Genomic DNA, 72,089 nt, shown 5'->3' with positions numbered 1-72,089 from the left:
AAAGAAAATTGCATAAAACTTAACGACATAAATGAAAAATTGTAAAGGTGTAATAAGAAATGGAAAACTAAAATAATCTAATAACTAAAAAAAATAACAATATATTTACCTTAATAACTACCAATACTTATCTCATAAAAATCTACCAACATATAAAATTATTCTAAAAAATGCAAATATAAACACCAATCATATATAGTGGGATCCTATATAACCTTACATTAAAATTTTACGCAAAATTACACCAATTTACAATAATTAATTCATAAAAAAATAAAATCATAAACTATTATAAAATAAGTGCAAAAAAATAAAAAATAAATAAAATAAGAATAATTGATAGTTATAACTTCCTTAAAAAGTTATAGAGGATAGTTAAAAAAAACCACAAAAAATATGCAACAAAAATATAAAATTTAAAATAAATAAATAAATAATAATCATCAATATCAATATCATCAATCAATATCAATATCATCAATATATATATATATATATATATATATATATATATATATAAAGTAAAGTATATTAGAGTTGATGTGGCAGCTTAATAGAGTTTTTTAATCCTTTGTGTAATTTCTCAAATTTTCTCATTTAAATATATATTTTAATCCAATCTTATATGATTTATTATATAAGTGTTGACCATTTAATGATTTAAGCCTAAATGATGACCTTTCAGCAATTGATCATCAATACAATAAGAGTTTACAACGTACCCTTAAATACAATTGTTACTCCATATACTATATACGTTAACACTACATTGATTGTGTATTATATGACCAAGCCATGATAATATTAGTACTGGTGATGTTTTATCTTCCTCAACAACAATAATAATAAAAATAAAAATAATAATAAATATTAAGTTAGAACCTTTGGACTCACAAAGGCTTTCACTTATTGTTTATGTGTATATATATATATAGATTTGTTTTGTGGTTTGAGTGTTTTTCGTTGTAAAAAATACACATAATCTGTTTTTAGGTTTTTTTAGTGCAACAATATAATTATTTTTGTTCTGATGATTTGTTTCTTACTATAATAATATGTTAGTTTGTATTGTTTGGTTTAATTATTTTGTTAGATATTTTTTGTGTACATGATCATGTCGCTAATTAAGGCTCTTTTTATTGAAATATATAAATATATGTATTTCATATGTAGCTCACTTTTTCTTCTTCTATAGTTCTATATTTTTTGACAGGCACCTCAACATATATATTTATATATGTATTTCATATATGGCTGACTTTTTCTTTTTTTATAGTTCTGTATTTTTTAACAGGCACCTCAACATGGTATATTGAAAATTAGTTGAAACACTTAATAATTGTTAAAGCTAAAATAATTGTGTTCGTTGTCTCCTCTACCTTGAAGGCAAAACTAAATATAAAGTGAGTATCATCAATTATCTTTTTAGACATCGAATTTATTTAGTCATCTATTTATTTTGTTGATTAAAATTTTAATTTTTCATATTGCATTATTCTCATTTTTTTTATTTTGTGATTATTTTAGTTTTTGATATTATATTATTCTATTGCTATCAACAAGAGTGTTTGGAAGAATAATTTTATTTTGTATGGCAGTTAGTATCTATGTGAGAAGGTGATGTTGTCGTGGTTGTTTCGAAAAAGATATCATCAACTCTTTTTTTATTTTTTAAGAAAACTGATCACCTAAAGGACAAATATTTGTCGGAGGAAGATTTATAATAAGTGGCTAACTTTTGGTATTAACCATTTTTAAGTTTAGAACAAGATTTGCATAATCCTTTTTAAAGTATTTTTATAATTTTTTTGGAGCTTCAAGTTTTTATTATAGAAAAAAGTCAATATAATTTTTATTAGCTTATTTAAAAGTCTTACATTATTTAAAAATACTTTAGGTGTTGCTTATGTAATCTATAAATAAAATTTTATTTTTTTACGTTTATAATTCAATATTAATTTTAATTTATTTTCACGGGATTAATTAATTTTCTATCTTAAAAAACCAATCAATATATTGTTTATATATTTAGATTTATTTATTTATTTATATCTATATATATTATATATATCGAGTTTATATATATATAGAGAGAGATTATTTTATTTTTATTATTTTATGTATGGAAATATTAAATTGAGAAATTTTAAGAAATATTATAAAACTAAAAAAGATATCATTTTTTAAAAATTATTTGTAAAAAACTAAAAGTGGAAATCAGATATATCTTTATACATGTATTTTCTGAGAGAAAGTAAAGTAATTAATTATACATATACTAATAATACATATATATATATCTATTCTATATAAAGTGTGTCTATATAACTGAAATTCTTGGTTTATGAGAAATTCATGGGTGACTTTTAATTTTTATTTAATAAAATAATAAAATATTATTTATATATAATAAAATAATAATAAAACAAATTCATATCCTATACTCGAAGTAATATAACCATTTTTTGGAAAGAATCAAAGATTCAAAATTACTTCAAAAGCTGTTCGGGTAAGTCTGCTTGGACGATAATGATTTTGTAAAGAGAAATCGTTTCTTTTGATTCTCAGATAAGGGTTTCATTATTCAAATTTTATTCTGTGGTTTGCTTTAAATTGTGATATGAAGTTCTTTGCTAGGGTTTTCTTTTGGCTATGAAATGTTGGGTTTTAAGCTGAAAAAAATGGGGTAAGGCCATCTTTCTCATTGAAATTTTTCTCATTGGGGTTCATTTAACTGTGAAATTATATTATACATATATATTGTTCAACTTCCAGGAAGGAAGAAGTAATTTGGAAGCAACCATAGAGAAATATCTAAATATAGAGAAGCAGAGAGAAATGGAGCAGAGTAATTGCTCAATATCGTCACAATCCAAATTCCCCAAACTATCTTCTTTGAAAAGGTTGATGCAATATTCTGATATGTGTCTTATAATTTTGGGCCTTCAAATGTGTATTTATATTCGGTGTATTATTTTCTTGGTTTATTTTCATCAATAATACACAGTTGTGTTTCTATTTCCTTAAATTCTTTTTAATTTAGTACTTTATATTTATTTTGATTTCTCTTATGTACTTATGCAATCGATTCATTCAAAAAGATTATTTATATGAATTTTCTGTTATAGATTGGTTGGCCTTGAAAATAACAGATTTTATGCTTCTAGAGATCCCTGGATGAACCTAATCAGTATGTTCTTTCAATTCGCAAAATATAACTACTTGAAGCTACTCAAGTAGCTATGTTATTCAAGTCCCCATAAATATTATATATATATATTTGATGATCTTAGCAGCATCAAAGATCTGGAGTTTACCCAGTAGCGAGGTATGGTAGCATAAAATAACTACGTACAAGGAACAGTATTGTGTACGATATTATTAAATGCCTCCTCACCATCTGAATATTGTTTATTATGCTTTTATAATTGCTTGGCAATAAGCCTCCTAACCATCTTATGAGGTTACTTTTGCCGAATAAGTAAAATCAAATAGAGGGCAAATCAAATCAAAAATAGCAGGTAAAGAAGAGCAAAGGAGGGCAGGTCTCAGAAGTCACAGTATAGAGGGGTCACCTTTTATAGAGACAGAAAGATGGGAATCGCATATCTGGCTTAGAGGATTTCTTCTTAAATTATTATTAATAATTGGTGTTTATTATTTCGAGAAATTAGATGAATATTTTGATCATTAGTTTGCTTAATTCTAATTGAAAATTAATACTTTTATTTAATCAATTTAGAGTTTTAATACGTAAATAAATATTTATTTTGATTATATAACTGTTTACAAATTCTTTATGTATAGTTGTAACTGACTACCTCTCTCGTGCTCTCACACATTCAAAAACTGCGGCAAAGGCTCAAGGCAGAAGAGCAATCCATTGGTGCATTCAAGATCTGTAACTATTTTCCATCTTATTCCAAATATGAATTATACTGATTTCGCAACAAATTTTACAGTGCTATAGCATATGTTGAACTTGATGACAATACAAAGAGCATATCTGCTGTCATGTTTGCAGATATTGTGGAAAAAATATTTTCGTATACTGCTGCCTAACTAATGGAATGTACTGCAGAGGTGTAGTTTTAAAAAAAAATAAAATAGTTTTACATGCCTTTCATAAGTTAAATTTTTTTAATTAAATAAATTATGCACACGATGTTTAATCATCTTAAATGAAAATACATCACTGTTTGCAGGAACACCGCCGCTTTGTCGACCCTACCATATTCAATTTATCAACGAAAAAAAATGGACAATTTTATGCGAACCCGGCTAGAATGAAAAGTGCAAAATACAAAAATTACACTATTGCCTCTGAAGCAAATGAAGATTGAAATTCACCAATGAGTATCATTAGTTTTCTTATCTACAATTTTTAGACAAATGCTATTTTCAATTATCAACAATTTAGATATTGATTTTTAATTTTCTTTTTATCTTACACCCATTTAAGTAATGTTTCTTTAAGTATTGGAACATCAATTTTTAGTTTATTTTTGGATTAACTTAAGAACATATTTAAATCATCAAGCTTTCTTAAACACTAATATATTGCATTCGGCATTCACTTTTAATTGACAACATTATAAACTATAATATTTAAATACACATAATAATAATCTCACCTAATAACTATAATATTTTTTCTTTAATTTATAATTGTATCACTTTCAAATAACATAAAAAAAAACTAGCATAAAATTTAGTATACGTGCCTCGCACGTAACTTTTTGCTAGTCTATATATATATTTGTAAGCCTAAAAACTTTGAGGTACCATCCTATTATTTTAGGATTTTTTTTTATTCATTCTCTTTAAAGTAAAGTTAGATAAACTTACAAAAAAAAAATATTATGTACAACGATAACATATAAATAATGATAGAATGTATTCCAAATGTAATTAAATTTTAGAATAGGTAACCAATTTCTCTATAATAATCTAATAATAATTAAAAAAATAATAAAAAAGAGATTTTTTTAATTTATACATTTCAAATTATTTTTTTTTTTGTATTTTTACTGAATATACAGTGCAATCTACGAAGCAACCTAAATCGCAACTCAATTCAAACTGCAATCGACATCGCAACCCACACAGCAACCCAAATAGTAACCAACAGAGCACCCCAAATTATAAAAATAAAAAAAAACAAAAAAATAAAAATCGTAAAAATAGAAAAAAAAGTTAAAAAGTGATGTATGGGGTGATTCCCTTACAAATATTAAGGTAATATAATAGGAATTAAAATATTATTCGATTGTTATTAAAAAATAATTATAAAATTGCTAACAATCAAGATTTATAATTATATGTTACTTATTTAGTAAAAATATTAACAATTACTTAAATATAAAATTCACACCCTAAAAATAGAGGGATTATTTCATAAATATAAAAAAATGACAACTTTACATTTTTATGGCTTTTTTTCATAAAAATATAGAGTGTTGTTTCTTTTTTTTTGTTATGTTTGAAACAATGTTGTTTTGACATTACTGCTATGGAAAAACAACGTGATTTTTTTACATCAATACAGAGTGTAATTAATCTGTTGTTTCAAAACAACGTTATTTTTAGAACAACATTATTTTCACGTTATTTTCTGTAAAAAACAAAATCCTTAAAACTGTAAATAAAAGAAAAATAAAGTCCGTAAAAATATATAAAAAAAATTATAGAAATATCAAAAGTAAAGTCTGTTTTTAGGTGTGTTGTGTAAATTTTTAAAAATTATACATAAATAATTAAAATAATCATAAATTAAATTTTATCTTTCAATTATTACAACAACTGCTCATGCGTTTATTAATTTATATAATTTATAGAAAAAAATATTAAATTGGTTAAATGATATTTAAAACTGTAAATATATTATTTTTAATGATTAAAAAAATATTTTAAATTATTTAAAAGTATGTTATTATTAATATTTAGCTCACTGAATAAAATATATATATTTAATTTATTATTTTTTCAAGTGTAATATAAGGAAAATTGAAAATTAATTTAATTACCATAAATATAACTTAATGCAATGTTGTATTAGAAATTATTTTTATTAATTCTAATTTTTATTATATATTTAATAAAAAAATTAAAAAATAGTAAATTTTAAATTCCATTCACAATTAACTAAAATTCTAATTTATTTTTTAGAAAATTACTCCATATATTATTTTTTTTAATATTTTTTTTTTCAAATTTACGGTTTGAGTTTCTAAAGTGTAAGAACAAAAAAGCCCTTTATTTTTATATAAACTAAAAAAATAATTAAAACCGCGCGAAGCGCGAATCTATTCCCTAGTTAAAAATAAAATAACTGCAAAACGTCAACGTTACCATAATATACCCGCAACACCACATCACCGTAGCCTCTGTCTACACTCATTCTTTTATGATAAGTGTTCCATTACTATTTTGAAAGAAATAATAATAATAATAATAATAATAATAATAATAATAATAATTGTTCCACTAACTGTGTTGTATAGAGTGTTAGAAAATTAATAATATACCCAAGATCTATTTGTATATAACATAGAACACAATAGTAATATATAATAATTAGGTATGTGTACCTGATTGATCCATAGCAATTATCTCTGTTTGATCCACAGCAGTTATTCCAATTTGATAGTGCAATACTATCAACTAAGTCTTCCTCCCTAGATCTCTAAATCAGAAGCAGTTTTATTTATCTGATTATCAAAATGTATACAATTGTGATGAGACAATATGTATTTATAGAGTTAGGGAGGGGACTTAGCTACAAAACCCTAGTTGGGCTGGGCCTGCTCATCAAAGGCTTCAGTCAACTAGAAAAGCCCACACTTCTGCTTCACCTAGACTTTACACACAGATGCTAAGCCCATTAGCAATTGATCACCAACAATATGGGCTAACACAGCAAAGAACTATCCAATCAACCCAAGTTTTAATAAAACTAATAAAACTTAATGTAAGCCCAAATAAAAAGTCTAACATTCTCCCACTTGGGCTACATTAATTTTAATACATATATATTATATATCAAAATAATTTTATTTGAAAACGACTCATGGGTTGAACAACAAGAAAACATTTGTGGCCACTTTAAAAATGATAGTTCTCTGATAGCATCTCAACATACCGGTCCAATTTAACCTTTGATAATGAACTATGACAGTCATATTGTTTTTAACTCAACAAAAGACATTCATAATCACAAATACCAAAGTATTAAATCGACATGGTCAATAAGTCTAGTAGTGTGGTAAGGATTTATGTTCAACATGTGATCAATTTAAAAATAACATAATATCCTTATCAGTCCTCAATTTCACTGATACCGTGATGCTTAATAAATAAGCCAGTGAAATTCATCATACACCACTTAAAATAAGTAAGTGTCACTAAACTTGCTTAAAAAATTAAGCCAACAACATATCATTGTTATTAAGCAAATATACTTAAAATACAATGATCACAACAAGATATGAACTACATGCTTTCAATTCAATTATTCTCGAGAATATAACAAAGCCTAACTGAAAGCATAAACATCCAATAATAAAAAAAGTATTGGCCCACAAAGTAGTTCATAACATCAACAAGTAAATTACATATAAATGTAATCTCAAAAGATAAAGCAAGAAACTCCCACTAACCCAAAGGAACAAAAGATTATAAAATGCCTATATCAAAAACATGTTTATCAAACAATATGGCACTTAATCCTTTGGTTAGAGGATCTGCAAATATCAACTCGGTCTTTCAATATTCTATCACAATGTCTCCTTTCTTAACCAAGTCTTTAATAGTGAGATACTTTATTTCCTTATATTTGGAAGCACTACTAATCTCATTATTCTTTGAAAAGAAAACAACAATACTATTATCACAATAGATTAGTATAGGAGAGGAAATAGAATCAACTAGTCGTATCTCTAAAATCAAATTCTTTAACCATAAAGCTTGCAAAGATGCCTCATAACATACGACAAACTCAACATATATAGTAGATGATGCGATTAAAGTCTATTTAACACTTTTTCAAGAAATAGCATCACCAACAAAAGTGAAAATATAGCCAGAAGTTGACTTTAAATCATCTACACAACCACCAAAATCTGAATCTGAATAACCAACAACTCGAAGATTGTCAACATGCTTATACACGAGCATAAAACTCTTCGTTCTTTGCAAATATCTCAAAACTTTCTTGGCTGCAACCCAACGATCATGGTCAGGATCAGATAAATATCTCCCAAGAACATCGACCATGAAAGCAATGTCAGGTCTAGTGCAAACCTAAGCATACATCAAACTCCCTACTACATTTGCATATGGGATATTCTTCATTGCTTCTCTTTTTAAGTCGTTCTTGGGACAATGTTGCTTAGTAAATTTGTTCCTTTCAAAATAAGAACGAATCAGCTTTACACAAATCCATGTTAAACCTTTTGAGCACACGATTAATGTAAGCTTCTTGAGGTAAGCCAAGAAATTTTCAATTCTTATCATGATGAATCTCAATCTCCAAAACTAAAGATGCCTCTCCAAGATCTTTCATATCAAAATTGGTAGACAGAAAACTTTTGGTCTCATTTAGTAATGACAAATCACTGCTGGCAAGTAAAATATTATCTACATAAAGAACAAGAAAAAATATGATGACTCCCACTGATCTTCATATAAATACACTAGTCAAACTTGTTCTCGATGAAACCCAACAGTGTCACAACCTTATCAAACTTCAAGTACCACTGGTGAGATGCTTGTTTGAGACAATAAATAGATCATTTCAATTTGCAAACTAAATTGTCATTTCTATTTTCCTCGAAGCCTTCAGGTTGAGACATATAGACTTGCTCACTCAATTCTCCATTCAGAACAACAGTTTTAACGTCCATTTGATGCAACTCTAAATCAAAATGCGCAACTAAGGCCATAATAATTTTGAATGAATCTTTAGTGGAAACATGTGAGAAAGTTTCAGTGTAATCAATACCTTCTCTTTGAGTAAAGCCTTTAGCCACTAAACGCGCTTTAAACCTTTCAATCTGTCCCCTTTTTATCCTTTTAGTTTTTAAAATCCACTTACAGCCTATTGGTTTGAAACCATCAGGTAATAGAACTAACTTCCACATATACATTATGTTTGTCCATGAACTTAATCTCATCATCCATAGCTTCTATCCATTTTGAAGAATGTGGACAATTGGGTGCTTCACTATAAGTAAGAGGTTCCACAAAATGACCAAGATCACATTCACCTTCTCCAAGGTAAATAGATTTATCATCACACCTTATTGACATCTTTTGTCTTTGAGATCTCCATATAGGAGGTACTTCTGGAATAACCTCTATTTGTTGACCACCATTTTGAATGACATATTCCACAATTGGAATTTCTTCAATAACAGGATCTTCATTAACAACAAAACCTTCTTCAATAATAGGTTCCTCATCAATAGTAGGACCCTTGTCATCTTAGATACTAGGAGCAATATATTCATCAGCAATGGGAGTGTTATCAACTAGAGTAAGAATAAGACTGCTATTATTATCATCTCTTGAAAAAGAGATAGGAATAAAATTTCCTAAAGATGACTCCCCCATTTCAAGAGATGGTGAAGTAATATTTTCAGCAACATCAAATTCCAGAAATTTAGCAGTCTGAGATTCAACAATTCGCGTACCACGAGTAGGACAGTAAAAGCGATATCCTTTTGAGCGCATTGGATAACCAATGAAATAACAACGATTTGTTCTCGAATCTAACTTTTTCAAATTAGGATCATAAATCCGTACTTCAGCTGGACAACCCCATACATGAAGATGATTTAGACTAGGCTTTCTCTCAATCCACAACTCAAAAGGATTTTGGAAACAGATTTACTGGGAACACGATTTAAAATATAAGTTGCAGTCATGAGTGCTTCACTCCATAAAAACTCTGAAAGATTTGTTCTACTTATCATGTTTCTGATCATATCCATGAGAGTGCGATTTTTCCTTTCAGCAACGCCATTTTTCTCAGTGAACCTGACATATTGTATTGAGAAACTACACAATTTTCTGGAAAATATTCAGCAAAAGGCCTCATGTGTTGTTTAGATTCTATATAACAACCAGAATATTCTCTTCCGCGATCAAAATGAACAAATTTTATGACTCTTCCCAATGATTTCTCAAGAACATTTCGAAAGATTTTAACTTTATCAAAAGCGTTGGATTGTCTCTGATGAGGTAGGTGGGGCCATAAGAAGAAAAAAACATCGATAAAAGTTATAAAATACTTGTTGCTGCACAACGTGTTGGAATAAGGTTTACTGATGTTAGTGTGGATAATCTCTTATAAAGAGTGACTATAGTGAGCAGTCTGCTTTCTTATTTTAGTCAATTTTTCACCAGTACAATCAGCGCAAGTATCACAACCAGAAACATCAACAGGAGAAAGAATTTTAGCTAGAAGTAATCGATCAATTCTTTCTTTAGAAATATGACCCGATTTATCGTGCCAGAATAATAAGGATGTTATCTTAATATAAGATTTCTTATCCACAATATTCACAATATTGAAAAAGGAAGCTAAGGAAGTCAATGATAATTTGAAAAGAATATCAGAGTAAAAAACAGTTTCCAATTATTCGGAGTCAAACATAATGTCAACACTATAATTGGCAAAACGAAAAGAAAATCATTGTTTAACTAAAAGCGGAAGCGAAACTGAATTACTTTAAAAATAGGAATCAAGAAATTACTGTTCAAAACAATCTGAACACTAAACTGTAATTCAAGAATAAGTGTGTCAATATAGATAACATCAACTCTAACATAAGTGCCACTTTAAGCTTTGACTCCCTCTCACTTATCTTCTGAGATCCCTTAGCCCCTAGTTGTGGTTGCTTCTTTTCATATTTTCTTTATCCTTTGTTGGGCTTGAGTTGAGCAACAAAGTGAGAAGACTCATTCTTCTCATTTTGTTAGCTTGCTTTGCTTAACTTTATACTGAGAAATAAGGTTACTAACACTTTATATTTTACTATAATTGTTTAGGTTGTCTTGATAAGGCTGAAAGAGGCAGGAAGTGCATGAAGAACTTGAAGAATAGTGTAAAAGTCGGGAAGAGGAATATTATAATCTTTCAACTTGTACTGAACATTAATAATTTTTAAAATAAAACCTCGCACTCCTTTGATTTATCATACTGAATGGTTGTCATTGCATTCATAAGATGTCCAACTGCAGCGATTTCACTAGTGTGAAATAGTTTCTCTTTGCTTTGAAATATTCATTAGCATTTGTGGTGTTTGGCAAACCACCAAAAGATGTTCAGGAATTAAACGTTTCACAGCAATGAGACTAAGATGATTTGAATTTTTCCAATGTGCATGAAGAATTTTTGGGCAACAATTCTGATATTAGAATAAGATCAGCAGATTTTTTTTTTTTTTCTTCTTGAAGGCATAAGTCCAAATCTATTATGCCTTAATTAATTTTCACATCTCGTTTCCATGTCTTAAAGTTGGAAGCATTCATAATTCAGATGAAAACGTTATTGTTGTTCGTAGAAAGGAGACCGAAAAATCCAAAAAAATAAAACTTGAATAAGCAATATGAGCGATGCATTAGAAAATATTGTAGAGTCAACTGGTCATTATAAACTCCCCTTTGGGTGAGAATATAACACACACATGATCTACCTTCATGAAGTTAACAACAAAGAAAAAATACATATCATTTAAGAATTTTATTACCTTTGGGCAAATAAATTTCTTAAAAATATGTATTAATTCAAGCAAAAAATAATAATAAATTTATATATTTAAATTATTACCTTTGGGCAAATAATTAAAATATATACATTTAATATTAACTCACTTCATGGAATGTGAACTAATATATGTAAATACTACCTTTGGGCAAGTAATTACACATATAGTCAACCAAAAGATATAATATTTTCTTCAACATGTGAAATTTGGTGATAAAACAATCATTGAAAATTAATAATTTTCAACCAAATTTCCAAAAGAGATATATTAATTGCTTTTAATATATTGATAATAAAAAATAAAGTGTCCACCATAACACATTATTTTTACATCAAACAATCAAGTTTTAAAATTTTAGAACAACAAATAATAGAAAAATGTGAAATAAAGAATATTGGTGGAGATTACATAGTCAAGATAAATCAAATAAGAGAGTGACTATGTCATACGGAACGAGAAGAAACCCAAAAAATTTTCTATGATCGACAGATTTCGAAAAATCATCAAAAAATATTTTTAATAATTTTTTAACTGCATAATTATCATTAAAATAATAATAATTATTAAACGGCGTCAAAAAATTAATTAAAAATCACCAAAAATTCAGAAATCAAATTCTAATAATGTTGAAAAAAAGAATTGTTGAAAACGGAGTCACGAAACTACCTCACTCTCTCTCACTCTCCGGCAGCCGCGAGTGGGCTTCGTCCCAGCAGGTTGTCTTCAACCTCCAGCAACCTCCATGGCTGAAAAAATGGGTTTTGTGCGACCCGGTTCAGACCCGAGCGGGTCGGGACGAAATTCCGGCCAAAAAAGTGACGAAACGGACGGGAAAAAGAGGGATTTTGATTGGTTTACGATTTCTAATAGATCTATGGTATTAATTTCATGCAACAACACATAAACTTAAGTAGATCTAAATTAAAACTAATCCAAAAACTAAAGAAGCAAAGTAACCCGAAAATTTGATCCAATTCGGAAATTAAACTTTTAGAAACATTTTAAATCAATGATTGATGAGATATGTACAATTAATTTCAGATTATAATCAATAGAATTGAAAAACACAAAATTAATTTCATAAAGAAAATATATAAACCCTAAAAGTTTAATCTTAAAATTCTCCTAATTTACTCAATGATTTTATGCAAGTAATATATCAAAAGAAAGAGAATTTAATGAGGAATAAAACCCCTAAACTTTTAAGATCGAAAAATAAAAAATTCAACATAAAATAATAACGAAATTAATATGTAATTGGAAAAAAAAAAGTAACATATACATATTAATTGTTATAAAAATTATAGGTTCTAAATCATATACAATAGGCAATCTGATACCACATGTTAGAAAATTAATAATATACCCAAGATCTATTTGTATATAACATAGAACACAATAGTAATATATAATAATTAGGTATGTGTACCTGATTGATCCATAGCAATTATCTCTGTTTGATCCACAGCAGTTATTCCAATTTGATAGTGCAATACTATCAACTAAGTCTTCCTCCCTAGATCTCTAAATCAGAAGCAGTTTTATTTATCTGATTATCAAAATGTATACAATTGTGATGAGACAATATGTATTTATAGAGTTAGGGAGGGGACTTAGCTACAAAACCCTAGTTGGGCTGGGCCTGCTCATCAAAGGCTTCAGTCAACTAGAAAAGCCCACACTTCTGCTTCACCTAGACTTTACACACAGATGCTAAGCCCATTAGCAATTGATCACCAACAATATGGGCTAACACAGCAAAGAACTATCCAATCAACCCAAGTTTTAATAAAACTAATAAAACTTAATGTAAGCCCAAATAAAAAGTCTAACATAGAGAACATAGAACCGCGCAATAAACTTGATGAGCAAGAATTTTTTTTTTTAATTTTTTCTTTCTTTTGAATGGAGAATCATTTAGAGAAAGATAGAGACCGCAATCGTACAATCCATAGTTATGTCGAAAATTGTGGAATTGAGGGAAGCCATGTGAGAAGATCTTCGAGATTTCATCTTTAGAAGACGGTTGGTACCAACCAAACTTGACATTGGCATTACCTCCACATTTGCTTGCCATGGCTTTCGAGAATTAGTGCTATGTTTATATAAGCTATTTATTAAAAGAAAGTATTTTCCAAAAAAAATAGACCAGATCTTCTAATGGATAAATTACAATATAAATAATAAAAGATATATTTTAATATATAAATATATACAAATATATATATATATATGAGTATTTATAATTATAATAATATATAAGGTTACTTGTAAGTGTTAGAGATAATGAACAGTGCTATAGATAATAAATAGTAAGATTTAGCCATCAATTTCGACAAAATGGTGCCAACACATGCAGAGCAGTTGCAACCAATTCAGAGAATACAAATCTGTCCATCTTCACAACTAGCCGTAATAATTTTTCAAATCCATGAACTTACCATGAATGCCTATGTTACGATCGTAATACTCAGCCCATAGTTACTATTGTCACCATTCTTGTGTGAATCCTATGGTTCCCAAACGGAGAGAAATGGGAGAGAAAAAGATTGAACTTTCTAACATTTAAGTAAAATTTTATTATATACAGCTATACACTATTTAATCACTTTTTCTTTTTCTTTTTTTTTTTTTTTTGAAATCACTTTTTCAATACATAATATATGATAAAATGGTACATAAATAAGATAGGGTGATTCCAATGCACCCCTTAAAAGGGATGTATTGATGCACCCTCTATTTGTTTCGTTATCTAGAAGAATTTTTTAGTCTATTTTTTTTTTTCATATTCAACGTTATAGCTATTTAAAATATCCTACAAAATTTTAAGAAATTCGGAATAATTTACAATATAGAAAATAATGTTCAAACAGTCTAATTTACACGAGTATAAAATAAAATAGTCACGCGTACAACCCACTGCTTGAACGCAATTTTTAGCGTGTTAAACTTTTTCGAAATTTTTAAAATTTTGCAAGATGTCTTAAATAACTATAATTTACATAACCATGAGAAAAAATTTGAGTAAAAAATTATTTCGAATGCTAACAGATAGAGATGTATCAGTGTATCCCTTTTAAGAGGGTGCATAATAGAATTTTCTAATAAGATTTTTAAATATTCTTAAATTTTTTACCACCGTGTTTATTGTGGTCATATGCAAACTTTCAAAATAAATAAATAAATAAATTTTTGGGTAGAGACGTATGTTGATCAAAAAAACCTCCTCTTCTGCTACGTATTCCCCACCATCAACATTTAGTTTATTTATCTCCATATGGAAATGGAAGACGTATGATACATACAATGATCTTCATATTTTTTAAAGGTAATCGCAAAAATTAGTGTCTATCATCCTTCACTAGTAAACAATATGAAAAGTTGTATTATTGATTTGTTATGATAAGAAAAATAGGTATTTATACACCTAACTCACATAGAGTTAGTTACAACTAGGAATAGGAAAAATAACAAACCTAACAACCAAGACTAACTGCCTAATAACAAATATATAACCGACTGAGAAACACAACTAATACCCTCTTATACTCCCCCTCAAGATGAGATGTAGAGATTGACAACACTCATCTTGGACAATAAGTAGTTGAACTGAGTTGGAAAGAGAGCTTTCGTCATGATGTCTGCTATGTTGTGCCGTGAAGGAACATGAGAAAGTTTAATAAGTTGTTTTGTGATCTGCTCGCGAACAATGTGGCAATCGATGTCGATATGTTTTGTACGTTCATGGAAGACGACATTTTTGGAGATGTGAATGGCAGCTTGGTTGTCACAGTAGAGAGTGGCTGGTTGTGTGTGTTTGATTCTAAAGTCAGACAAGATGTGAATGAGCCAAAGTATCTCACAAGTTGTGTTGGCTAGAGATCTGTATTCAGCCTTAGCAGAGGATTTAGATACAATTGTTTGTTTCTTTGATTTCCAAGATATAAGATTTTGGCCTAGGAAGATGCAAAAGCCAGTAAGGGACCTTCTTGTGTCAGGACAAGTGCCCCAATCAGCATTAGAGTATGCCTTTAAATGTAGTAGTTTCTGCATAGGTAGGTGAGAGTTATGGTTAGAGTGAAAAAAAAGTCCTTGGCCCGTAGTACCTTTGAGGTATTACAGGATACGATGAGCAGCCTTCATATGTGGTTGCCTAGGATCACTAATGAATTGGCTAAGCCTATTGACCGCATATGAGATGTCAGGTCTTGTTATTGTTAAGAAAAGTAGCTTGCCAATTAGGCTTCTATAGGATGTGGGATCAGATACAGGTGGACCAACATCTTTGCTAAGGGAGAGATTAGCTTCCATAGGTGTGGAAATGACTTTTGATCCTAGGAGACCAGTTTCGGTTAGAAGTTGAATTGTAAAAGGCCTTTGAGACATGGAAATCCCAAATTTGGACTGAGCAAGTGTTGGGGGATTTTATGCCCTAAATAAAACCCATTTCAATCTAATCTGATTTGTTATCAATAAAAGATTAGAAGTCATTTATGTTTACATGTAGTTTTCATGTTTATGGTTTAATATATACAAAATCTGTTAAGTCCATAACATAGAGTCATTTACAATTACAGTGATGCCAACACAGTGGAATGTGATTGTGATTATATGCTTCGAAATACAAAGTCCTTATTTCATCAATGCTTTGGATTTACACTGATGTGATAATCAGCGATGAAGTGTACTTACACTTTGCATAAGTGTTATGTTCTTTCCAGAACATTGGCAAAGTATACTAGTTTCGAATATGGAGTATACATTGGACTGGACCGATATTGATCTTGGTTAAGATATTATAATCTTACTATTGTATCTTTCTGAGTCAATATAACTAGTTGATCTTAGATCAAAAGATCTTAATCCTGATATGCTTAGGTTTAATCTCAGGAGTGCTATTCATGTTCTTTGATTTGTTAGTTAAACCTACTTTCTGGTCAGGGTGATACGTACATTTTGGGAACATGGTAGTATGATTAAGTGGGAGCTCTAAACATAGATATGGAATCTATAGCTTCTATAGGTACTTAGAAGTGAAATGATGATTTCCTTCGAGCTTGCCTTAATAGATGTAAATGGAAGAGCTCTTATTTCAGTGATCATATTTCACTGAAATATCATTTACAAGAAGCTAAGTGTTTTAAGGATAAAATACATTGAGGAGTGAAACGGTAAATTTATTTCTACTCGGTGTAAATCATCTATAGAGGATCTTTGATTATTGAGATTATAACGATGGTTAAATGTTGATAGCGTGCAATTCTATGAGTGGATGCAACAAGGAATTAATAATTTAGGGAATATACTTGGTAAATTCTAGTTCAGCTTATTGGAAGCTCAGTTGTATAGGCCCATGGTCCCCATACTAGTTGAGACCATACTGCTTGTCAGACTTAGATAATTGACTTTAATTAATCAATTATAATTCTAAAATTAGACTATGTCTAGTTTATGAATTTTCACTAAGCAAGGGCTTAATTGTAAAGAAAAGAGATACTAGGTTTTATTTATTAGTTGTAAGACTTTATTATGTCTAATTAATAAATATATTAAATGGAAATTTTATTTGATAATTAATTTTAATTATTAAATAATTAGTTTTAGCATTTAAATGGTTAGAATTGAAAAATTGGCGTTTTTGAGAAAATGAAAATGAAAATTGGAAAAATTGGAAAAATGTCAAGTGGGTCCCATTAGTCTATGGCCGACCACTTATGAGGTTTTTTTGACCTAATATTTTCATTATTTTAATGCCTAATAATTCTTAACCTAAACCTAGTGATTACCTATAAATAGATAGTGATAGCTCACACTTAATAAGAGATGAAAATTTTTGTCTTCAAAACTTCAAAAAAATTGAGCCTCCTACTCTATAAGTCATAGCCGAACCTCTTCTCTCTCTTTTCTTCTTAAATTTTCGAACCCTTGAGTGATAGAGTGAGTGCCCACACACATCAAGTGGTATCTCAATCATAGCGTGGAAGATTGTGAAGAATCCAAATTGAAGAGAAGGACATTCGGGCTCAGATCTTAGTGATACTCTGCGACAGACAAGATACAAAGGTTAGAGATCTGAGTGGAAGGAGACATATTATTCCGCTGCACCCAATGTAAGGTTTTCTGAAACTTTATATGTGTTTAATTTCATTGTTTTAGAAATTCATATTAGGATGTTAATGAAACAGACTTGTTAGTAAATCTAGATCCTAGTAAGACATATTCCAACAGCAAGTTCAAGGCCAAGAAAGAAGCGGGGGAGCCAAGGTCTTTTAGTTGAAATTTCGAGTTAAGAAAGGTTTTGAACGCATCAGCATCTGTAGTATTGTTACTGGCAATTAAGATGTCATCGACATAGACTAGAAGAGCAAGAAATTTGTTGGGGGGTGACCGGATGAAGAGAGAGTGATCATAGGCAGATTGTATGAAGCCACGTTGAGTGAAGGTGGTGCTTAGTTTGGCAAACCATTGTCTAGAGGCCTGTTTTAAGCCATAAAGACTTTTGTGTAGTTTGCAAACCGGATTGGGAGGAAGCTCCCCCTCATGCACATATCCTTTAGGAAGAGACATGTATACTTCTTCATCTAAATCCCCATGTAAAAAAGCGTTATCAATGTCCATTTGGTGGAGAGACCAATTATGGATGGCAGCTAAGGCTAGGAAGTGTTTTAAGGTGTTGAATTTTGCAACCGGGGAAAAAGTTTCTGCATAGTCGAGGCCCTGCTGTTGAGTGTATCCTTTGGCCACTAAGCGTGCCTTGAATCTCTCAATTTCACCTTTGGAGTTGTATTTTATTTTGTAAGCCCATTTGTTTCCAATACGATGAAAACCTGGAGGAAGGGACACAACAGTCCAGGTTTTGTTCTTCTTAAGAGCCAAAAATTCTTTATTCATGGCATTGAGCCATTGTGTGAATTGAGAAGCTTTTTTGTAGTTTTTAGGTTCCAACTCTATATAAGCGTGTAACACGACATTTCTAAAAGATTTATGAATTCTTTCATAGCTGAGGAATTTAGCAAGAGGGTGAGCAGTTGAAGAATTGCATATGTAATCTTTGAGATGAATCGGTTTGGAAATGTGTCGACCTATTTTGGTGACAGTAAGATGCTGTCATGAACTGCTGGTGCAGATGTGGGATGTTCAGGAGGAGAGGTGGTTGCTGTGGTGATTGGGAGGCCAAGAATAGGTGTTGCAGATGGATCTGGAGTGGTTGCAGACTTGGTGTCTGCAACAGTAGGGTGATCTGCAGATCATTTTGCTGGTTTATTGTTGACAGCAGAATTATTTTCTGGTGTATTTGTGGCAGCAGTTGAAGATTAATCATTAATGATAGATTCAATAGGAAAAAGGATATTAAATTGAGAGTTTGGAATGGAGGCTTTGAGGGGAAATATTGTTTCATAAAATATGACATCTCGAGAGTGAAAGATGTTATTTGTGGCAAGATCAAGGAGTGTGTAAGCTTTCATTCCTTGAGGATAGCCAATAAAAATGCAAGCATGGGCTCTTGGAGAGAATTTGTGCCTCTTGCTTGGCAAAGAAGAGGCATAAGCAAGGCATCCAAATGTTCTCAAATGGTTATAGTTAGGTGATTTAAGATGCAATTTTTCGAAAGGAGTTTTGTGCTGAAGTAATGGAGTTGGTGTTTGATTAATGAGATATACTGCAGTTTGAATTAAATATGGCCAATAAACTAAGGCAATAGAGGATTAAAATTCCAAAGCTCTTGCCACATTTAAAATGTGTTGATGCTTTCTCTCAACTACTGAATTTTGTTGAGGTCTTTCAACAAATGAGTTGCAGATTTGTATGCCTTTTTGAAGGTAAAAGGATGTTATGTTCAATTCTTTTGCATTGTCACACCGAACTGCTTTAATATTGGCAGAGAATTGAGTGTGAATGAGGTTATAGAATTGAGGAATAATAGTTTGTACGTAAAACTTGGATTGGAGCATGTAAACCCAAGTAAAACGACTATGGTCATCGACAATTGTTAGAAAATATCGAAAACCTTCAACGCTATGTATGTGGAAAGGTCCCCATATGTCAAGATGAATCAAATCGAAGCATGAATTAGCAATATTATTTTGAGAATTAAAAGGCAATCGCTTTTTTTTTGCTAAATGACAAATGGAGCAAGGAACATCATTGTGAGAACTACTCAATGGAAAATTTTTATTGATGAAATTGGTAGTTGATATGGACAGATGTCCAAATCTACAATGCCAAGAAAAAGTAGAATTACATGATTGATTACATGGTGAGTTTATTCTAGTATTGAAGAATGACAGCAAAAAATACAAATGTCCAAGTCTTTTAGCTGTCCCAATCTTCCTCTTCTGTGAATCCTGAAGAAAACAGTAATCATGAGTGAAGGATATATAGTTAGTAGTGTTGCTAAGAAAGCTAGAGACACTAAAGAGATTGAGCTGAAAACTAGGCACATAAAGAACATTATGCAAAGTTAAAGTAGCAGATATGTGAATAGTGCCTGATTTTTGAACAGGTATTTTGGTGCCATTAGGAAGAGAAACAAAAAAGGCTATGACATTGTGATGTAAAGTTGTAAAAAGAGACAAGTTGCAACAAATGTGATGTGTTGCACCGCTGTCTATTACCCAAAAACGAGAGTTAGAGGCATTACCAGAGATGTTTGAGACAAAGACTGGTGCATCAGTTGGTGTTTGTTGCAGCTTCTGACTGAGGAGAGAAGTGAGAGCTTGAATGTCTTCATTCTTAGTCAGATTGGCCAGCAATTTATCAGTGGGAGCAGTGACATTATGAGCAGTAGGTTCCTTATCAGATTGTTTCTTGTTGCCATAGCCAGGGGAAACCCAATAAGGAAGTAACATTTATCCTTTAAATACCCTGGTTTATGGCAATTTGAGCAATAGGGTCTCATTTTCTTATTGCGTCCATTATTATTGTTGTTAGATGCTGATGGCGAGGGAGTTTGGGCAAGAGCAACAGATGGATTAGGTTCTTGGACATATGCAATAAGAGAAATGTGAGGATTTTTAAGCTTTCTCTGTCTTTCTTCATGAATAATCATGGAAAACACTTTGGATATAGAGGGAAAAGGCTCAATTAACAGAATTTGAGCACGGACAGGGAAGAAAGATTTATTCAAACCAGTAAGGAATCGCAAGACTTGTTCTTGGTTAAGGAATGCTAAATTATTTGCAGATGCAGAACAAGTACAAGGAATTCGTGGTCTGAGTTCTTGAATCTCATCCCACATACATTTGAGTTTAGTGATATAAGTGTTTGGTTTTGTGCCCTAAATAAAACACATTTCAATATAATCAGATTTACTAATAAAGATTAGAAATCACATTTTATGTTGCATGGTTCACATGATTTATTTCATGATTATATTTAATGTATAAATTCTATTTAGTCCAGAACATATGTATTTGTTAATGATTATAGTGTTGTCAGCACAGTGGAATATAATCTTGATTATATGTTCGAAAGTTTAATTCCCTGATTTGTCAGTTCACTTGATTTAGACTGGCATGATAATCAGCGATAGGTATGCTTACACCTTGGATAAGTGTTATGTCTTTTCCAGGGCATTGGCAAAGTTTACCAGCATCGGATGTATGGAGTATATATTGGAAGGGACCGATATTGAACTTTGATTAGATATGATAAATTTACCGTAATATCTATTCAATTCAATATCACCTAGTTGATTCTAGATCAAATGATCTTAATCCTGACATGATTAGGTTCGATCTCAAGAGTATTATACAGGTTCTTTGATTTGTTAGTTAAGCCTACTTTTTGGTCAGGGTGATACGTACATTTTGGGAACATGGTAGTGCAATTGAAGGGGAGCGCTAATCATAGATATGGAATCTATAGGTTCTATAGGTATTTAGAAGTGAAACGATGATTTTCTTTGAGCTTGCGAAATAGAGATAAATGATAGAGCGCTCATTTTAGTGACTATATTAGTTCACTATAATATCATTTATAGGTGGCCAAGTGTTTTAAGGATAAAATACATTGAAAGGGTGTAACGATAAGTCAGTGAATTTACTTGGTAAATTCTGGGTCTGCTTATTGGAAGCTTGGATATATAGGTCCATGGTCCCCATACTACTTGAGACCATACTGCTTGTAAGACTCAGTTAATTGATTTTAATTAATCAATTGTAATTCTAAAATGAGACTATGTCTAGTTTATGAATTTTAACTAAGCAAGGGCAAAATTGTGAAGAAAAGAGATTCTAGGTTTTATTTATTAATTAAGAGACTTTATTAGTCTAATTAATAAATATATTAAATGACAATATTATTTAATAATTAATTTTCAGTTATTAAATAATTGGAATTGGCATTTAAGTGGTTAAATTAGAAAATTGGCGTTCTTGAGAAAATGAGATAGGAAAATGATAAAATGGTAAAATTGCAAAGTGGGGCCCAATAACAATCCTTGGCCGGTCACACTAGTGTAATTTACCATTTATTTTTCTATTATTTTAATGCTAATTAAATCTAACCTAAACCTAGGTGGTTACTGTTGGAAATATTTTACCAAGATCTAGATTTACTACCATGTATGTTTCATTAACATCCTAATATGAATTCTAAAACAATGAAATAAACACATATAAAGTTTAGGAAACCTTACATTGGGTGCAACAGAATATAATGACTCCTTCCGTTCAGATCTTTAGCCCTTGATTCCTTTCTGTAGCAGAGCATCACCAAGATCTGAACCTGGATATCTTTCTCTCCTTCCTTTGATGTTGATTCTCCTTCTTATTGATTGGATTCTTCACAATCTTCCACACTATGATTGAGATACCACTTGATGTGTGTGGGCACTCACTCATTCACTCAAGGTTCGAAATTGAAGAGGAAAAGAAAAGGGAAGTGGCAGCTATAGAGAAAGAATAGGAGGCTCAAATTTCATCTCACAAAGTTCACAAAAGTTAAGTGTGAATGAGAGCCATCACTATCTATTTATAGGTAACCACCTAGGTTTAGGTTAGAATTATTTGGCATTAAAATAATGAAAAAATAAGTGATAAAATCCATTTAAGTGTGGCCGACCATGGGCTTTGGATAATGGGCCTCACTTATGCAATTTTGCTGTTTTATCATTTCTGCATCTTATTTTCTCAAAAATGCCAATTTTCAAATTCAACCATTTAAATGCCAATTCTAATTAATTAATAACTAAAAAATAATTATTAAATAATATTGTCATTTAATATATTTATTAATTAGACATATAAAGTCTCTTAATTAATAAATAAAACCTAGAATCTCTTTTCTTACAATTTTGCCCTTGCTTAGTGAAAATTCATAAAGTAGACATAGTCTAACTTTAGAATTATAATTGATTAATTAAAATCAATTAATTGAGTCTTACAAGCAGTATGGTCTCAACTAGTATGGGGACCATGGGCCTATATGACCGAGCTTCCAATAAGCCGAACCGAATTTACCAAGTAAATTCCCTAACTTATTAATTCCTTATTGAATCCACACTTAGAACTTGGAATTGCACTCTCAGTCATATAGAACGCTCTATATGTTCCACGATATAGATACGCTATTGATTATCCATTGTTATAATCCTAATTTGATCAATGACCCTCTAATAGATGATCTACATTGAATAGGAACTAAATTACTGTTACACCTTCAATGTATTTTATCCTTAAAACACTTAGCTCCGTATAAATGATATTTCAGCAAAGTGAAATGAGATCTCAACCATTAATCTCTGTTTAGCCAAGCTCGAAGGATATCATCGTTTCACTTCTAAATTCCTATAGAAGTTATAGACTCCATATTTATGTTAGCGCTCCCACTCAATTATACTATCATGTTCCCAAAATGTACGTATCACCCTGACCAGAAAGTAAGCTTAACTAACAAATCAAAGAACATGTATAATACTCTTGAGATCGAACCTAACCATATCAGGATTAAGATCATTTGATCTAGGATCAACATGTTATATTGAAGTGAATAGATATTACATTAAATTTTAATATATCTAATCAAAGTTCAATATCGATCCCTTCCGATGTATACTCCATACATTCGATACTGGTAAACTTTGCCAATGCCCTGGAAAGGACATAACACTTATCCAAGGTGTAAGAATACCTATCACTGATTATCATGTCAGTCTAAATCCAGTGAACTGACAAATCAGGGAATAAACTTTCGAACATATAATTAAGATTATATTCCACTGTGCTAACAAAACTATAATCATTAACAAATTCATATGTTCTGGACTTAAATAGAATTCATACATTATATATATATAATCATGAAATAAATCATGTGAACCATGCAACATAAAATGTTATTTCTGATCTTTATTAATAAGTAAATCTGATTATATTGAAATGGGTTTTATTTAGGGCACAAAATCCAACAAACTCCCACTTGCACTAATATAAAACAAAATGTGCATTTCAAATAATCTCAACACCTTGATATACAAATCAAGTGTAGTAGCAGTATACTCCTCGTAATAGGATCTGACAGGTTGTATTAACCACAACCTTTTCTCCACCATTACTTTTCCTTAATCACAAAATCCTTGATATTGTAAAATTCCTCTCTATATGTCTACTCTCTTGGGATATTGGATTCTATACTTTTGGCAACTACTTTTTGATTTATAAGGAAATAACACTAGTAGTTAAGATAAGTTGGAACGGTGCCACAAATGTATAGAACTTTCCTTAGACTGAATAAGTACCTTTCCTGCATCTTTAACATTCAGTCTCTCTCTGGTAGACCAAGAGACTTCAGATAGGTTTTTACACTTTTCCAAAATCACTACTCCACCCCAGAGTAATCACCATCTTATCAGCAGACTTTATAGCACAAAGGCAAGTCTCGAAATCTGATGTGGTGTAGTCTAAGAGTTTTAAACACACCCTTATCGACTAACATATAGTTCCTCTTCTTAATCTTAAGATTTACTTGATTGTCTTCCAATGTTCCTCTCCTGGATTAATCTGATACCTACTCATTACTCCCACTCAGCAGCAGGTGTCTGGTCTAAGGCATACTAAAGCATATCTGAGACCTCTCACTGTTGATTTAAGAAATTCTTTCATGGCTTTATCTTTTCTAGAATAGTTGAGACTTTTCCTTAGATAAATAAAATCTATGTCTAGAAGTCGAGAAGCTTCTATAGATTGCCATTAAAAAAGATGCTTCATCATCTTACAGAAGTAAGCTGCTTGCACTAGAGTAAGTAATTACCAGGTATACCACAAGCCATAGGTTTAGATAAACTCAAACCTATAATACTAGGAACAAGAAGTTTTGTTAAATCCATTGAATAGACTTATAAACTAAAATTTCCTTTCATGTCCTTGTAATCAAAAACTTTAGGTTACTCCATGTGAATGGATTAAACCATAGTTCTCTTGGCTTTTCTTCTTAGATTCTTATCTTGACAATCCATTACTTGTTTAAACTCACAATGGATTTTAATCACTAGTGTCTTCCAAGTCATAAGAAGTGAAGTTCCTTGAAACTCTCCCACTATGACAAGGTACCGTGAATTATGTCTAAGAAAACTAAATGGTATTGACCTCTTCGGTTGTGTCAAGACAACAAAGGCGGTGGGATCATCATATGTCAAATAAGATGATAGAACACTTTTGGAATCAAGAAAAAAAATATCTCCTTTATTTGCTACTTTATTTTCACACTTAGTCATTTTCTTAGAAAATTAGTATTTGTTTAAACAAACACTTTCTTATCTATTGACTATGGTATGTTCCACCCCTAATCACTTAGAATAGCTAACAAACATGCAAACCATGGTTAACAGTTCTAGCTTTTCTTAAGATTTCGATTAGGTCATCCATGAATCTAGTAATGGTTTACACTAAGTACACAACCATTCCATCATTCTGAAATTTTCCTTTCACTAGTAACTAATCATCAATATACAAATCAAAATTTCTGGGGAGGTAAGTTTGGATATAATTCAAAAATCAATTTAATGATCTTTGAACTGCATATCTACTAACTATTTCTCCACCCCTATCAGTTCGTAAGATCTTTAACCACTTACCTTAATGGTTTATCACCATTGCTAGAAATTCATGAAATTTTTTATACATTTCAAATTTCTTTTGCATAAGGTAAAATCTAGAGTGATCATTTTTAAGAATATAACGAAAAAACTCATATCCACCCCTGAATGTACATCCATCTGCGAATGAGATGAACTTATTTTCAGTGATTAACTCTTTGCAGAGATTGATCTTGTCAAAACCACTATGAACAAGATACAAATGCCATTAGATTAAAAAAAAATGTTGTTGTAGTCTTTTGATGACTTAGGTTTAGTTACATTAAAGAGTTCTTAGAATAGTGCAAGTGGATCCTGGTCACAGAATACTAAACTCAAATTCCATACTAACATACAGTTTGAATCCATTGATAGAAAATGGTTATTAAACACTGGTGAAAGTGTAACTGTATAATGAGTGATTCTTTCTTGGACCACCACTACTAATCTAACTCTAAGTCTGATTTGCCCATACAAGTAGGAGATTTTTAAGATTGAGGATTTATATCGATTCGGGATAGAATTTCAGGAATATAATCATATGCGTCATTTAATTTCTTAAGAGAAAATATAGAATGACATAAAATGATTTATAGACCATTCATCCAATGATATGTTATTGAGCTAATTCGAAATGAATAAGCTAAGAGGAATTAGGATAATTTCGTATTTAAATAAGAATCCAACGATGCTCCGATTAGCGAGAGTCAAAGTAATCTTATTTATACAATCTTCTTATTTCATATTGTAAATACTAGTCTAAGGTGTCATCAATTGGTGAACAGCTAGATGTTGCATTTACAATATTTATCTTTCGAGATCTAACACTATTATGTTTGTCTAATGGTTGACAATCCATTAGGGATTTGTCCCATTAGAACAACAAACCAAGTTAGACCAACAATGAAGATTCGAAATTAAACTACAATTTAATAACAGAAAATAACACGGTTCAATATAAATTCATACACAATTCAGAAATTATTAAAATATAGCAAGTAGGAATGACAAGTGAAAATACTAAAACATGCAATCCTAAATAATTTCCAAGGTCTTCAACAAACTGATATCAGTGTCCCGTTTAGGCGAGAGTCAGTGATACCATCCATTGAATAGAGTTGTCAGCTCATCTAAAATGATAAACATTCTAGCAACCTTTTATTCGATCAAGATTGGAATCCAGCGTTGTGCCGTTTAGGCGAGAGTCAAGGCTATTCTATCTTATGAGCTTCCACCATTGTTTCATACTTTTGTAAGTCAAATACAGTCGCCACCATTAGGGTGATCAATACTATATAAAACACTTACAAATAATATTATCTTTTGAGATTCGACGACGTTAAATTGCTAATGAACGTTCCTCTATTAGGGAGGATTACTCACTAAAACAAGAACTATGTAGAACCAACAATGGAGATCGAATGTCCTAATAATAAAGCTCATTATTTAAAGTGTATTTTCTTCTAATATTTATTTTAATTAATTTATTTTAAATATATATTTATTTAATTAAAATTTCCAATTTAGAATGAAAAATTCTAAATATAAATTTTAATTTAATATTTGTAAATTATACTTAGATGGATATGAAAATAAGATGAATTATTTCCATCTTAGTAATAATTTCCAATAAATATTTAGAAAAATATTCAATTTAAGTTGTTTCAAAATTAATTTAAATTAACTTACAACTCAAATTTAATTTTCTATAAATATATATTGCATTTCGAAAATTGAAGTATTTAAGAATACAATTTTCGAAAAATGCTTTAAAATAAAATAAAAATAAATCCTGAAAAATTATTCTAATTTTATGTTGGCCCAAAATTAATTAATAAAAATTAATTTTTAACAAAAATATAATTTTCCTATTTATTTAAATATTTAAGAAAAAATTTCAAATATTTAAGTATCATGATTAAGAATCAACTTAAATATAAATTTCTATTTAATTAAATATCACGAGAAAAATACTTCAAGCAAAATAGATAATATCTATCTAGACTTTCATTGACTAATTAATTCATTTTCTAATAATAATATATTTTAGTGAATTTATTTTAATAATCATTAAATGAAAAAATCATTGATTTAAGTTGGTCCAAAATTAAAATAAATAATTTTCAACTTTAATCTATTTTTCAAATAAAATTCAAAATTTCTGCATCAAAGTGATGCAATTTCGAAATTGTGGGAAGAAGATTAATAAAATAAAATAAAATATATTTTGAAAATTATTCAAATTTAAGTTATTCTGAAATAAGATTTCGAACTTAAAATAATTTTCTATTTAATTAAATATCATGAAAATAATAATATTTAAGTATCATGATGAAAATCAACTTAGATATTTAATTTTCAATTTAATTAAACGTATTAAATTCAAGAAATAAATAATTAAGTATAGAGGAGACTTAATTATTAATTCTAGTTTAATACTTAGGAGAATATACTTAACTTAGATTGTACCAAAATTAATTATTAAACAATTAATTTTACAGTCTAAAATATTTTCTTAATTTAATATTAGAAAAATAACTAGTATAGAAATAACTATCTAGAAAATATCTCAATTTAACTAAGTATCTTTTCAAGATTTGGAAAATATCTAATTTAAGTTTTTATAGAAAGAATCTAAAATAAGCAGCTTAAAATTTTCCAAATAAAATTTAATTAAATATCAAAATTAAGTGGTAACTACCTAATTTTAGAATATTTCATTTTAAGTTTAAAATCAACTTAAAAAATATCTTAAGAATCTTCAATAACCAATTCCTAGAATTCCTCAACTTAATTTTGAAATTCAAAAGATATTCAAATTTAAGTTGATAAATAAAATAGGTAGAAATAACTAATTTACAACTTAAATAGGAATATTTAATGAAATAATTAAAATAAGCTTCAGAAAGAATCTAGTTAGTTATAATTCAATATTTAATTAAATACAAGAAAAATACAAGTAGTTTACCTAGAAATAATATCTTAAACTAAGAGTGTTTTTCTTAAAATTAACTTTAAAATATTAAAATGAAAATAAATTTCATATATTTTAAAAGTTAATTATGTTGCTAATCAATTTTATTAGGTTAAACTAATTTAATTAACCTAGTACAGTTGTCCAAATCAGGCAAATGGGCCTTCACAATTGGGGTAGTTCATGTGAGGGGGAGCTGGGTTCAGTATGTCGTACCCACTTCTATTGGCCCCCAACTCTCACACAAGGCCCAAAAGAGAGGAATTTAACCTTAAAATGAACAACTGTTATTAATTGAATAGGCCCAAAAACTAAATGGGCCTAAATAAAATCTATCATGGTGTGACATTTTATTTAGCAACAACCTATATGCATCTAAACATAAAGTAAACATATAGGCTCACACAGGCACACGGATTTGGATGGATCCTATCATGTTACTAGGTCATACACAGATGAAAGAAGAATGTAAAATTGACCCGTTACAAATTATTTACTTGACCTATTGACAATTGAACCATGGGTTAAAATTAGATTATTGGATCTGTCAACAAGTTAACCATGGCAATTTAGATCAAGCAATAATAGGTTTTATAAAACTTACAAATAAGCTAAAACACATACTCCTGCAACAAGTTGAATTGGATAGTTGGATGTAGGATTTATTTAATTTTAAATTAATTAATTTATTAAATAAAGTTTCGAAAATAATTAAATAATAAAAAAAAAATATATTTTCAGTTTTTAAAAATAAATTTAAATAAATAATAAAAAAAAATTAAAATTAAACCTACAATTTTGAAAAATTAGGTTTCAACTAACCTAAATATCATTTCAAAAATTTGCTAACCATCTTTTAAATTTTCATGTTATTTTATAAATTAAATATTCAATAAAATAGAATGATAATAAATATCATTCCGATTTTATAATTTAATTTAAATAAAAAAATAACAAAATCTAAAAGTTAACAAAATATCTTATTTCTATTTAAAATATCATGATTATAGTAATCTTATTTTAAATTTAAATAAGGTCAAATAATTTTTTTAAAAAAATAATAATTTAAAAAAAATTTAATATTTGACCTTAAATTTAAAAATAAGATAAAATGATCAAATTTAAAAAATAAGATAGATAATTAAGCAAAAAATAGATATTTAGCTATTTTCAAGTTCAAATTACACTAATATCATAAATTAATTTTAAAAAATCTAATTAATTTAATTCTGATAATTATAATTGAAATAGGAATAGTAAATATCTAATTACAAAACTACACAAAAAATCAGAAGTTAATTCCATGAAATAGCATGAAAAATCGAAGAAAACAAAAAAATTTGCAAGTGGTACGGACAGTATGCATTGCATACTGTCCGCGCGCGCTCGAGGGGCATCGTGGCCGAGATTTCTCGGGGCTGGAGGCTGCAAGCAGCCATTCTGCGCACGCATGGGGCCATTTTCAGACACCGTCGCCTGTCCTGACCCAGAAATCTCGGACAAGGCGTTTCTCAATGCACACGCATCCGAGGAAATCAGGAGATCCGCGCGCGTGTGGGTTTGATGCAACCTTGATATTTTCGATTTTTAAAAATTCATAACTAATTCAAATAAAATCGAAATTGAGTTCTGTAAAAAAAGTAAATTGCTTAATTTTTCCAAACTATCCAAGAAAAATAATTCCAGAAACAAAAAATCAATTATTTTTCACAAAATTTCACAAGCATCAATTAATCATCAAATAACACACAGATCAACATGAAACCATCCAAATCAACACATAGCATCGTTTTAATTCATATTTCATGAAAGTAAATCATTACCATGGCTCTGAGGCCAGTTGTTGGAAATATTTTACCAGGATCTAGATTAACCACCATGTATGTTTCATTAACATCCTAATATGAATTCTAAAATAATGAAATAAACACATATAAAGTTTAGGAAACCTTACATTGGGTGCAACAGAATATAATGACTCCTTCCGTTCAGATCTCTAGCCCTTGATTCCTTTCTGTAGCAGAGCATCACAAGATCTGAACCTGGATATCTTTCTCTCCTTCCTTTGATGCTGATTCTCCTTCTTATTGATTGGATTCTTCACAATCTTCCACACTATGATTGAGATACCACTTGATGTGTGTGGGCACTCACTCATTCACTAAAGGTTCGAAATTGAAGAGGAAAAGAGAAGGGAAGTGGCAACTATAGAGAAAGAATAGGAGGCTCAAATTTCATCTCACAAAGTTCACAAAAGTTAAGTGTAAATGAGAGTCATCACTATCTATTTATAGGTAACCACCTAGGTTTAGGTTAGAATTATTTGGCATTAAAATAATGAAAAAATAAGTGATAAAATCCATTTAAGTGTGGCCGACCATGGGCTTTGGATAATGGGCCTCACTTATGCAATTTTGCTGTTTTATCATTTCTGCATCTCATTTTCTCAAAAACGCCAATTTTCAAATTCAACCATATAAATGCCAATTCTAATTAATTAATAACTAAAAAATAATTATTAAATAATATTGTCATTTAATATATTTATTAATTAGACATATAAAGTCTCTTAATTAATAAATAAAACTTAGAATCTCTTTTCTTACAATTTTGCCCTTGCTTAGTGAAAATTCATAAAGTAGACATAGTCTAACTTTAGAATTATAATTGATTAATTAAAATCAATTAATTGAGTCTTACAAGCAGTATGGTCTCAACTAGTATGGGGACCATGGGCCTATATGATCGAGCTTCCAATAAGCCGAACCGAATTTACCAAGTAAATTCCCTAACTTATTAATTCCTTATTGAATCCACACTTAGAACTTGGAATTGCACTCTCAGTCATATAGAACGCTCTATATGTTCCACGATATAGATACGCTATTGATTATCCATTGTTATAATCCTAATTTGATCAATGACCCTCTAATAGATGATCTACATTGAATAGGAACTAAATTACCGTTACACCTTCAATGTATTTTATCCTTAAAACACTTAGCTCTGTATAAATGATATTTCAGCAAAGTGAAATGAGATCTCAACCATTAATCTCTGTTTAGCCAAGCTCGAAGGATATCATCGTTTCACTTCTAAATTCCTATAGAAGTTATAGACTCCATATTTATGTTAGCGCTCCCACTCAATTATACTATCATGTTTCCAAAATGTACGTATCACCCTGACCAGAAAGTAAGCTTAACTAAAAAATCAAAGAACATGTATAATACTCTTGAGATCGAACCTAACCATATCAGGATTAAGATCATTTGATCTAGGATCAACAGGTGATATTGAATTGAATAGATATTACGGTAAATTTTAATATATCTAATCAATGTTCAATATTGGTCCCTTCCGATGTATACTCCATACATCCGATACTGGTAAACTTTGCCAATGCCCTGGAAAGGACATAACACTTATCCAAGGTGTAAGAATACCTATCGCTGATTATCATGTCAGTCTAAATCCAGTGAACTGACAAATCAGGGAATAAACTTTCGAACATATAATTAAGATTATATTCCACTGTGCTGACAACACTATAATCATTAACAAATTCATATGTTCTAGACTTAAATAGAATTCATACATTATATATATAATCATTAAATAAATCATGTGAACCATGCAACATAAAATGTTATTTCTGATCTTTATTAATAAGTAAATCTGATTATATTGAAATGAGTTTTATTTAGGGCACAAAACCCAACAGTTACCTATAAATAGATAGTGATGGCTCACACTTAAAAAGATTGATGAATGGAGGATCCAGGACATGACCATCTGGTTGCAGCAAGTCCAATGGTTGTGAAGGAAATCTATTTCAGGTGGAGAAGGAAGAGTGCCTTTAAGAAAGGCAGTCTTTTTTCTGGCACTTATGGATAACTCAAAATCACGATGCCATGGTTAAAAGTTGTGATCGGATAGAGGCAGAGTGACCAAGATCAACCCAGAGTGATCACCGAAGCTGCGGTAATAGGGGCTGGAGCTGTCTTCGTGCGCAGTGCGATGAACAGGGGGAGGATTCTGTAGAAAAGATTCTCCAAGATGAGTTGTAGCTGGAGGAACGATGGGTGTTTCAATCGATGGAGCATCTGGAATCGAAGAGGAAGTATGCGGCGGAGGAGTTCGGCCGGAATGTCTTGAACCAGAAGCCCGTGTTCTGACCATGGTGAATCAATGGTGCGAAAACTTGGTCGAGAGAAAGAAGAAGAAGGTTTAAATGTCTGATACCATATTACAGAGTAAACAATATGAAAAGTTATATTATTGATTTGTTATGATAAGAAAAATAGGTATTTATACACCTAACTCACATAGAGTTAGTTACAACTAGGAATAGGAAAAATAACAAACCTAACAACCAAGACTAACTGCCTAATAACAAACATAATTGACTGAGAAACACAACTAATACCCTCTAATATTCACGATGTTATAGTGTTATTGATGTAATTAAGTATAGGATCTCATATAACTTGAGAAAATAATTTTTAAGTAATATTGCTTACCAATCGTGAGACATAAGGTGTTAGAAAGTAATGATATCCAACAATCATTTTTCTAAATAATGATATTAGTATCTTAGTACAAGGAGTAAAGATTGTCAGACATTTGTCCCTATGCCTATTGTATCTAGGTTTCATTCCAAGTTTGGTTGAAGAGAAAATGGCAAATTCACACATTAATGCTATTTAGATTTGGTTGAATAATTCTAATTGTGTTCTTCCTGGAGTTTTGCTATTCATTTATAATTGTTTTAGTCACATACTATTTATTAATTATTATTTATTATTGAATGATTTAAACAAATTAATTTAAAACTTGATTGGTCATTGCCGCCAATTGAACCTTTCGGGGAAACAATCTTGCTCTGCCTCCCAACTGCTTGAGAAGCAACAAGCATTTTTTTATTATTTTTTATGTTATTTTTTAAAAATTACAACAGTTCATCTAAGTATTATACATACAATTATTCAAAAAAATTGGAATTATTAGTTATTGATATTAAAAGTTATTGAAGTTATGAGTATTTAATTATTTGTATAATCAATGCTCAAAGTAATATATTTTATATAGATAATTTTTTTTAGAGTCTCTAAATTATTTTATGTGAACATAGTGAGATTATTAATACATATATATTGTTATTTTGCTTCACTGCAATGTCAAATCTCTATTTCAATTTGCTCTACTTCAAGAGATGTTGTACTTCTCTCTTCTAATCTTAAAGTTTTAGAAGATATTTTTTTTCTAAAAGCTTTCTCTTTTTTAATTCATAAATTTGACACTTGAAATAATTTTATTCTCCTCTTCCTTTATGAGATTGTTTTTAAGAATTTGAAATCCTTCTTATCCATCTTTTCGAGTGTATATTTAGTTTTGTTGTATTTTACTTCACTAAATATACAATACACATAGTAAATAAAATTACTTTGTTGCAATTATTTCCTTCCTTGTATTAAGATGACCAACATATTTTTATGATTTCTCATAAATAAAATTTTTAGTCATCTTATTCAAAAAAGAAAAAAAAATGTAGCTATAATAAATACATTATAATACCAATAAAAAGGTTTTAAAAATAAATATTAGAAGTAATTCAATTAAGTTGTATTTTTACATAGCCACCCTAATTGAGGGTGCAAATAAGATGGCAATTAGAGTTTATCTTTTAAGCATTTTGGTAAGTTTTCGTTGGGCCCCGTTCTTCTACTTGATCGGGTTGCTATCTCACATTGACTCTTACATTAGTATGATATGTCCGTTTTGGGCCTAAGCCCTCACGGTTTTATTTTTGGGTACCTTCCCAAAAGACCTCATACTAATGGAGTAGGTGGAACACTTATATCCAAGACAACTATTGTCTATTCTTCTGATGTGGGACTTGGATTGATACCCTAACAATCCTCCCTTCAAATCAAGGACCACATACTCATGGCCTCTCCTCCAGCGAAACCACCTTATGCCGCCACTATCACTAATAGAACTCACCACGTGACCATCATCACCTTTGTCAGCAGGACTTTCGACACAGGTCTTAACACCGACCTTTGTACTGCCGTAATCATCACTGGGACACACTGCCTAACGACTACAATATCAGGTAGACTTTCGATACAAGACACCAGATAAATCTTCAATCGTGAGGTCATTACATTGAGGGCTTCTCCCACACGTCGCAAATCTAGCCCACTATCCAAGTGCTCCTAAACTTTTAGCTCTGATACCACTTATTGAGTCTCGTTCTTCCACCTTGCCAGGTGGCTACCTCACCTTGACTCTCATATTAGTATAATATTGTCTGTTTTGGGCCTAAGCCCTCACAATTTTGTTTTTGGGCACCTTCCCAAAAGGCCTCCTACTAATAGAGTAGGTAGAACACTTATATCCAAGGCAACTCTTGCCTATTCTTCCGATGTAGGACTTGGGTTGATACCCCAACACTTTTTCCTAAGCAAATTATAACTATTTTAAATTTTTTAACCATATGCCAACCACGTTAGAAGTTAGAATTTGGTTAGCAATTAGAATACTATTTGAATATGGTTCAGAAAATGTTACATTCAGAATGAGAAATAGTTTAAATAAAAATACCTTAAATAGTCAATTCTATACATAAATTCATTATCTATATAAAAAATTAAGTTTTTGATCGGTTGAACTCTGAATTATTCCAAATTTATGAATAACACAATCTTCCTTAAATTATGTGAACTTCTAAAAAAGATGATGTCGAAACTATTGAGCTCGAGTTTCTCTTTGAGTTTCAAAATTTGTCCTTGTACAATTTAAAATATAATTGGATAGAAAAAAGACTGAGAAGATGATTTGAGAGAAATTTCCTTTTTTCTTGCTCTGTGCTGAGTTATTCTTCCATCTCTTTTTTGTGAGATTTGTGAAGAAGAGTGTAAAAAAACTACTATATTATGCCTATGATCACAAATAGATAAATATAAAAATAATTTTAAAACAACTGACAGTATTATTTTCTTATAAAAAAAAAACAGTTTGACGAAAAAAAAAGACAAGGATCATTTGTACTGTTTTGCCATGTAATTGGTGTTAGTGAACCACAGTCAAAAGTAGATTAATGATTATATTAATGCCAAGGCTAATTGTGACTATTTAAGATTTAGGTGGCATTCGCATATATCCAATTGTTTGGCAAAGCAAAGCATTATCTAATTTATAACCCCTTATCTAACAATAGATAAAGTATTAGTGATACCTATACTTGTACAACAATGGACCAGAAGCAAAGCATGAATAAAAAATGGATGTATAACCCATTATCTAATTTTTTGTTAAGATGATAAGATTATTTTGATTTTAGTGACTCTTTGTAGTAGAAACTATTGCTTTTGGGAAAGTACATTTCAAATTGTTCCACTAGTATGTGCACCGCCCAATACTCTTTCAATACCCTCACAACTTATTTCCTGTTTCAATAATGATAATTTTGGCAGTTAGAACAAATTATAGCATAAACTTTGCTCTGCATAACCAACCTACATTAACCAGAAATGCAGTGTTTGCTCACTGAGAGTATCTAAGCCAAAGGAATGTATAGCTGTGATGCTGGCATCGTAACATGTATTGCAAGGACGCCATGTTGTTGTTCTTTCTTTTCACTATAAAACTTCTTGTAAACTTGGACACCTACAAGAATTTGCATAATTCATCTTATTAATAAGTTTTCACCGGATATTAATAATGAATGGCTATAACATTACTTTCACAAAAAGGAGTTTGCTAATCATCTATTGTATTTTTTTCATCTTCTTCAATAGAAACAAGATGTTCTCCCTATAAAATAAACTAGATTGGTAGGAATTTTGATAGACGAATAAAAATTTGGTAAAAATTTGAGCCATTGGAGTAATGAGTTTTCAAAGTTCCAACCAAATTATAAAAGAAATTTGTGCTATGTGACAATGTAAATTTACTGAATCCCATACCAGGTTAATTTCATGTTCAACTTGCAAATCATTTGCACTTAATTTTATCACTCTTTCTATATCCCTATTTCAGCTATCAAACATGTCTTCTTTTTTTAAGGATCGTGTCTTTTAACCATTGAATAGAGGCAGATATAATCATAATAGCAACTTAGAAAAGTTGGCAACCACCTTCAAATACAAGATAATACCTTCTTGAATGGTTTTCACTCCCGGGAAGACTTTTGCAAGACTTTCCGCTTCTAACATCTCATAGAATGATGCAAATCTACGAACTTCCTGTCATCAAGAAGTTAGATCAGATTTGATTTGAAGAAGGAATAAGACAGTGTTACACAAGATAAGACATTACCTGAACCTCAAGCAACAAACATTTATTGAAGAGAATCAGAGATGTCGATTCAATTCTGACACCCAAAGAAGAAAAATATTAGAACAGAACAGAAACCAACAATGGAGGAAAAAAAAACACACTTGTTAGCGTTCCCACTTAATACGATTTTAAGGCTCAAGAATCTGGATAACAAAGCTGAATAAATTAATCTCAACCAAGATAAAATTACTTGTGATGACTATATCAGCCCTCTGAATGTTTGACTACAAAAAAGACAGAAGAAAAATCAGTTTTTTAAGTCAAAATGCACTGCAAAATGATCATGACATCCAAATGAACTCAGGTACATCCAAATGAAAACCTGATTGGGTTTGTTACTTTAAGGGCTCACCTTTGATTTTAACAAATGAACCAAATAACCAATCATTACACTAATTTTTTAGTGATTTTGGGCACCCATCAGTGATGTTATGATTTTCTTCACAATAACATAAATAGAAAATAATAGAAACTACAAAAACATAGAACTCCCAATTCAAATAAATTTACAAGGATAGTGAGAGCGCTTACCGATTGTAGTCACCCACGGCATACCTTCCTTCAACTGTCTTTAAGCCAACTACAGAAGAGCATCATGTCACATTGAGAGTCATATTTTAGAACAATGTGATTCTTGCAAAGATAAGAAGTGAAAAAAACTCCTTAATGTTTTATTCCACTGCATAGCTAAGCAACATCATTCACAGCCACAAGGAATCAAAACTACCTCTTAGTTGTGTAAAGAACGGCTCTTGAACATGAAGTTCAAAATCTGAGAAAACCCAAAAAGTGATTTAACAAAACAAACGACAGCCATCAAAGAATGCAGCCATACTCATACTCTGATAACATCACACATTACATTTTGAAGTTCCAAACCCTTTTCTCGCACCGACTCATTCCACTCTTCCTTATTCTTCAAGTCCTCCTCCAATCCTCCGGAATCGATCCACTCACACAAAACCGATGTTAAACGCTTGTAAAAAGGATCTGGGGTTTCTGCTGAGTACAAAATACAAAATAAATAATATTCTTTCTTTAAATGATAATAATAATAATAATAATAATAATAATAATAATAATAATAATAATAATAATAATAAAATTAAGACAAATAAGTATGCACAGCAAGAAGAGTGATGAAAGTATTTTCGAATTGATTACCAGTAATTTGGGAATGGGAACGAAGAAGAAAGCTGGGAGAGAAGCCCAAATCGATGGGGGACCCCAGTATGAGCTTGAGGAGCTCTTCCATGGAGTCTCTTAGCTCCACCATTGATGTTCCCGGTGAGGATACTTCTCCCTCCATATGTCCTATATTCGTATGGAAATCCAGGAAAATGAAACCGTTGTAAAAGTATAAATTGCTGAGCTTTTCTCAGAAAACAAAAACTACAACAACAAAACTAACGTTACAATGATTTATTTATACATATATATATATATATATATAAAATGAAGTGAGTCCCAATTAAAAAAAGCTCAGATTACTTACAATCTAATAGTGAAAGTACTTGTGTTTGTGCTGATCTTTATTTTACTTTAATTATGTGGACTTTAATTAATTTTTGAATGGTAGCAAATAGGGTCAAATCAATTAGTGTTAAGTGAACTAACAATGTCTTTCAAAAGTTCAATGTGGACTCTATTACTAATAACATAATGCAACTTGTTATTTGAAAGAATCTCACAAGGTAAATTTAAAATTTTATAGGAATAATTTTTAACACCTCAAAGATGAATCAGGAAATTTGTGGCTATATAAATATTTATATATATATGTAATCTTAGTTGGTTTGAAACAAATCGTAAATGGTGGTCAAAGGTCAATAGGTAAAAGCTTAATATTGCCCACTTGATACGATTTTTTTAGAAAATTGTGGAGAAAATCAACTGGTGGTACACTAGTATTATTGACCTTTGACCTCCATTTAAGATTCATCAACTGTTTCAAACCAACTAAGAAAATCAAGAGGTGAAGAAGTTATAATATTGTTGAAGTATTTGATTCATGCAATAGAGATGGTGAAATTGGATGTAGCAAATGAGACCTTCAATGATGCATTCTCTTGGTCAAATATTGTTGAATCCATGGCTGAGATGGGTTTGGAAATTACACAAGCAAATGAAGAAGGTGATCAGAAGATAGAAGAGGTCAAGAAGGCAAGGAAGAAGTGTAGAGAATTAAACAAGCTGACTTTCAATGTAAATTATGAGAAAAGTTATAATAAACCAGGGGCACCAAACGGTTCTTTATGAAGATCCTAACTTGGAACATTAGAGGCAGCGGGGACAAAGGAAAAAGAACAGCTATGAAAGCTACCATTTGCAAAGCTAATCCAGATATGGTAATATTACAAGAAGTGAAAAGAGCTATGTTGGATAGAAGGTTCATTGGGAGCATATGGAGATCCAAGTTCAAAGCATGGATTCTTATTCCAGCCATAGGGAGATCAGGGGGGACGTTACTAATATGGGACACTAGGACCATCTCGGTACTAGACTCTTTGGTTGGTGAATTCTCAATCTCAGTTCTAATTAATGCAGAAGGTAAAGAGCCTTGGTGGTTTTTGGGTGTGTATGGTCCGTGCTCGTATAAACTTAGACCTGAGTGGTCCGTATAAACTTAGACTTGAGTTCTGGGATGAATTAGCAGGGTTAAGCTCAATATGTGGAGAGTCGTGGTGTGTGGGGGGGAGACTTCAATGTAACCAGAAGAGTGGGGGAGAAGTTGAACAGCAGCTCGAGTACAAGGAGTATGAAGCTTTTTGATGGTTTGATCTGGGAATTACAGCAAATCGATCCCAAGCTTGAGAACGGAAGCTTTACTTGGTCAAATTTCAGAGCATCCCCTATATGCAGCAGATTGGATAGATTTCTTTTCTCAAACAACTGGAATGTCATTTTTCCATTTGTCAGACAAGAAATGTCGGTAATGTTAGTTTCGGATCATAGCCCTGTTGCGATCGATTAAAATCCTCCAAAGTGGGGACTTGGACCCTTCACGTTTGGTAATCATTGGTTAGAACATAAGTCGTTTTCCAAGTGTTTTGAAAGTTGGTGGAAGGAGGAAATTAATGACGGGTGGCCAGGCACAAAGTTTATGAAAAAACTGAAAACACTTCAAGGGAAGGTGAAGGTGTGGAGTAAATCCACTTTTGGACAAAATAAAGCCACAAAGAATGCGTTGGAAGGAAGATTGGGGGTGTTAGACAGACAAGAAGGAACTCCATCTTGGAATCAATCTCTGTATGACGAAAGAAGGAAATTAAAAGAGGAATGGCAGCGGCTGAATTTTGAAGAAGAAAGAAGTATTTGGCTGAAATCTAAATGCAAATGGGCAAAGGAAGGAGATGCAAATTCAAGATTCTTTCATAATTTATTAAATGCAAGGAAGGCCAGGAACACCATATCGAGGATTGAAAGAGACAATGGGGATATTATTGATAACGAGAAGGAAATTGTTGAGGAGCTAATAGCCTTTTTCTCAAAACTTTACACTTCGGAGACGAGAATGGGGACTGGGGTTGAAGGTATTGAGTGGCAACATATCGCGGAACCCTCAGCCAGGCAACTAGAATGCCCTTTTGAAGAAGACGAGGTCAGAAACATTGTCTTTAGTTGTGAAGGAAACAAAGCTCCAGGGCCGGACGGTTTTAGCCTGACGGTCCTCCAAAATAATTGGGAGACTATCAAGATCGATCTTATGGAAGTGTTTCGGGCTTTTCATAGTGAGGGAAGAATTGAAGGAAGTATCAATGACACTTTTATTTGCCTGATCCCTAAAATATTAAACAGTTGCAAAGGGCTTTTCATAGAGAGGGAAGAATTGAAGGAAGTATCAATGACACTTTTATTTGCCTGATCCCTAAAAGATTAAACAGTTGCAAAGTCAAAGACTTCAGACCAATTAGCCTCATCACAAGCGTGTATAAAATCATTGCCAAGACTCTTGCCACTAGACTTCGCAGTGTCTTAGGAGAAACTATTTCTGAAACGCAATCGGCTTTCGTGGAAGGGAGACAGATACTGGATTCGGTATTAATGGCAAATGAAGCAGTTGAGGACTACAGAAGTCGTGGTCAAAAAGGATTTGTGCTTAAGATCGATTTTGAGAAAGCTTATGACCGTGTTGATTGGGGTTTCTTAGATTTGGTTTTGAGGAAAAAAGGTTTTGGGGAATGGTGGAGAAAATGGATTCGGGGATGTGTCTCATCAACTTCATTTTCTATATTCGTTAATGGTAGGGTAAAAGGCAAGTTCCATGGTTCTAGGGGTCTACGACAAGGAGATCCCCTATCATCCATTGGTAGCTGATGTTCTTGGGAGAATGGTGGACAAGGCAGTAGAAACAGAAGCTTTTTTGGGGTTCCAGATAGGTAAAGATGATATTCGGCTTAGTCACTTACAGTTTGCGGATGACACTCTTTTCTTTGTAAAAGATGAGGCTTCTCTCCAAAAGCTGGTTAAGATTGTTGAAGCATTCTGCGGTATTTCGGGACTAAAAGTAAACTTGAATAAAAGTCAACTGTTAGGAATCTGTGAAATTCCGTATTTTAATGTTCCCATTTTGATTATTTAATTAAGTGATTAATTAAATGCAGAATAATGAAACTGGTACTGAAAACAGTTTTTCCGTAGTTACAGAATACAACTCTGTAACTCCAGAGAAACCCAAAAAAACAAACAGTGCATAAAAGTAAAAACACACAAGATTTTTGTATGTGGTTTCAACAATCCTTTCAGATTGTTACTAGTCCACGGGGCCACGCCCAGAGATAAGATTCATTAGATAGGTATCAAAAATACAAAGTAATTGACTTATGCATAAATAGACTCCCTCTTATTGTATGCCGCAAGCTTGATGTATTCCACCTACTAACCGAATCTTGATAAAACTCCAAGAGCTCGAACTCCCTTCGATCACCTTGAAGAGTGCTTGAATCCTCACGATTCAAGGCTTAAAGGCTATCTCCCGAAAGCCTATACAACCATCTCCCGAAGGTTGTGTGCTTGTATCATCCCGATGCAAGACTTCAAAAGCAATCTCCCGAAAGCTTGTAAAACCCTTCTCCCGAAGGTGTGCTTGTATCCTCCCGATGCAAGACTTCAAAAGCAATCTCCCGAAATCTTGTAAATACCCTTCTCCCGAAGGTGCACTGATGTTCTTCTTCGTTGTAGACTTGAGTACAGACTCAAGACAATACAAACAACAAATAAACAGAGTAAGAGTAGAACAACTCTTCTCTACATAACAAAGACTCTCTTTTCTAAAGATATGAATGGAATTCAAAGATACAAGAGAGGTACCAAGAGAGGTACTAAACAAAGACACTCTTTCCTTAAGATATGAAAGTGAATGAAAGAGATAACAAAACCTAGCTGCTATAGGATGTATTTATAATGAATATACATCTCATAGACAGCTTACATTCGGTCTGAACAAGACCTCAACCCACTAGAAACTTCCCTAAAATAACTCTTCAATCAGTCCAGGAATTTCTGTTTCTGTACCTATAGAATCGTGGGCAGTAACTACAATTTTCCTTTTATAGAAAAGGAAAGTTTAGCTCCAGTTTTCTCTTCAAGAAACCTGATCTAAGAAAATGGGAAACTCAACACAAGATCAGATTACACAACTGGTTAGATAAAAATGAAATGGGTAACCAAACTTACCATTTTTACCTTTTTTTCAAAAATAGGAAAGCTACACAACTTTCCTTCCAAGTTTGAATACACCAAATAGGAAACCATATTAAAGTATACCAGCTGAAATTATACAAAGAATAATAAAATATTTTTGTCAATTAAATATGCCAAAAATGGAATTAACAATCTGTATGAGCGAGGAAGCAGTGGCTCAGGGAGCGGACCTTATTGGGTGTGAGGTGGGCAAGTGGCCTATGACTTATTTGGGAATGCCACTTGGAGGCTCTCCAAGGAAGAAGACTTTTTGGGAGCCGGTTTTGGATAAGTGTGCTAAAAGAATGGACGGGTGAAAATGCTCTTTCCTTTCTAGAGGGGGTAGGTTGACTCTCATTCAGTCTGTCCTATCCTCACTTCCAATCTACTATCTGTCTTTATTCAAAGCCCCAAAGATGGTCTTAAAGGAACTTGAAAAAATGATGAGAGACTTCTTTTGGGAAGGAGGAGATTTAGCAGGTGGGGATCATTTAGTGGCTTGGGATGAGGTGTGTAAACCCAGACTTGAGGGTGGTTTAGCAATCGGAAGACTAGAAGTGAGGAATAAAGGATTGCTTATGAAATGGCTATGGAGATTCCCCTTAGAATCAAACTCCCTGTGGCACAAAGTTATTAAAAGTCGCTATGGCAAAGCAGACAATTTCTGGGATACTAAACAGGGGGTTAGAATGTCCCCAAGAGGACCATTGAAGGATATCGCAGACCTTTACCATGAATATGGTAAGTTGGTAAAGTTTAAAGTAGGAAATAGGGCAAGTATTCGGATCTGGGAAGACGAGTGGATTGGGGGGGCCTTCACTAAGGGATCAGTTTCCAACTTTAGCTGTGTTATCAAGGGCTAAGAATGCGAGTATTCAGGAGATGATTGGCGATGCGGGAGAAGTCGGAGATTGTGTGGCGAGCTGGGATTTTAAATTCAGAAGGAACATTATGGACAGAGAGATTCCGAGCTTGACACAACTGATACAAAAGTTGGAACATGTTAGAGTACTAAGCATTCTTGACGACAGTCGTATATGGCTACCAGATTCTTGTGGGATTTTCTCTTCTAAATCAGCGTTCAGTTGGTATACCTCAACTAAGGATTCTGATGAGATGTTTTGGACTAAGATCCTTTGGAAAAGTAGAGGTCCTTCCAAAGTCAAAGTTTTTGGCTGGTTGGTGGCTCTAGACAAACTGAATCTACACGCTAGATTGCAAAAGAAGCGTCCATTCCTGTGTATATCACCTGGGTGGTGTGTTTGTTGTAAGATAAGCGGGGAAGACAACGCACATTTGTTCTTAAGTTGCCGCCTCGCAAGATCTTTATGGACAATGCTGATAAACGAATTTGAGATTTAATGGGCTATGCCTTGTTCGGTCCCCTGTATGTTAGTAAGTAAGGTCGGTAGCAGTAAACGGAGCACAAGCTTGTGGAGAACGGCGGTACTGTCTGTTCTTTGGGTGGTTTGGTTAGAACGAAACAATAGAATTTTTGAAGGATCAGAATGCTCAATAGAGGTCCTATGGGAAAAAATCAAATTCTAGACAGCTACATGGGTATACAAGACTAAGCATTTGGAAAATATTTCATTCTTAGACTTAATTAGAGATTGGAGATCTTTGTTGTAAGGAGCTTGGAGGCAGTCCCATAGGTACTTATAATGGGAGGGAGTCAGTTTTTGTTTATGCCTCTAGGGAGCCTTAAGTGTACTTTGTTTAGAAAGGGCAGCGAGTTTTGTGTTAGTTTTCCTAGGGTGGGTTTAAGCTAGGGAATCTGTTCTACTTGTGTAACCACGATATTCCTCCGCCACAAGTGAGGATTTTTATCTTTTCGGGTTTGGGGCTTGTCTATGACAATGGCTTCATTCTCTTTTTTCAAAAAAAAATTGAAGTATTTGATTCTTATGGAAATTCCGTTGTGTATTCTATATCCAATTCCGATCTTTAAAACGTATGACAATTATCTGAAAGTGAATTAAGGATTTTCATGTGATTTAAAAGAGTTGCCACTACCCAGAAAAATTGAAGTGCTTTGAGTGATAGTGATTTTTATTTTAGAACTGGGAAGAAAATCTGTTGAGACCACCCTCCATGGCTTTTAAGCTAATATTATAATTACAAAGATACTACAAACTAAAGAAAAAAAAAAAGTAATGTATCTCTAAGATCATAATATAAAAGAAGAAATGTATTGCTTTTTCCAACTTCCAATAAAAGTTGTTCTCTTCTGGAAACTTAAAATTTTGATGAAGCTTGAGAAATATATAGCCTGCACCTTGCATTCTGTAATGCCAAATCATATAATATAAGTAGTTATCCTTTTGGTTATCTCCCATGATTGTTTTGAAAGCTTTTTATTCTGGTTCTCTTCTCTCCCTTGGTTGGGACATTTATTATTTATTTTCCTTATGTTTAACTCTTGTGAAGCAATTTCATTCTGTTGGTTTTAAGTTCATTCCTAGGACTGAGAATGCCGTTGTTGATCGTTTGGTAAAGTGGGTTAGGACCTATGATGTTCGGGATGTGTTTGAAGGGAAGTGGCCTCCTTTGAGGTCACTAGCTTGCTTTAGTTTTCTTTCCAATGAAGAGGTCTATTCGGGAAAAGAAACAAACATAAAAAAAAAGTAGGTATCTTGAAATGAATGAATGCTAGTACAAGCTGAACAGAAAACAAGAAAGCAAAATATAGCAAGTGATTCCAATTTCAAATATAAAATGAAACAAAAAGGCTGGCTATCATTAGAATAATTTGCAAATGCAATAACAATTGGAGAAACTCTTTGGGACAAGAGTACAACTGACAATCAGATCATTAGTTTCTAAAATTTCTTAGTTTAACAACAGTCTAATAAGGTACAACTGAAAGTATTAAACAGAGCGTATGAAACTTTAACATATGAAGCTTACAGCTCACAATTAATGAACGGCAACGCCTCCAAATGTCAACGCCTGCTGGAGATGCTAAAGGAACTGACTTTCATGGGAGTTGCTATAACCAGTGGAGCCTCAGGTGAGTCAGTGACTGCATATTTTTCATGCATAAAGCGACTTTCCACAATGGAATCGTCCTTGAGAACTATCTTGTAGCAGTAACAGCTCTTCAGGCCCTCCTGGTTGCGGTAGCACTCGTGTGATCCATCCTTCACCTGTTGGAAGTTCCAGATTACACTAAACTTGCCCACAGTCGCCACCAAATGACGCTCTTGCTTCCCGGTCTCAGTGACCCATGAAAACTGAGCATTGTGAAATTTATTATTAAGTCCAGCTAAATGTGAATCCAAAGGAGTCAGCTTCAACAATCTTGGAGCAGATATTCTGTTCCCCATTCGACCATTGAACCCTGTCTTGGTCTTTCCATCTTTATCAATGAAAAGGGTGCAGATAAGTACCAAATAAGTATCAGTTGTACCCAAAATCCACTTGCCATCAAAAGTTACATCCACATGAGTGACAGGAGAGCCAAGGCCTGGAAAAGCTGTTCTTGCCTGCCTCATAGAGTTGATCGAATACAATCGAATCTTTCCATCAAGAGACCCAACAACAATAGACCCATCACCTGTGGTTGCAAAACACTGAAAGTTGGTCCCTCTGGAAAACTGATGTCCTTGTGTCCAGCTCAGAGTAGGGTCACTACAATTGGCAAGATTCTGAACAACCCCATTCTTGTCACGCATATCCCACCTGCACAGCCTATTATCATCCAATCCCAAGAATGTAGAACCAGTTGGATCAAGCTGAGCTCCCTTACCGTCATTTGTAATATCCCTCATTGAGATATCAGTCCCATCCTTAGCAAACTTCCACTCAGTAACAATCTTCCCAGTTTCGATATCAAGATGGTGAAGCCCCTTACCATGAGGCTTCCCTTCAGTGATAGGACTCATCAGGAGCATGTTAGTCTCAGCCCTCATTAGCAAAGCTTTTTTGGGGGTTGAGTGTGTCAAACTCGAACCACCACTATAATTTCCATTTCCATGATCAAAGTTGACATAAACACCTTTCCCATGTATTCCATGAGTGAAATTCTTAACAACTTGAATGCCAGAATCACCCACCAAAAAGCTGTTGTCTAAAGCACCCAATGCCAAGCTCTGAATGCCTCCATTTGAAGCCTCTTCAAATTCCTCCCTCAAATCCTGATTCGTCCTCAATGGTGTGACAGAGCCTGGGCTCTTCAAGAAATCCTCCGCATCTTCCCATATCGAATCATCCGCAGCTTCTGGGTTCGCCCACCCAATGAAATCTTTGCCATAAACCTTAAGCTTATTGGCGTCAGTCGCCTCAACTCGGTGTGTGTTCTCAAACAAACACTCCTGATATTTGGTAACAAAAACCTTATAATCTTCGTCATTGAAGAACTTCATTGCCCAAACACCTTTTGCCACAAAATCAACGCGACGCTGGTCAGCGAAGGTCTTCAACTGCAACTCAGAAGAGACCTTCTGTCGAATCTTCGAACTAACCTTTAAAGCCCACCAAGAATCTTTACCATCGTCGTCGTCATCTTCCTCGTCTTCATCGCCTTCCTCACCATCTCCAATCCTTGAGGTCTTAACAAAAGAGTAAGAAGTGAGTTTTTCAGAAGTTACCCATTTGGCTTTAGGCGTATTCCCACCAATGTGGAGGTAGAGTTTGACCGCATTTCTGAGATTCGGGTTATGGGGCGTCGAGTACTTGAGCTTGAGGGCCTTAAGCTTGGCCTCCACATCGTCTATAGAAGATGGGGTTTTGGGTCGGCGCTCCGAAGATCTCTCGCCCTCGGCGTCTTCGTAGTTGTCTTCCTCTTCGGTTTGATAATCTTCGTCTTCTTCTTCTGAGTCTGAAATTTCGAGATCCTCGCGACGACTGTGAGAAGCACCCATCTGAGTTTGGTTTGTAAGAAAAAGAGGAAAGCGGAAATGAAATGGAGACAATCGAATTTGGGATCTGAAAAGTAAAGCGGCAATTCAAATTTTGAAAAATGGGCCGTTGCATCTTATGCTGTTGCCTTTTGTAGCCCTGAGGACTATCTAGCAAAATAAAAATGGAACGTTTAATAAATAATAATAAATAAGGGGTGTTATTTATTTATTTTCTTCTAAAAACATTATGCGTACATTATTAACAGCATCTACATCTCCAACATATACACTAATATAGTACCTAGTAAACATCTTGCGCTTCTAAATTGTATATAAAACATAAATTGTGTATTTTTTTTTAATTAATAATAATTACTTAGTAAAATTATTGTAACACCCTAACTAGAATAGACGTGTTGACGTGATTTTAAACGTACTGTGCAGCTCGTTGCATCAACGAAGTTAATGAAAATCGTGATTAATTAAAATTTTTCTATTTAATTAAAACTTATAATATTACATACAAAATATTTCGGGATCCCGTTAACAAAATACTTTACAAAAGTTTGCTATTCAATACAAAATATTTGTCGCCTATCGACTAACTACAAAAGCACTGTTGTCCCGAGGATCGTACGCTCCAGGCCTAACTGCCCCGACATGTACAATCTTCATCTGCTCGTCCTCACGGTGTTGGGTTTTATGCCCTAAATAAAACTCATTTCAATATAATCAGATTTACTTATTAATATAGATCAGAAATAACATTTAATGTTGCATGGTTCACATGATTTATTTCATGATTATATGTACATAATGTATAAATTCATCTGAAACCCTTTTCACATACTTGATCCTGTTTATTGTGTCGTCAACACATTGGAAAGTAAACATGACTATGTGAATAAAGTTTCCTAGATTTATCAGACATAGGGTTTTACTGATATGATAATCTACAACAAGAGTTTACTTGTATTTGGAGAAATACTATGTTCTTTCCAGAGCATTGGTTAAAGTAAAGCTCAGGTTGGATGCATGGAGTATGCATCGGAAGGGACCGATATTGAACTTTGACTTAGATTTATTAAACTTACCGTAATATCTATTCAAGTCAATATCGCCTAGTTGATCCTAGATCAAATGATCTTAATCCTGATATGATTAGGCTCAATCTTGAAAGGCTATTCGTGTTCTTTGATTTGTTAGTTAAGCCTACTTTTAGGTCAGGGTGATACGTACATTTTGGGAACACGGTAGTGCAATTGAGTGGGAGCGCTATCATAAACATGGAATCTATAGCTTCTTTATCGCGAATAGTAAGCAAAGGATGATCTCCTTCGAGCTTGACCAAACGAACATAAATGGTGGAGTACTCATTTCACATTAGCTGAAATATCATTTATACGGGGTCAAGTGTTTTAAGGAATAAATACATTGTAGGGTGTAACGGTAATTTAATCCCTTTACAGTGTAGATCATTCATATAGAGGATCATTGATCACATTAGGATTATAACAATGGATAACTAATGATGTGTCTATATGGTGGAACATATAGAGCATTCTATATACTGCGAGTGCAATTCTAAGTTCTATGCGTGGATTCAACGAAGAATTAATAAGTTAGTGAATTTTAGTGCTAAATTCTTGATCTACTTATTGGAAGCTCGGTTATATAGACCCATGGTCCCCCCACTAGTTGAGATAATATTGCTTGTAAGACTCATGTAATTGGTTTTGATTAATCAATTATAATTCACAAGTTAGACTATGTCTATTTGTGAAATTTTCACTAAGTAAGGGCGAAATTGTAAAGAAAGAGTTTATAGGGGCATATTTGTTAATTATGATACTTTGTATGGTTCAATTAATAAATATGATAAATGACAATATTATTTAATAATTATTTATAGTTATTAAATAGTTAGAATTGGCATTTAAATGGTTGAATTAGAAAATTGGCGATTTTGAGAAAATCGGATACGAGAAAGATAAAGCTGCAAAATTGCAAAAAGTGAGGCCCAAATCCACTAGTATAGGGCCAGCCACTTTTGTAGGAAATTTAAAGCTGATTTTTTCATTATTTTTTTAATGCCATATAATTCAAATCTAACCACTAGTGGAATGCTATAAATAGATAGTGAAGGCTTCAGAAAAATAACACACTTTTCTTCTGACTTTTTCTATTCGAAAAGGCGAGCCTTCTCTGCCCTATCTTTAGTGACCACTCTCTCTCTTCTTCCTTGATAATTTCGAAATCCTTAGTGTATGAGTAGTGCCCACACACATCAGTGATACCTCAATCATAGTGAGGAAGATCGTGAAGAAAGATCATCCCAAAGGAGATTCAGCATCAAAGATTCAGTGAAAGAGATCCGGGTTCGGATATTGATAATGCTTTCTGCTACGAAAGGAATCAAGGGCTAGATATCTGAACGGAAGGAGTCATATTATTCCGCTGCACCCAATGTAAGGTTTCTTTAACTTTATATGTGTTTAATTTATCGTTTTAGAAAGTTCATATTTAGGGTGTTAATAAACATACTTGTGAGTAGATCTAAGATCCTGGTAAAATAATTTCCAACAACTGGCCTCAGAGCCATGGTAATTGATTTACTTGCAAGAAATTTGGACTTTAAAACGATTGTTTGTATGTTCTTTGGATGGTATCATGTTGTATTGAGTGTTATTTGATGATTGATTGATGTTTGTGAAATTTTCGTGAAAAATAATTGCGATTTTATCTCTGGAATTATTTTTATTGGATAGTATGGAAAAAATTAAGCAAGTTAGCCTTTTACAGAACTCAATTTGGATTTTATTTGAATTAGTTATGATTTTTTGAAGATTTGACAAAATCGAGTTGTCTTGATAGTTTCACCGATCGCGGAACTGTCCCGTACAGTTTCGGAGTTTTCCTTTTTCTTCAATTTTTCATACTTTTTCATGGAATTAACTTCCAATTTTTTGTATTGTTTTGTATATATACTATTACTATTCCTAATTCAATTCTAATTATCATTTTGAATAAATTTAATTTTTTTTTTAAATTAATTCAAGATATTAGTGTAATTTGAATTTGAATAGTATTAGTATTTATCTTTTTGCTTAAAAAAATCTATCTTATTTTAAAATTTGATTATATCTTATCTTATTTTAAATTTTAAAAATAAGATATTTATAATCATGTAATTTTTAAATGATATAAGATATTTTGCTAATTTTTTAAATTTTGTTATTTTATTTATTTAAATTACATTTAAAATTTGAAAAAGATATTTATATCTTTTCTAATTTTTTATTTAATTTTTATTTATAAAATAACATTTAAAATTTAAAAGTAGCTAGCAAATTTTTGAAATGATATTTAGGTTGGTTGAAACCTAATTTTTCAAAAATTGTAGGTTTAATTTTAAATTAAAATTAAAAAAAAAAAAAAAAAAAAAAAATTTCGAATTTTTTCAAATTTTTTTAAATTTTTCGAAAATTATTTTTTTTATTTAATTAATTATTTTCAAAATTAATTATTTATTTAAAATTAAATAAATCCTACATCCAACTATCCTAACCATTGCGAGGAGTATGTGTTTTAGCTTGTTTGTAAGTTTTCAAAACCTATTATTACTTGATTGCAAATAGCCATGGTTACTTTTTGCCAGATCTAATGATCTGATGGCTCCCTTGGTCAAGTTAATAATTTGTAACAAAAATTTTACAATCTTCTTTCATACGTGTATGACCTAGCAACATGATAGGACCCATCCAAAGTGTGCTGTGTGAGCCTATGTGTTTAATTTTATTATAGATGCATATAGGTTAATGTTGCTAAATAAAATGTCATAGTCATTGATAGATTTTATTTAGGCCCATTTAGTTTTGGGCTTATTCAATTAATAACAGTTGTTCTTATTAAGGTTAAATTCCTCTCTTTTGGGCCTTGTGTGAGAGTTGGGAGCCATAGAAGTGGGTACGACATCGAACCCGGCACCCCTCACCTGAGCCACCCCAATTGTGAAGGCCCATTTGCACGATTTGAATGAGTGCCTAGGTTAATTAAACTAGTTTAACCTAATAAAATTGATTAGCAACATAATTAATTTCATTTATTTTGAAATTAATTTAAGAAAAATATAGTTTAAGGAATTTTATATTCTAAGCTAAACTATATGTATTTTCTTGTATTTAATTAAATATAGAATTATAACCATCTAGATTCTTTCTGGAACTTAATTTAAATTTTTCATTAAATATTCCTATTTAAGTTGATATTTAGTTATCTTCAACTAACCAACTTAAATCTGAATATCTTTTGAATTCAAAATTTCAAAATTAAGTTGAGGAATTTTAGGCATTGGTTATTAAGATTCTTTAGATATTTTTTTAAGTTAATATCTTTTCAAATATTAACTTAAAATGGAATATTTTTGAATTAAGTGGTTACAACTTAATTTTTGATATTTAATTAAATTTAAATTTGAAAATATTTAAGTTCTAGATTTTTTTTCTAGTACAACTTAAATTAGATATTTTTTCAAATTTTGTGGAAAAGATACTTAGTCAAATAAGATATTTTCTAGATAGTTATTTCTAGACTACTTATTATTTCTAATATTAAATAGGAAAATATTATAAATTGTGAAATTAATTATTTAATTAATTTTGGTACAATTTATTTTAAGTATATTTTTCCTAGTATTAAACTAGAAATTAATAATTAAGCCTTCTCTACACTTAATTATTTATTTCTTGAATTTAATACATTTAATTAATTTGAAAATTAAATATCTAAGTTGATTTTTATCATCATACTTAAATATTTCTTTTTCATGACATAGAAAATTATTTTTAGTTGAAATTTATTTTTTTCAACTAAATTTAAATAATTTTCAAAATATATTTTTTCTTTATTTTATTAATCAATTTTCGAAATTGTATTTCTTAAATGCTAGAATTTCGAATTTTATCTTGAAAAATAGATTAAGTTGTAAATTAATTATTTTAATTAATTCTTGGATCAACTTAAATCAATGATTTTTTCATTTATTGATTAATTTAAAATAAATTGAATTAAAGTATATTATTAGAAATAGAATTAATTAGTCAAAGGAAAATCTAGATAGGTGATATTTTTGCTTGAAGTATTTTTCTAGTGTATTTAATTAAATAGAAAATTAATATTTAAGTTGATTTTCATCATCATACTTAAATATTTGTAATTTTTCTTATATATTTAATTAAATAGGAAAATTATATTTTTGTTGTAAATTAATTTTATTAATTAATTTTGGGCCAACATTAAATTAGAATAATTTTTTCCAGGATTTATTTTTTATTTTAATATGCATTTTTCGAAAATTGTATTCTTATATACTTTAATTTTTCGAAATGCAATATATATTTATAGAAAATTAAATTTGAGTTGTAAATTAATTTAAATTAATTTTGTAACAACTTAAATATTTTTTTCTAAATATTTATTGGAAATTATTACTAAGATGGAAATAATTCATGTTATTTTCATATCCATCTAAGTAAAATTTATAAATATTAAATTAAAATTTATATTTAGAATTTTTCATTCTAAATTGGAAATTTTAAATAAATAAATATATATTTAAAATAAATAGAATAAATAAAGAGAATAAAAGAAAATACAACTCTTTTAAATAATGAGCTTTATTATCAAGAGACATTCGATCTCCATTGTGGGTTTTACACGCGTTTGTTTTAGTGAGTAATCCTCCCTAATGGAGGAACGTTCATTAGCAATTTCGCAGTTTAACCTCGCATGATAAGGAGTTTGTAAGTGTTTTGGATGGTATGGATCACCCTAATGGTGGCGACCATACTTGACTTGCAAATTATGAAACAATGGTGGAAGCTCATAAGATAGAATTGCCTTGACTCTCGCCTAAACGGGACAACGGCTTGAATTCCAATCTTGATCGAATAAAAGGTTGCTAGAATGTTTAACATTTTAGACGAGTGACAACTCTATTCAATGAATGGTAGCTTTGACTCTCGCCTAAACGGGACAACGATATCGGTTTATTTGAAAACCTTGGAAATTATTTAGGATTGTAAGTTTTAGTATTTTCACTTGTCATTCCTACTTACTATATGTTTATAATTTACGAATTGTGTATGAATTTATATTGAACCATGTTATTTTACATTATTAAGTTGTAGTTTAATTTCGAATCTTCATTGTTGGTCTAACTTGGCTTGTTTATCTAATGAGATAAATCCCTAGTGGATTTTCACCATTACACATACATAATAGTGTTAGATCTCGAAAGATAAATATTGTATATGCGACATCTAGGTTTGTTCATCAATTGATGACACCTTAGACTAGTATTTTTACGATATAAAACAAGAAGATTATATAAATAAGATTACTTTGACTTTCGCTAATCGAAGCATCGTTGGATTCTTATTTTAAACGAAATTATCCTAATTCCTCTTAGCTTATTCATTTCGAATTAGCTTTCAAATATATCATTGGATGAATGGTCTATGAATCATTTCATGTCATTATATTTTCTCTTAAGAAATTCAATGACGCATATGATTATAACCCAGAAATTCTATTCCCCAATTGATATAAATCCTCAATCTTAGAAATCTCCTACTTGTATGGGCAAATCTGACTTAGAGTTTGTATTAGTAGTGGTGGTCCAAGAAAGAATTACTCATTAAATTTGGTTGAATTTAAGTCTTTGACTTTAATTTTAGAATCCAAATAGAAATTTTCTTAAATTTCTAATTCCAGAATACAATACAGTTACACTTTCTCAAGTGTTTATATCCATCTTCTATTAATGGATTAAAACTGTATGGAATATGAGTTAGGTATACGTGACCGGGATCCACTTGCGGTATTCTAAGAACTCTTTGATGTAACTAAACCTATGTCATCAATAGACAACCCACCACATTTTTTTTATCTATGGCATTTGTATCTTGTTCATAATGGATTTGACAAGATCAATCTGCAGAGTTAATATGCCTATATCACGTGAAAGTAGTTCATCTCATTCGCGGATGAATGTACATTCGGGGGTGGATATGAGTTTTCGTTGTATTCTTAAAACGATAACTCTAGATTATACCTTATGCAAAGAAATTTGAAATATTAAAAATTTCATTAATTTCTAGCAATGGTTAAAACCATTAAGGTAAGTGGTTAAAGATCTTGCGAACTGATAGGGGTGGAGAAATAGTTAGTAGATATGCAGTTCAAAGATCATTAAATTGATTTTTGAATTATATCCAAACTTACCTCCCCAGAAATTTCGAGTTGCATATTGATGATTAGTTACTAGTCGTTGCCTAAATCCTTCTATGGTAATACAATTTCAGAATGACGTAATGGTTGGGTACTTAATGTAAATCATTACTAGATTCATGGATGACCTAATCAAAATCTTAAGAAAAGCTAGAACTGTTAACCATGGTTTCTTAGCTATTCTAAGTGATTAGGGGTGGACCATCCCATTGTCAATAGATAAGAAAGTGTTTGTTCAAACAAATACTACTTTTCTAAGAAAATGACTAAGTCCGGAAAAACAAGTAGCAAATAAAGGAGATACTTAATTCTTGATTCCAAAAGTGTTCTATCATCTTATATGACATATGATGATCCCACAAACCTCATTGTCTTGTCACAACCGAAGAGGTTAATACCATTTAGTTTTCTTCGACATAATTCGCGGTACCTTGTCGTAGTGGGAGAGTTTCTAGGAACTCACCTTCTTATGACTCGGGAGACACTAGTGATTAAAATCCATTGTGAGTTTAAACAAGTAATGGATTGTCAAGATAAGAAACTAAGAAGAAAGCCTATAGAACTATGGTTTAATCCATTCACATGGAATAACCTAAAGTTTTCTATTACAAGGACATAAAAGGAAATTTTCGTTTATAAGTCTATTCAATGGACTTAACAAAACTTCCTGTTCCTAGTATTACAGGTTTGAGTTTATCTAAACCTATGGCTTGTGGTATACCTGGTAATTACTTACTCTAATGCAAGCAACTTACTTTAGTAAAATGCTGAAGCATTTTCTTTCTAATGGCAATCTATAGAAGCTTCACAACTTCTTAGGTATAGATTTTATTTATCTAAGGAAAAGTCTTAACTATTCCAGAAAAGATAAAGCCAAGAAAGAATTTCTTATATCAACAGTGAGAGGTCTTAGATATGCTTTTGTATGCCTTAGACCAGACATCTGCTGTTGAGTGGGAGTAATGAGTAGGTATCGAGTTAATCCGGGGAGAAGAACATTGGAAGACAATCAAGTAAATCTTAAGATAAAGAAGAGGAACTATATGTTAGTCTATAAGGGTGTGTTTAAAACTCTTAGACTACACCATATCAGATTTCGAAATTTGCCTATGTGCTAGTAAATCTTTCTGATAAGATGGTGGTTACTCTGGAGGTGGAATAGTGATTTTGGAGAAGTGTAAAAACCTATCTGAATTCTCTAAGTCTACCAGAGAGGGCGGAATGTTAAAGTTTGCGGGAAAGTTACTTATTCGGTCTAAGGAAAGTTCTACATCTTTGTCACCATTCCAAATTGCCTTAAACTACTAGTGTTAATTTCACAGTTAACCAAAAGTAGTTGCCAAAGGTATAGAATCCAGTATCCCAAGAGCGTAGACATATAGAGAGGAATTTCACATTATCAATGATTTTGTGATTAAAGGAAGAGTAATGGTGGAGAAAAGGTTGTGGTTAATTCAACCTTTCAGATCCTATTACGAGGAGTTTACTACTACTACACTTGATTTGTATATCAAGGTGTTGAGATTATTTGAAACGCACTTTTTGTTTTATATTAGTGCAAGTGGGAGTTTGTTGGGTTTTATGCCCTAAATAAAACTCATTTCAATATAATCAGATTTACTTATTAATATAGATCAGAAATAACATTTAATGTTGCATGGTTCACATGATTTATTTCATGATTATATGTACATAATGTATAAATTCATACGAAACCCTTTTCACATACTTGATCTTTGTTTATTGTGTCGTCAACACATCGGAAAGTAAACATGACTATGTGAATAAAGTTTCCTAGATTTATCAGACACAGGGTTTTACTGATATGATAATCTACAACAAGAGTTTACTTGTATTTGGAGAAATACTATGTTCTTTCCAGGACATTGGTTAAAGTAAAGCTCAGGTTGGATGCATGGAGTATGCATCGGAAGGGACCGATATTGAACTTTGACTTAGATTTATTAAACTTACGTAATATCTATTCAAGTCAATATCGCCTAGTTGATCTTTAGATCGAATGATCTTAATCTGATATGATTAGGCTCGTCTTGAAAAGGCTATTCGTGTTCTTTGATTTGTTAGTTAAGCCTACTTTTAGGTCAGGGTGATACGTACATTTTGGGAACACGGTAGTGCAATTGAGTGGGAGCGCTATCATAAACATGGAATCTATAGCTTCTACGGCGAATAGTAAGCAAAGGATGATCTCCTTCGAGCTTGACCAAACGAACATAAATGGTGGAGTACTCATTTCACATTAGGTGAAATATCATTTATACGGGGTCAAGTGTTTTAAGGAATAAATACATTGTAGGGTGTAACGGTAATTTAATCCCTTTACAGTGTAGATCATTCATATAGAGGATCATTGATCACATTAGGATTATAACAATGGATAGCCTAATGATGTGTACATATGGTGGAACATATAGAGCATTACTATATAGCGAGAGTGCAATTCTAAGTTCTATGCGTGGATTCAACGAAGAATTAATAAGTTAGTGAATTTTAGTGCTAAATTCTTGATCTACTTATTGGAAGCTCGGTTATATAGACCCATGGTCCCCCACTTAGTTGAGATAATATTGCTTGTAAGACTCATGTAATTGGTTTTGATTAATCAATTATAATTCACAAGTTAGACTATGTCTATTTGTGAAATTTTCACTAAGTAAGGGCGAAATTGTAAAGAAAGAGTTTATAGGGGCATATTTGTTAATTATGATACTTTGTATGGTTCAATTAATAAATATGATAAATGACAATATTATTTAATAATTATTTATAGTTATTAAATAGTTAGAATTGGCATTTAAATGGTTGAATTAGAAAATTGGCGTTTTTGAGAAAATCAGATGCGAGAAAGATAAAGCGCAAAATTGCAAAAAGTGAGGCCCAAATCCACTAGTATAGGGCCAGCCACTTTTGTAGGAAATTTAAACTGATTTTTTCATTATTTTAATGCCATATAATTCAAATCTAACCCTAGTGGAATGCTATAAATAGATAGTGAAGGCTTCAGAAAAATAACACACTTTTCTTCTGACTTTTTCTATTCAGAAAAACTGAGCCTTCTCTCTCCCTATCTTTAGCTGACCACTCTCTCTCTTCTTCCTTGATAATTTCGAAATCCTTAGTGTATGAGTAGTGCCCACACACATCAAGTGATACCTCAATCATAGTGAGGAAGATCGTGAAGAAAGATCATCTGCAAAGGAGATTCAGCATCAAAGATTCAGAGAAAGAGATCCGGAGTTCGGATATTGATAATGCTGCTACGAAAGGAATCAAGGGCTAGATATCTGAACGGAAGGAGTCATATTATTCCGCTGCACCCAATGTAAGGTTTCTTTAACTTTATATGTGTTTAATTTATCGTTTTAGAAAGTTCATATTTAGGGTGTTAATAAACATACTTGTGAGTAGATCTAAGATCCTGGTAAAATAATTTCCAACACACGGTTCCTCAGCTTTGGCCTTGCCCTTACCTACACATAAACATAGCACTGTGAGTCGACAGACTCAGTAAGAAAAGTATAATATAATAAACATACTAAATCCCGGGTTATAATCAATTGCCCATACACGTGACCATAACCCTAACTGAATTAGGAACGTCCATGATAAAGTATGATTAATCGCGAATCCAGCCTATACTCGATACTCTAGTCGTACCGATGTGGTAGCAGTTAATTTATACTATCTGATAGCCTAGCATATATCTGTTGGCATCTCCGTGCAACTCTATGTACACCTCACTGTTGCCCTGATATGCTAATCTGACGGCTATATAAAATTTGCCTAACATATATCTAATATGTTAATCTGATGGCAACTAGCATTTACGCTAAACATGTGTAAGCATATGCATGACATTATACTAATCTTACCTCGATTCCGAATTCAGGTGTGCTGGTCAACCTGAGTGGAACAATCTGCTCGGCGAATTACAGGCTCCTAAATTATAATAATCACAACACTGTTAAGTGACACGCTAAATCACTTCCCGGGGACTTAAACTCGAAACTAGAAGTTTCCCTATCGATAAATAACATGGCAATACCCTAAATAACACAAAAATAGAAAGAACTAGGGTTCCCAAATTTGTCCCAACCGATAGACCGGTTCCCCTACCGGAATTCAGGTTCTGTGAGGAAATCCTAAAAGCCAACCGGAATTTCGGTTCCTACAGGCCTCTCTGAACTGGAATTCTGGTTCCTACAGGCCTCTCTGAACCGGAATTCCGGTTCATGCAGGGAACACTAAAAATTCCATATCTCAACCAATTCAACCCCAATCCACTCCAAACTTTCTAGACCTGCTCTAAACATCCTAGAGGTCAATATCAAAGCAATAAAACACAACTTCATGCACCATTACAAAAATCACCATTGATGAGTCAAGCTTGAGTTCAAAAACTCAAAGCTTGCTCATCCCCCAAACTAGCTATCAAAACCTGCTCCATTCCACATATATAACCATAATATAACACCAGAAAACAAATTCAAACACAAACAACAACCACAACAACTAAATCATCATTTTACCATTAAAATCCAAAGTTTTGAGTTCAAAGCTTTTCACAAGGTTAAATCCAACTAAGTAGCAACAAAACCAGCTTGAATCCACTCAAATAAACATATCTAAACTTTAGAAAACAACAATAAACAATAACAACAGCCACAGCCACAAAATCATCAAACATGCAACAATTCATTTTTCTTAAACTTCAAGAAAACAAAGAGAAGTGTAGATTTTTGAATAATGGCTTGAATTATTTTATTAACTTAGGTCAACTAATCTCCTAAAAATCAGGGATATTAAAGAATAAGATAATTCTAATTCCTAAATAATTGATACACAATAAATATTAAATATTTACATAATTCTACACTCCCTCTCAAGTTGGGTAATGTATATCAAACATTCCCAACTTGCACACTAATTCATCAAAGACAGTTCTGGGAAGGGCTTTGGTAAGAACATCGGCTGTTTCCAGTCTTGATGGAGTATAGATAGTTTGAATTGTGGCATTTTCAATCTTCTCAGTGATGAAATGTCTATCTATCTCAATATGTTTTGTCCTGTCATGATGAACAGGATTTTTAGCGATACTAATAGCAGCCTGACTATCGCAAAGCATTTTAATGGACTTTCCTGCAAATAGTCGTAGTTCACTCAGTAATCGTTTTAGCCAAATCCCTTCACAAAGACCTAGAGCAAGAGCTCTAAATTCTGCTTCAGCTGAACTTCTTGAAACCACTGATTGTTTCTTACTTCTCCAAGTCACTAGATTACCCCAAACATAAGAACAATATCCTGAAGTACTCCTCCTATCTGTTACGTCTCCTGCCCAGTCTGCATCAGTGTAGACTTTGATCTCTCTGCTATCACTTTTCTTAAATAGAAGACCTTTCCCAGGATTCATCTTGAGGTATCTTAAAATTCTAGTAACAACTTCCATGTGTTCTTCAGTGGGATTGTTCATGTATTGGCTGACAACACTAACTGAAAAACCTATGTCAGGTCTGGTATGAGATAGGTAGATGAGGCGTCCAACTAACCTTTGATATCTCCCCCTATCTACTGATGTCATGTCCTTTCCTAAACCCATCTTCTTGTTGGAATCCATTGGAGTTGGGGCAGGTTTGCATCCAAGCATTCCTGTTTCCTTCAATAAGTCTAGAACATACTTACGTTGAGAAACAAATATGCCATGTCTTGATCGAGCAATTTCCATGCCAAGAAAATATCTAAGATAACCAAGATCTTTAATCTCGAACTCCTTAGATAAGAACTCTTTCAATCTCTCCATTTCCTCCTTGTAGTCACCTGTAAGTATTATGTCATCTACATAGACAATTAGGATAGCTATCCTTTTATCTGACGAGAACTTAACAAACAAGGTGTGATCTGCTTGACACTGAGTATACCCATTCTGTATGATTGCTTTAGTGAATCTACCAAACCATGCCCGTGGAGATTGTTTGAGACCGTACAAAGATTTCTTGAGTTTGCACACTTTGTTCTGATTTGAGGAGTTCTCAAAGCCTGGTGGAATGTCCATATAAACTTCTTCTTCAAGGTCGCCGTTTAGGAAAGCATTTTTCACATCAAGTTGATGGAGGGGCCAATCTTTATTTGCAGCAAGGGATAATAGAACACGTACAGTGTTAAGCTTGGCAACAGGCGCAAACGTTTCTTGATAATCGATTCCGTAAGTCTGAGTGAAGCCTTTAGCAACAAGGCGAGCTTTAAACCTCTCAACGCTCCCATCTGCTTTATATTTAACGGTGAAGACCCATTTGCAACCCACAGATCTCTTCCCAGGTGGTAGAATCGTGATTGTCCACGTATTATTTTTCATCAAAGCACTAATCTCATTTTCTACTGCTTCTTTCCATCGAGGATCTGTCAGAGCCTCTTGAATTGTTTGAGGAATCAGTATGTTATCAATAATAGAGACAAATGCCTGATAAGATGGTGATAATGCTTTGTAAGATACAAAATTACCAATAGGATGCTTTGTACATGTGCGAACTCCCTTTCTCAATGCAATTGGCAAATCTAAATCATCATTTATTTGCACAACCTTATCATGGTTAGAATTACTTAAACCTGAATGAGTTTCTGGGGAATGAGGATCCGGTTCCGATGCATGGTGGTCCTCCAGATGTGTTGTGTGCTCTATATCTTTACCAGATTTTTTCCTTCTCGTATAGACACGAATTTCTGGTTTTTGACAAGGTGCAATAGCAATGGGTGGATTTGGACAATGTTCAATGATTTGGGAACCCATGAGTTTAGAGGAGGATGAGACTTGACTTTCTATGACTTGAGAGTCGGAAGAATTCTCATGGTGAACACTAGGAGATGAAGTATTATTAATACTTGGAATAGTGTCCCAAAGATGAGATTCACCTGCATTCTCCCCCTGAATCTCAGATTTGTAGTAAGCATGATTTTCAAAAAAGGTGACATCCATAGTGTTATACATTTTCCGAGTTATAGGAGAATAACATTTATAACCTTTTTGATGAGAGGAATAACCAAGAAAAATGCATTTGATAGATTTAGGGTCTAGCTTACTACGATTTTGAGAATGAAGATGAACGAAGGCGGTGCAGCCAAAGATCTTAGGATCAAGAAGACTAATGAATTTTGTATGAGGGAATTCTTTCAAAACCGTGTGACATGGAGTTTGAAAGTTGAGTACTCGAGATGGCATTCTGTTGATTAGATAGGTGGCTGTAAGAACGGCTTCACCCCAGAAATGTTTGGGGACTTGAGTAGAAAACATGAGAGAACGAGCAACTTCTAAAATATGTCTATTTTTCCGTTCAGCAACCCCATTTTGTTGGGGAGTATCAACACATGAGCTTAAGTGTAGAATGCCTTGTTGTGTGAGATAAGGATCGAGAATAGAATTGAAGAAATCTTTGGCATTATCAGTCTTAAGGATTTGAATTTTAGTAAGAAACTGAGTTTGAATCATAGAATGGAAGTTTTTAAAAATTTCACTTACTTCTGATTTTGATTTCATGAGAAACACCCAAGTTAATCTAGTATGATCATCGATAAAAGATACAAACCATCTATGTCCAGTTATATTGTTTACGCGCGAGGGACCCCACACATCACTATGGATCAATGAAAAAGGTTTGGAAGATTTATATGGTATTCTAGAATAGGTACTTCGAGTGTGTTTTGCAAATTGACAAATTTCACAACAAAAAAGTTTCGGATTTTTATTAGTAAATAAAGTTGGAAACATTTTTGACAAATATAGAAAATTTGGATGTCCAAGACGATAGTGCCACAACATAATATCACTATCTTTATTTGAAATAGATTGATTATTTAAAGAAAACAAACTGAATTTCGGAGTTATCCTAACGGAAGGAGTGTAATCTTATAGGATGTAGAACCCAGAACACATCTTAGCACTGCCAATCATCTTCCCCGAATCCAATTCCTGAAATACACACAAATTTGAGTAAAACTTAGTCACACAATTTAGGTCACGAGTAAATTTACTAATTGATAGTAAATTACAATCCAGTTTAGGCACATAGAGAACAGTTGTGAGAGTTAGATTCTTATTTATGTTGACTGAACCCAAACCCTCAACCTTAGAGAACGTGCCATCTGCAATTTTTACTGTATGATGCTCTAGACTTGTGTGAAATTCAGACAAAATATTTGCATCTCCTGTCATATGATCTGATGCCCCCGAATCAAGAATCCAAGGGTTAGTAGTTCTTTTATTGACAATAAAAGCTACTGAAAGGTTACCTTGCATGGCCAAATGTCCTGTACCAGGTGTAGTATCAGGCTTTGCAGCGATGTGTGACTGACTTAGGAGTTTCTGAAGTGCCTCTAACTGCGCCTTAGTGAACGGTGATGAATCAGATGTGTCCCCATTTCCTACAACAACAGCAGTATTTAGAGTGGCAGCGACGTTCCCGTGACTCTCTTTGTCTTTCCATGATTTTGGCTTCTAATCGGCAGGCTTTCCATGAAGTTTCCAGCAAGTATCTCTGAATTGCCCGGGTTTACGACAGTGGTCACACCATGGTCGACCCTTCTGCTGTCCTCTTGCAGCAAGAGCAGAGGATTCTTGAGTAGGAGGAAGAGAAGCCCCCATCATGACCTTCTTTCTGCTTTCTTCATGTCGAACCTCTGAGAATGCTTCTTTGACAGTTGGAAGTGGCTTGATACTCATGATTCTACTCCTGACAGCATCAAGTTCCTTGTTGAGACCATGAAGAAATTTGAAAGTTCTCCTTTTCTCTACAATATTGCTGTATAGAACAGTATCATATGCACACTTCCAAGAATAAGTTTCAAACAAATCTAATTGATGCCAAAAACGAGTAAGAGTGTTAAAATATTGTGTGACTGTAGTATCTTCTTGGCGAAGATCATAAAGAGCAGCTTCAATCTCAAATAATTCTGATGTATTATCAGAACTAGAATAAGAATCTTTGACAGCATCCCAAAGTTCCTTGGCTGTCGAATATAAGAGAAAATTTTCTCCTATATCATTATTCATTGAACTAACAAGCCAAGATTTGATCATGTGGTTATCTGTTTTCCAATTTTTATACTTTGGATCGTCTGGTTTTGGAGTCTAATTCTCCCCTGTGAGATATTCTTCCTTCCCCTTTCCACCGATATACATCATTACTGACTGTGACCATTGAAGATAATTATGGCCATTGAACTTGTGGCTGGTGACCAGAGAAACAGCATCATTGTGAGATGAAGAACCTGTTGATGCATGTGGATTAGAGAGGGTTGATGGATAGGAGGATGCATCTGAGTTTAGGCTGTCTTTTCCAGTAGCCATGAAGAATGTGATGTGTTGAAAAGATGAGAAGGGCTGGTGCGAATTTAGGGGCTGGTGCGATTTTAGGCTGGTTAAAAAATAATGCGACTGAGATGGGACTGGTGCGACTGAGATGGGACTGGTGCGATTAGGGCAGAGAAGAAAAGAAAAAAAAAATCGATTAGGGCATAGAAATTTTTAACCGGCTCTGATACCATGTAGATTTTTGAATAATGGCTTGAATTATTTTATTCACCAAAGAATTACATATAAATAGATAGATTACAAAGCTATACAAATAACTTAGGTCAACTAATCTCTTAAAAATCAGGGATATTAAAGAATAAGATAATTCTAATTCCTAAATAATTGATACACAATAAATATTAAATATTTACATAATTCTACAAGAAGCTTGAACAAAGATTACCTCAACTTGAATTACTCTAAGATTTGATGAAAACTTGCTGAATTGATGAACCAAAACAAACCCTAACAGCCCTGGGATTTTCGAGAGAGAGGAAGAAATGAGACTTTTTCCTTTTTCTTTGCTTTTTTGAAAAATGAAGAGATAACATACCTTTTTACTTGAATTAATTTCAGCAAAACTTAGTTAATAAAAACTGAAAAATAAAATGCCACTAAGTCCACTAAAGGACAAAATACCAATGGGTAACATAAAATAACATAAAAGGGGTACTAAAGGTAATTTTGGGAAACTCTAAATTCCCGACTAATCCCGACATTCCCAATGTCTAACAAGACCGCCCCGCTATACTGAAATATTAGATTGTGATTCTACTGAGCCATACACCGCGTTCCATGTTGTTGGGCACCGAAAATGCAAAATTATGAAATTTCACTATATGACATAAAAATGCATTCTGAATTCAAATAAATCAACATAAATAATTATTTAAATATCAATAAATAATTTTCATAATTAAACCCTAATTATCTGCTAATTTCCAAATTTAAACTAAGCGGTCTTTACAACTATCCCCCCCTTAAAAGGATTTCGTCATCGAAATCTAACCTGAACAACTCTGGATACTAGGCTCTCATATCTGATTCTAATTCCAGGTGGCTCCCTCCACCTTGCTGTTTCTCCAGAGTACTTTGACCAAAGCTATGGTCTTATTTCGAAGGACTTTATCTTTTCTATCAAGGATCTGTACTGGCTGTTCCTCGTATGACATGTCTGGCTGCAGCTCAAGGTCCTCATAACTAAGTATATGAGTAGGGTCTGAAACGTATTTTCTCAACATTGAGACATGGAATACGTTGTTGTAAACTGCTGAAAGAGCTGGAGGCAAAGCTAACCGATATGCCACTTGACCAACCTTCTCGAGAATCTCGAAAGGTCCTGTAAACCTAGGGCATAACTTGACTATTTTCCCGAAACGTTTGATCCCTTTCATTAGAGATACTCGTAAAAACACATGGTCCCCTACTTGGAATTCAACATCTCTACGTTTCGGATCTGCATAACTCTTTTGTCTACTCTAAGAGGCAAGCATTCTAGCTTTAATTTTCTCAATTGCCTCATTGGTCCGCTGTACTGATTCCGGACCCAGATACTTTCTCTCCCCTGTCTCATCCCAGTGGATGGGAGATCTACACTTTCTACCGTATAACAATTCATAAGGAGCCATCCCTATCGTACTCTAATAACTGTTGTTGTACGAAAATTCTATCAATGGTAGATACTTACTCCAAGAGCCTTCAAAATCCATAACACAGGCTCGTAACATATCCTACAATATCTGAATCGTCCTTTCGGACTTCCCATCTGTCTGAGGGTGGAATGTTGTACTCAATTTTAGTTTTGTACCCATTGCTCGTTGCAAACTCTGCCAAAACTTGGAGGTAAACTTCGGATCTCTATCTGAAACTATAGACTTTGGTACCCCATGAAGCCTTACTATTTCTTTAACATATAACTGTTGGGTTTTGTGCCCTAAATAAAACCCTTTACAATCTGATTAGTTATCAATATAAGAAATTTGAAGTGATTTATGTTTGCATGAATTTTACATGCTTATGGTTTAATATGTTTACTATGTTTATACACAAAATCTGTTAAGTCCAGATCATATGTTTATTCACAGTTACAGTATTGTCAACACAGTGGAATGTGATTATGATTATATGAATCAAAAGACTAAGTCCCTGTTTCATCAGTGTTTTGGATTTACACTGATGTGATAATCAGCGATGATGTGTACTTACACTTGGAGTAAGTGTTATGTTCTTTCCAGGACATTAGTAAAGTATACTAGTTTCGAATGTATGGAGTATACATTAGACTGGACCGATATTGCAACTTAGTTAAGATATTATAAACTTACCGTCATATCTTTCCAAGTCAATATCAGTAGTTGATCTTAAGATTAAAAGAATCTAAATCCTGATATGCTTAGGCTCAACTTAGGAGTACTATTCATGTTCTTTGATTTATTAGTTAAGCCTGGGTCAGGGTGATACGTATATTTTGGGAACATGATAGTATGATTGAGTGGAAGTGCTGAACATAAATATGGAATCTATAGCTTCTACTGGTGTATAGAAATTAAGTGATGATTCCCTTCGAGCTTAGCTAAATAGAAGTAAATGGATGAGCTCTTGTTTAAGTGACTGATTCTTAGATCACTAAACATCATTTACAGGTAGCTAAGTGTTTTAAGGGGCAAAATACATTGAGGGGTGAGAACGGTAAAATTATCCCATCTCAATGTAGATCATCTATATAGAGGATCTTTGATCACAATAAGATTATAACAATGGTTAAATGAGATAGCATATCTATATCGTGAAACATATAATATGCTCTATATAAGTCTGAGAGTGCAATTCTAAGTTCTAAGAGTGGATTCAACAAAGAATTAATAAGTAGGAATTTACCTAGTAAATTTGGTTCACTTATTGGAAGCTCAGCATATAGATCCATGATCCCCATTCTAGTTGAGACTATACTGCTTGTAAGACTCAATAATTGATTCGTGATTAATCAATTATAATTCTAAAGTTAGACTATGTCTAATTTGTGAATTTTCACTAAGCATGGGCGAAATTGTAAAGAAAAGAGATTCTAGGTTTATTTATTTATTAATAGACTTTATATGTCTAATTAATAATTAAATTAAATGACAATATTATTTAAAAATCTATTTTAGTTATTAAATAATTAGTTTTGGCATTTAAATGGTTAGAATTGAAAATTTGGCGTTTTTGAGAAAATAGAAATAAAATTTGTGAAAACTGCAAAAACCAAGTGGGGCCCAATACAACACCATGGCCGGCCACTTAAAGTGGTTTTTCAAATTGATATTTTCATTATTTTAATGCCAAATAATTCCTAACCTAAACCTAGTAGTTGCCTATAAATAGAAAGTGATGGCTCAGTCAAATCATAAGTTTTCATAAGTATTCTGTCAGAAAATTTTCTCTTCAGAAAAACTGAGCCTTCCCTTTCTCTTCTATAGCCGAACCTATTCTCTCTCTTTTCTTCTTCTAAATTTCGAACCTTAGTGATAGAGTAAGTGCCCACACACAGCAAGTGGTAACTTAATCATAGATTGGAAGACTGTGAAGGATCACACACACAAAGAGAAGGACATTCGGGCTCAGATCTTGATAATACTCTGCGACAGAAAGGATACAAGGGTTAGAGATCTGAGTGGAAGGAGACATTAATTCCGCTGCCATCAATGTAAGGTTTTCTTAACTTTATATGTGTTTATTTATAGTTTTAGAAAGTTCATATTTAGGGTGTTAAACAACATACTCGTGCGTAAATCTAAGATCCTGGTAAAATAAATTCCAACACATTTCTGCCCTATACATCAAATTATGTCATGAATAAAAAGGACATAGACTTTCATGAGTTAGTCAATGACCTTCAGACATATGAAAATTTGATTGGAGGCCCCAAGAAAAAGGGGGTAAACCTCAAAATTCTGGCAATGGTAATGGGACGGTTAAACCTGAGGCAAATGTTGCCTCTACTTCAAAACCCAAATCTAAGAAGAAGTAGAGAAACACCAAGAAGCGAGCCAAAGCCATGAAAAACAAAAAGGTTGCTGCTTCTGGTGATGCTATAAAAGGAAAATGTTTCTACCGCATAAGAAAGGTCATTGGAAACCCCAATGTCCTAAACTTCTTGCAAAGAAACAAGGTATTTCCTTCTATAAACTTTAAAAGTTTTAGTGAATTAATTGTTGGGTTTTATGCCCTAAATAAAACTCATTTCAATATAATCAGATTTACTTATTAATATAGATCAGAAATAACATTTAATGTTGCATGGTTCACATGATTTATTTCATGATTATATGTACATAATGTATAAATTCATCTGAAACCCTTTTCACATACTTGATCCAGTTTATTGTGCCGTCAACACATTGGAAAGTAAACATGACTATGTGAATAAAGTTTCCTAGATTTATCAGACATAGGGTTTTACTGATATGATAATCTACAACAGAGTTTACTTGCATTTGGAGAAGTGCTATGTTCTTTCCAGAGCATTAGTTAAAGTAAAGCTCAGGTTGGATGCATGGAGTATGCATCGGAAGGGACCGATATTGAACTTTGACTTAGATTTATTAAACTTACCGTAATATCTATTCAAGTTAATATCGCCTAGTTGATCCTAGATCAAATGATCTTAATCCTGTTATGATTAGGCTCAATCTCAGGAGGCTATTCGTGTTCTTTGATTTGTTAGTTAAGCCTACTTTTAGGTCAGGGTGATACGTACATTTTGGGAACACGGTAGTGCAATTGAGTGGGAGCGCTAGCATAAACATGGAATCTATAGCTTCTATCTGGCGAATAGTAAGCAAAGGATGATCTCCTTCGAGCTTGACCAAACAAACATAAATGGTGGAGTACTCATTTCACATAAGCTGAAATATCATTTATACGGGGTCAAGTGTTTTAAGGAATAAATACATTGTAGGGTGTAACGGTAATCTAATCCATTTACAGTGTAGATCATTCATATAGAGGATCATTGATCACATTAGGATTATAACAATGGATAACTAATGATGCATCTATATGGTGGAACATATAGAGCATTCTATATACTGAGAGTGTAATTCTAAGTTCTATGCGTGGATTTAATGAAGAATTAATAAGTTAGTGAATTTTAGTTCTAAATTCTTGATCTACTTATTGGAAGCTCGGTTATATAGATCCATGGTCCCCGCACTAGTTGAGATAATATTGCTTGTAAGACTCATGTAATTGGTTTTGATTAATCAATTATAATTCTCAAATTAGACTATGTCTATTTGTGAATTTTTCACTAAGTAAGAGCGAAATTGTAAAGAAAGAGTTTTAGGGGCATATTTGTTAATTATGATACTTTGTATGGTTCAATTAATAAATATGATAAATGACAATATTATTTAATAATTATTTATAGTTATTAAATAGTTAGAATTGGCATTTAAATGGTTGAATTAGAAAATTAGCGTTTTTGAGAAAATCAGATGCAGAAAAGATAAAACTGCAAAATTGTAAAAAGTGAGGCCCAAATCCACATGTATAGGGCCGGCCACTTTTATAGGAATTTACCTCTGATATTTTCATTATTTTAATGCCAAATAATTCAAACCTAACCCTAGTGGAATGCTATACATAGATAGTGAAGGCTTCAGGAAAATTACACTTTCTTCTGACACTTCTGATTCAGAAAAACCTGAGCCTTCTCTCTCCCTATCTTTGGTCGAACCCAATTTCTCTCTCTTCCTCATTGAGATTTCGAAATACTTAGTGTATGAGTAGTGCCCACACACAGCAAGTGATACCTCAACCATAGTGAGGAAGATCGTGAAGAAAGACTTTCAGCAAGAAGGAGTTTCAGCATCAAAGATTCAGAGAAAGAGATCCAGGTTCAGATATTGATAATTCTCTACTACAGAAAGGAATCAAGGGCTAGATATCTGAACGGAAGGAGTCATTATATTCCGCTGCACCCAATGTAAGGTTTCCTAAACTTTATACGTGTTTAATTTCATCGTTTTAGAAAGTTCTTATTTAGGATGTTAATAAACATACTTGTGAGTAGATCTAAGATCCTGGTAAAATAATTCCCAACAACTGGCCTAAGAGCCATGGTAATTGATTTGCTTGCAAGAAATTTGGACTTTAAAAGGATTGTTTGATGTTTTGGATGGTATCATGTTGTATTAAGTGTTATTTGATGATTGATTGATGTTTGTGAATTTTTGTGAAAAATAATTGAATATCTGTTTCTGGAATTATTTTTATTGGATAGTATGGAAAAAAATTAAGCAAGTTACTTTTTTTACAGAACTCAATTTCGATTTAATTTGAATTAGTTATGATTTTTTGAAGTTTCGAAAAAATCGGGGTTAAGCAACAGGGATACGCGCGCGGAACAGGCTGCATGCAGCCTCCTGCGCCCACATCCCTCGCCCATACAGCCCCTCGCCCACATCCCTCGCCCATACAGCTCGCAAAATTTTCATTTTTCTTCGTTTTTTCATGCTTTTTCATGGATTTAACTTCTGATTTTTTGTGTAGTTCTGTATTTATACATTTACTATTCCTAATTCAATTCTAATTATCATAATTAAATTAATTAATATTTTTTTTTAAATTTAATTCATGATATTAGTGTAATTTGAATTTGAAAAATAGCAAATATCTATCTTTTTGCTTAATTATCTAACTTATTTTTAAATTTGATTATATCTTATCTTATTTTTAAATTTAAGGTCAGATATTAAATTTTTTAAATTAATTTTTTTTTAAACAATTTGACCTTATTTAAATTTAAAATAAGATAACTATAATCATGTAATTTTAAATAGATGTAAGATATTTTGCTAACTTTTAAATTTGTTATTTTATTTATTTAAATTACATTTAAAATCTGAAAAATATATTTATTTATCTTTTTTAATTTTTTATTTAATTTTTATTTATAAAATAACATTAAAATTTTTAAAAGTAGTTAGCAAATTTTGAAATGATATTTAGGTTGGTTGATACCTAATTTTTTAAAATTGTAGGTTTAATTTTAAATATTTCTTAAAATTCGAAATTTTTTTAATTTTTTTTTATATTTTCGAAAATATATTATTTATTTATTTAATTAATTTTTTTTTGATATTATTTATTTAAAATTAAATAAATCCTACATCCAACTATCCAGCTGACCTTGTTGTAGGAGTATGTGTTTTAGCTTGTTTGTAAGTTTTTAAAACCTATTATTGCTTGATTGCAAATAGCCATGGTTAATTTGTTGACAGATCCAATGATCTAATTTTAACTCATGGCTCACTTGGTCAAGTAAATAATTTGTAACAGGTATATTTACAATCTTCTTTCATCTGTGTAGGACCTAGCAAAATGATAGGATCCATCCAAATTGTGTGCCTGTGTGAGCCTATGTGTTTAATTTTATTATAGATGCATATAGGTTGTTGTTGCTAAATAAAATATTATAGTTCTTGATAGATTTTATTTAGGCCCATTTAGTTTTTTGGGCATATTCAATTAATAACAGTTGTTCATTTTAAGGTTAAATTCATCTCTTTTGGGTCTTGTGTGAGAGTTGGGAGCCATGAACCACCCCAATTGTGAAGGCCCATTTGCCTGATTTGAATAACTGTACTTTCTAAGCTAAACTATATGTACTTTCTTGTATTTAATTAAATATAAAATTATAACCATCTAGATTCTTTCTGAAGCTTAATTTAAATTTTCATTAAATATTCCTATTTAAGTTGAT

At 32.2% G+C, this 72,089-nt stretch overlaps 2 protein-coding genes across 2 annotated transcripts; both read right to left on the bottom strand.

Annotated features, from left to right (window-relative positions):
* Positions 1-36,383: 36,383 nt before the first annotated feature.
* LOC133031317 (uncharacterized) lies at positions 36,384-38,593 on the bottom strand. Its single transcript, XM_061104799.1, has 7 exons — positions 38,330-38,593; positions 38,021-38,164; positions 37,893-37,937; positions 37,697-37,745; positions 37,145-37,199; positions 36,984-37,071; positions 36,384-36,493 (listed from the first exon to the last, which is right to left on the bottom strand). Exons 1-7 carry the CDS (start codon positions 38,472-38,474, stop codon positions 36,384-36,386), a joined length of 636 nt encoding a protein of 211 aa, XP_060960782.1. The 5' UTR covers positions 38,475-38,593.
* A 6,973-nt stretch (positions 38,594-45,566) lies between these two features.
* On the bottom strand, positions 45,567-47,811 carry LOC115723327 (protein CYPRO4). Its single transcript, XM_030652760.2, has one exon. The coding sequence runs from the start codon at positions 47,710-47,712 to the stop codon at positions 45,793-45,795; it is 1,920 nt and encodes a 639-aa protein (XP_030508620.2). The 5' UTR covers positions 47,713-47,811; the 3' UTR covers positions 45,567-45,792.
* Between the last annotated feature and the right edge of the window lie 24,278 nt (positions 47,812-72,089).

Source organism: Cannabis sativa, chromosome 9, assembly GCF_029168945.1.
Source record: "Cannabis sativa cultivar Pink pepper isolate KNU-18-1 chromosome 9, ASM2916894v1, whole genome shotgun sequence".
NCBI classification, from domain to species: Eukaryota; Viridiplantae; Streptophyta; class Magnoliopsida; order Rosales; family Cannabaceae; genus Cannabis; species Cannabis sativa.
This window is presented reverse-complemented; position numbering and strand designations above follow the sequence as displayed.

Bases quoted from the DNA above. Each gene is read 5' to 3' on its own strand.
- LOC133031317 (XM_061104799.1), bottom strand. From the start codon at position 38,474: ATGGAGGGAGAAGTATCCTCACCGGGAACATCAATGGTGGAGCTAAGA. The intron at 37,746-37,892 runs GTAGTTTTGATT...GCTCTTCTGTAG, and splicing joins GTTCTTTACACAACTAAGAG to TTGGCTTAAAGACAGTTGAA. The intron at 37,072-37,144 runs GTAATGTCTTAT...TCTTGATGACAG, and splicing joins GTTTGTTGCTTGAGGTTCAG to GAAGTTCGTAGATTTGCATC.
- LOC115723327 (XM_030652760.2), bottom strand. From the start codon at position 47,712: ATGGGTGCTTCTCACAGTCGTCGCGAGGATCTCGAAATTTCAGACTCA.